Consider the following 72,089-nt stretch of genomic DNA (forward strand, 5'->3'; position numbering starts at 1 on the left):
GTGGAGAGATCTCAAAATGGCAGTTTGGAGAAGGCACCCTTCAAATATCAGGGACCAGGAGCAGTTTGCTAAAGAAGAATGGTCTACAATTCCAGCAGAGCATTGTATGAAACTCATTGATGGTTACCGGAAGCGGTTGTTCGCAGTTATTTTGGCTAAAGGTTGTGCAACCAAGTATTAGGCTGAGGGTGCCAATACTTTTGTCTGGCCCATTTTTGGAGTTTTGTGTGAAATGATCAATGATTTGATTTTTTCTTCATTCTCTTTTGTGTTTTTTCCTTGCAAGCAAATTAAATGAAGATAATAATACCAAAGAATTTGTGATTGCAATCATTTTCAGGAAGAAACTGACTATTATCCGACAGAATTGCAGGGGTGCCAATACTTTTGGCCACCACTGTACATTATATATATATATATATATATATATATATATATATATATATATATATATATATATATATATATATATATATATATGCTCGTATATATATATATTTTTTAAAACATATACAAAAATACAAGTTTGTTATCACCATAACTTGTACTGTCCTGGAGGATCATGTTGCCAGGTTATTTTTATGAACACCTTAAAAACAAAACCCAGAAGACAATAGTTTTTTTGTCGCAATTTCAGCGCACTTGGAAGTCGAATTGAAAAACCAATAGTTAAAACTACAACTCGTCTCACCAAAAATAAGCCCACATATGGCTATGTCGACAGAAAAATAAGTTATTTCTCTTAGGCTATGTTCACACGTTGCGTTTTTGCTGTAAATTAAAAGCTGCTTTTTTACAGTACCAGCAAAAGCTATGAGATTTCAGAAATCTCATGCACATGCTTTAGTTTTTTTCCGTGACTGAATTGGAAAACTGCTGCTTTTTTAAAAACTGCAGCATGCCAATTCTTTCAGTGTTTTTCAACCACAGAAAGTAATGTGTAAGTGCAAAAAAAGCAGCAAAAAACATTGCCATCAGTTTTTGCAGCATTTTTAGTGAAGAAAAGCAAGTATAGAAGAAGTGAAACCCATTTATTTCTGTGATTTTCCGAAGTTTAAAGCAAAATGTCTTGGTATCCTCACATTAACATAGCAGTTAGTATTAGTACAGTTTAAGTTAGTGATATGTGTGAAAGTAAATAATGCCTGACCAATGTGTAAAAGTAAACAGAGGCCGACCAATATGTAAAAGTAAACAATGTCCAACAAACTCAATGCTCTGCCATTGTCTTAGGTAAACTATTCCTGACCAATTAAACTCTCCCTGCTTTTCATTAACTCATATGTACATTTTTGTTCAGAATAGTAACTATTTTTTCAGACATAAAAACCTATTCCCCTAAATAATTTCATCAAAGTGCCCTTTTTTCCAAAAATGTTTTATGGTGTCACATACGTCTTGCAGTGGTTCCCTAACACCTTGCATTGTTCATGCTTGTATGGTGGAAGCAAAGCTGAATTGTGGGATCCTGAAACACGCAACCAAAAACACAGCAAAAGAAAAACAGCAAAAAAAGCCATCAAAACCTGCTTTTTGTATGCAGCTTTTTTACTGCCAAGAGATCAGGTTTTGGCTGCAGCAAAAAAGCAATGTGTGAACATAGCCTTAGTAGGGGAGCAAAATTGCCAGAGAAAGTGTTGTACCAAGTTGTCAGTTACCTATCCATAGAATCAGGGATAACTTCCCAATAGCTGAAGGTCAGGCTGCTGAGACCCCAAATGATCCTGAGAACAGGTTTCTCAGAGCCACTGTCGGGATGGAGGCGAGGTTGATCATGTGCTCCGCCACTCCACGTTCAGTATTTGGTCAGTATTTTACATCAGTATTTGAAAGGCACAGTCAAGAGTGGGTGAAAAATGTAGAAGTGGTGCAGAAGTGGTTTCTATTATACTTTTTCTCTGATTGTTCCACCCCTGGTTTTGGCTTACAAATACTGAGGTAAAAATACTGACCCAATACTGAATGTGTGAACGTTGCCTCAAAGTAAGTTCACGTGAGCGTATAAAAAATTATTTAGAACTTCATCCAGAAAAGTGGGACGATTTTTTTCTCACTTGTCATCTATGTGCAGTCTGTATACAATTTGTTTTTTACATCACCAGTCTAGAGCATTTACTGTACAGTTTCCTATGTTACTCATCGGATGCTACACTGGGGCTCCGTATGGCATCCGATTTTTTTTTGCCCACCCATAGACTTGACTAGGTGACTCATCTGATTTACAGAAGAAACAAGTGCATGCTGTGATTTTTTTCACATGCAGATTCGGCCAGTGAAAAAAAATTGCTTAACTGCAATGTCCAATTGAATAATATTGGTCAGAGTGCTGTCCGTTCTATTTCATGTACAGCACTCAGTGTGAAAGTCTTAAGTTACTTACCAGTAATGGGATTTTTCAGAACACATGACAGCACCATGAGAGAAGGGATCCGCCCACCAATGACAGAAAACCTACAGGCTTAAAAGGGCGTGACCTCTTTCCCGCCTCAGTTGGATTATAGAGCATGAGAGGACCTCCAGGTTATTACAAAAAACACAACAAACAACAACTTTACCTACACCACATGTCACCTATTAAGTGTGAGACTATAATTGATTTAAAGGGAGTGTTCCCACAAACGTGACAGGAGGGAATATAAGGGTGCTGTCATGGGTTCCGAAAAAATCTTGTTACCGGTAAGTAACTTAAGACTTTATCGATCACCCATGACAGCACCACAAGAGAATTACAGAGACTAAAGTAATCTAGAGGGAGACCACCGCCTGGAGCACTCTTCTGCCAAAGGTGAGATCAGCCGATACACCCATATCTAATCTATAGTGTCTATAGAATGTAGGAGAGGACCTGGTAGCAGCCTTACATATCTCTTCTACCGAGACACCTGCCTTATATGCCCAGGAGGTCGCCACGGCCTGATTGGAATAAGACTTTTAACCTTAATTATAATAATAATTTTTCTTTTTTTAGTGCCAACATATTCCGCAGCACTTTACAATTTTAGAGGGGACATATACAGACAATACAAATGTTAGAGAATAAGCATAACTCATATCAAAAGGAGTGAGGGCCCTGCTAGCAAGCTTACAGTCTTTGAAGAAATAGGGCTGACACAAAAAGTAACATGTGCATATGTTGTATAATACATAATATGCTAAAAAGGGTATGTACATAACACTACATGAACTGGTCGCCAGCCAGTATGTGTACAGTACAGACAGAGGCTATTAAGTGCATGGATGATATGAACATGATTTTGAGAAAATTTTTAAATGGGCCAAACTAGGACATTTAGATAAGTATGTTAAGGCGCTAGGCCAATCTAAGGAAATGGATTTTTAGGGCATGCTTAAAACTGTGTGTATTGAAAATTAATTGAACTGTCCTGGGTAGTGCATTCCAAAGAATTGGCGCAGCACGTGAGAAATCTTGGAGACGGGAGTGGGAGGTTCGGATTATGGAGGATTTTAGTTTTAAGTCATTGGCAGAACGGAGGGAACGGCTAGGGTGGTAGACAGAGACGAGGGAGGAGAAGTAGGGGGGTGTTGAAACAGTGCTTTGTGGGTAAGTTTATATTGAACTCTGTATTGGATGGGCAACCAGTCCAATGACTGGCAAAGGGAAGAGGCATCAGTGTAGGGGTTGGAGAAGAATATGATCCTGGCTGCTGCGTTCAGAACAGATTGGAGAGGGGAAAGTTTAGTAAGAGGGAAACCGATTAGTAAAGAGTTGCAATAGACCAGAGGAGAATGAATAAGAGCTACAGTAAGAGTTTTTGCCGAGTCAAAGGTAAGAAAAGGTCTGATTCTAGAGATGTTTTGAGGTGTAGATGACATGAAAGAGCGAGTGATTTGACGTGAGAATTGAAGGAAAGATCTGAATCAAATATGACCCCAAGACAGCGGGCATGTTACTGGGGAGTAATGGTAGAGCCACAAACGGAAATGGCAATATTGGACATAGGTAGGTTAGTGGAGGGAGGGAATTCGAGTAGTTCAGTTTCTGACGGATTCAATTTTAGATAGAGGGAGGACATAATGTTAGAGACGGCGAAAAGACAATCACTGGTATTTTGTAATATTGCAGGGGTAATGTCGGGAGAAGAAGTGGATACCGTATTTTTCGGAGTATAAGATGCACTTTTTTCCTCCAAAATTTTGGAGGAAAATGGGGGGTGCGTCTTATAGTCCGAATGTTGGGGGGGGGCGGTGTATATTTATGTGTGGTGTGGGGGGAGCGGTATTGGTGGAGGAGCGGGGCACAGGAGGCAGCAGCCGCCTACAGCAGCCTACACTGTCCCCGCTGCTAAAGAAAATGAATATTCATGCTCCTTAATAGCGGTATACAGTGTAGCCGCGCCGCGGCTGCTGCCGGCTATCTCCTGTGCCCGCTGTTAAAGGGCATGAATATTCAACCTCTCTCCACGTCCATGGGCGTGGGGAAGGGGTGAATATTCATGCCCTTTAATGAGCGGGCACAGGAGAGAGCCGGCAGCAGCAGCCGCAGCGCGGCTATGCTGTGTGCCGGCAATTAAGGAGCATGAAGTCACTGCTGCCCGCGCACACAGACCCGGCGTGGGGAGCAGTAACTTCCGGCACCTGATCTCTCCTTGAGAGCCACGCATGGCAGTGACGTCATGCGCGGCTCACATGGAGAGATCAGTGCAGGCAGACAGGATGCAGCGCTGGAGGAGAGAAGAAAGGTGAGTAGGAGTGTTTTTTTTTTTTATGTGAAGCATGATGGGGAATAGGGGGACCATGCATACTAGGACAGGGATTAGGGGTGCCATGCATACCAGGACAGGGATTAGGGGTGCCAAGCATACCAAGACAGGGATTAGGGGTGCCATGCATACCAGGAGAGGGATGAGGGGTGCCATGCATACCAGGATTGGGGATGAGGGGTGCCATGCATACCAGGACAGGGATTAGGGGTGCCATGCATACCAGGACAGGGATTAGGGGTGCCATGCATACCAGGACAGGGATTAGGGGTGCCATGCATATCAGGACAGGGATGAGGGGTGCCATGCATACCAGGATAGGGATTAGGGGTGCCATGCATACCAGGATAGGGATTAGGGGTGCCATGCATACCAGGGCAGGGATGAGGGGTACCATGCATACCAGGACAGGGATGAGGGGTAACATGCATACCAGAACAGGGATTAGGGGTGCCATGCATACCAGGACAGGGATGAGGGGTGCCATGCATACCAGGACAGGGATTAGGGGTGCCATGCATACCAGGACAGGGATGAGGGGTGCTATGCATACCAGGACAGGGATTAGGGGTGCCATGCATTCCAGGACAGGGATGAGGGGTGCCATGCATACCAGGACAGGGATGAGGGGTGCCATGCATACCAGGACAGGGATGATGGGTGCAATGCATACCAGGATAGGGATTAGGGGTGCCATGCATACCAGGACAGGGATGAGGGGTACCATGCATACCAGGACAGGGATGAGGGGTGCCATGCATACCAGGATAAGGATGAGGGGTGCCATGCATACCAGGATGGACAGATGCCAGGCATACCAGGATGGGGATGGGGACCACGTATAAAAGGAAGGGGGGGCATATATACCAGGATGGGGGATATTGTCAGAATTGGGGGACATTACTCCTATACCAGTGTCAGCAGAAGACCCCCTCCCCCTTAAAAGTGCATCATGACTACATTTTTTGCTTAAATTTTTATTTTTATATTTTCCTCCTCTAAAACCTAGGTGCATCTCATCGTCCGGTGCGTCTTATAGTCCGAAAAATACGGTAATTGGGTGTCATCAGCATGGAGAAAGTACTGAAAACTGAATCTGCTGATTGTTTGTCCAATAGGAGCCGTGTATAAGGAGAAAAGGGGGCCTAGGACTGATACTTGAGGAACCCAGATAGTAAGGGGAAGGGGAGAGGAAGAGGAGCCAGCAAAAGACACAGAGAAGGAGAGGTCAGAGAGGTAGGAGGAGAACCAGGAGAGAGCAGTGTCCTTGAGGCCAACAGAGCGTTGCATAGTGAGCAGGAGCTGGTCATCCACGGTGTCGAATGCTGAAGAGATCCAGGAGAATCAGCAGGTAGTAGTGACCATTAGATTTAGCTGTTAGTAGATCATTAGAGACTTTAGTGGGTGCAGTTTCAGTAGAGTGTAAAGAGCGGAAATCAGATTGTAAAGGGTCAAGAAGGGAGTTATCTGAGAGATAGCGGATTAGACGGGAGTGGACCAAGCGTTCCAGGAGTTTCGAGATAAAGGGAAGATTGGAAACAGGTCTGTAGTTAGCAGTGTAGTTCTGGTCAAGGGATGGTTTGTTAAGTAATGGATGTATGCTGGCGTGTTTAAAAGAGGAGGGGAAAAATACCAGATGAGAGGGAGAGGTTGAATATTTTAGTTAGGTCAGTGGTGGCAGTTGGAGAAAAGGACTGAAGGAGATATGAGGTAATAGGGTCACTGGTGCAGGTGGTAGGGAGAGAAGATGCAAGGAGCCTGATCACTTCTTCTTCTGTGAATGGTTTGAAGTCAGAAAGTGAGCAAGATACAATGTGGGAGGGAGGAGAATGCATAACATTTGGGGATTGGGAGAAAATTTCCTGTTGGATATGGTCAATTTTTTCTTTGAAATAATTGGCCAGATCGTCAGCTCTGAGGTCAGTGGTCGGGGCCTGGGCTGTTAGATTGAGGAGAGAGTAAAAAGTGTCAAAGACGCGTTTAGGATTATTGGACAGTGAGATGATGAGGTTGTTAAAGTAGGTTTGTTTGAAGAGGTGAAGAGCAGAGTTATATGTTTTAAGTATAAATTTATAATGGATAAAATCTTCAGCCAGATTAGATTTTCTCTTCAGCTGTTCAGCACTCCTGGAGCACCGCTGGAGAAAACGTGTTTGCGGCGTGTGCCAGTGTTGTCACCGTCTGTGCAGAGTTGTTCAATTTGTAGGAAGTGCGGCTTCATCCAGGGCGCGTTGCAATGTTTCATTATAATGCTTCAGTGCAGAGTCAGGACATGAGAGGGAGGAGATTGAGGCCAATGATGATTGCAACGTTTTCAGAAACCTTTCGGTACTTCCTTGCCTTGCTTGACATATAAGCTAGAGATATGGCCTCCCTAATCCATCTAGCAATGGTAGATCTTGCGACTTTAAACCCTTTCCTAGGCGCTTGGTAACATACAAAAAAATATCTATCCTTTCTAAAGTCCTTAGTAGCTGAAAGGTATGAAAGGTACCTGACTACACAACTCCTAACGTCTAATGTACCGTATATTCCGGCGTATAAGACGACTTTTGAAGACTGAAAAATCTTCTGTCTAGTCTGGGGTCGTCTTATACGCAGGTAATGTTTTTGAACTTTCAGAAATTGACATGCGGGGATACTCTGGGGGTGTTAATAAGCTGCCGTGGCCGTATCCCTGCCATGTGGGAGTTAATATAAGGTGGAGGGAGTTAAAATACGGCGGCGGTAGGTCCAGACAGTCAGCGCTTCTGTGCTGAAACTGACACATCGCTGCGCTGTGTCTTCTCAGGCCTGGGACACAGCGCAGCGTATTCCCAGCAGCGGAGACAGACAGAACCTAGCGAACTTTTCTGACACATCGCAGTGTCTTCCCAGCTCCGGACACAGCGCAGGGCTTCTGTGCCGACAGCTTTCAGTTGTCACAGAAGCGCTGCGCTGTGTCCGGAGCTGGGAAGTTTTAAACAATCACACAGCCCCATACTGCTTCCCCGCAGCCTCCCACCCCGATCCTACGCTCCCCTCGCCACCTCCCATCCCGATCGTAAGTTAGGACCGGGCGGGGAGCGCAGCACCAAGGAGCGGGGAGCGAAGGACCCGGGCGGGGAAGCCGGCAGTGAAAAGACTTCACCGCCGGCTTTCCCGTTCTGTGCTGCGCTTTCCCGCCGGTTATTTCAAATGAACAGCTGAGGTATCAGGTGATACTGATCAGCTGTTCATTTGAAGTCGCCGCGGTGCCCTCAGAGGGTTCATGTGAGTTCATGCTTGACTGCATTGCATGAACTCACATGAACTTTCCCACGGTCTCACAGGTCAGCCTCACCTCCCAGACCCGTCATGATTGGTGTGTGCGGGTGTCTGTGCGTGTGTCTGCGAGTGTGTGTGGGGTGTCTGTGCGATGTCTGCGGGTGTGTGCGGTGTCTGTGAGATGTCTGCGAGTGTGTGCGGTGTCTGTGCGATGTCTGGGGGTGTGTGCGATGTCTGCGAGTGTGTGCGGGGTCTGTGCGATGTCTGCGGGTGTGCGCGGTGTCTGTGCGATGTGTGCGGGTGTGTGCGTGCAGGCAGACATAGGCCGATGTGACACTACTACTCCCATCGGCCTATGTCTGTCCCCCGTCCACTCGTGCCAGCAGGATCAGCTTGATGGGAGCAGTAGTTCCCATCAGCCTGATCCTGCTATATAAATTGCCCTACTGTGTCCCCAATAAATGTTAAATACATGTCATTGGTGGCCAGTGGTTACCTACAATAAATTAGTTCATACATTACCTGTCCCCGCCGATCGCCACCTAAAATAAAGTAAAAAATAAAAAACTACACCTATACTCACCTAGACACCTAATTCCCCGAAGCCATCGATCTCCTGTAATAAAATATAAAATAATATACCACAACCTTATCCTTACCCCTCCGTAGTAGTCCACGAATGTCCCACGAAGATCTCCAGGTCAGAGCAGCCACATAGAATGTGACCACTCTGAACCGCTGCCGCCGCTAGAATGACGGGGCCGTAAAGCAGCCCCGTCATTGCATAAGCGGGTTCGCCGGAGTTCAGGCAGCGCTGCTCCGGTTAGCTGCTTTACGGCCCTGCTGTATCGTGAGAAATTCCCACGGTACAGCAGTGCCGTAAAGGAGGTCTCCGGAGCTGCGCTGACTGAATGCACTCCGGTGACCTCAGTCAGTGGCTCCCGCTGCCGGGAGCAGACGTGTTCCCGGCAGCGTGAGCTTACAGCAGCCATGCACAGCTGTCACCACCTCCAGATGTGACAGCTGTGCATGGGAGATCAGCGCAGGAACGTGGACAGGTATTTTTTTTTTAGTAAACTAAGAATTAAATAAAATGGTGTGGTTTATTTCAAATAAATTATTTTTTTCTTGGTGTAGTGTGTTTTTTCTTTTTAACACTTTGTAGGTTAGTAATGGGGGTGTTTTATAGACGCCCATCATTACTAACCTGGGCTTCATGGCAGCTGGCGCTGACATGAACCCCAGCCCTATTACCCCCTGCCACCGCACCAGGGCAGCGTGGAAGAGCGAGGCTAAGTGCCAGAATTGGCGCATCCTATGGATGTGCCATTTCTGGGGCGGCTGATGGCTGGTGTTTCTAGCCTGGGAGGGGGCCAATATTCATGGCACCCTTCCTGGGCTATTAATATCAGCCCCCAGCTGTCTGCCTAGCCTTTGCTAGCTATTAAAATAGGGGGGACCCCACGTCATTTTTTTGGGGGGGTCCCCCATTTTAATAGCTAGTAAAGGCTAGGTATTCAGCTGGGGGCTGATATTAGTAGCCTGGGAAGCTCCGTGGGTATTACCCCCTTCCCTGGCTTCAAACATCTGCCCCAGCCGTCTGCTTAACCTCCGCTAGAGACTAAAATTAAGGGGAACTCCACGCCAATTTTTTTTAAAATAAATCCTTTATTTTAACACTAAATGACAAGTACAGTAATCAACACTGTCACTGTACTTCATATATATGTGACTGACATGTTTCTATCTATCTAATCTATGTGTGAAGCTCTATTCTTTCTGTTGTAAATTGTCGGGTACCGGTGTATGCCGCTGATGAAAATGGATGATAGTAATATTGTTGTTGTATGCCTTATGTTTATGAGTGACAGTTTTCCTGCTATATACCTGCATGTCATAAGAATTTAAATTAAAAAAGGACCATGTTAAATTCAAATCTGTTTTTTTAAAATTTTTACCGATGTTTGGTATGCGTTGGAAAAGGGGTAGTCTTATACGGTGAATATATCCTAAACTCTATATTTTAACAGGAAAGTAGGGGGGTCGTCTTATACACCAGGTAGTCTTATACGCCGGAATATACGGTATGTAATTTCTCCTCCTTCTGGTTTCTTGGATTAGAACAAAAGGAGGGTAGAATGACTTCCTGAAGCTTATGAAAACAAGTCGCTACCTTAGGGAGATAGGCAGGATCTGTTCTAAATATCACTCTGTTGTCCAGGATCTGTGTAAATGGTAAGGCTATAGACAGGGCTTGGCTGTCACTAATCCTCCAGGCTGAGGTCAAAGCTATTACCAAGGCTGTTTTAAGGGAAAGGATTTTAAGAGTTGCTGACTCTATCGGCTCAAACGGCGTGTTAGTCAAGGCTGTTACAGCTAAATTTAGATCCCAAGGCACTAAGTTCACCTTAAAAATGGGTCTAGATCTAAAATCTGCCTTAATGAATCGTGAAACCCAGTAGTTCCTTGCTACATCGCAGCTATATAGGGCGCCAAGGGCTGACAGCTGAACTTTTAGAGTGCTGGTGGATAACCCTAATTCAAGGCCCTTTTGTAGAAATTTAAAAATATTTCCTATCAGTGCCCCGTCCTCCACTCTAGAACCTGAAAAGGATAAAACACTTCTTCAAGGTTCTAGCATATATCTGGCTTGTAATATGTTTTCTACTTTGCATCAGTGTGGCTATGGGAAAACTCTTTCTGTTTTAGCAGTGTCCTTGTGTCCTTTCAAGTTCCATACCGTCAAGTGGAGGCCGGTTGCTTGTGGACAGAATAATCGACCCTTGGGAGAGAAGGTCCGGTATCTCGGGCAGAACCCACGGATCGGACACGGACATGCTCCTCAGGCATGAGAACCAGGGTCTCCTGGGCCAGAAGGGTGCGCGATCAACTCAACTCTCGCCTTGTCTTCCCTGATCTTTCTTATGACCATACACCAGGCTGAAATTTCAGGAGAGCGTCCACCGCTAAGGGATTTTCCCTGGGGTTCAGAGAACAGAAGTTCCTCACTTTCCGATTCAGTTTTGTGGCAAACAGGTCTACCACCGGAGGACCTCATCTTCGTACTATCTGGGTGAATACTTCTTGATTCAGTGCCCATTCCCCTTGCATCAGAGGATTGCGGCTTAGGAAATCCGCTTTGGTGTTTTCTTTTCCCCTTATATGGAGGGTCGTCAAGGAGAGGAGCTGTCTCTCTGCAATCTGAAAGAGATGATCTGTCACCCTCTTCAATGATTTTGACCATTTATCCCCTTAGCGGTTCACGTAGGCTACCGCTACTCGATTGTTAGAGAGGATATTTACATTCTGGCCCTGAAGAGATAGCAGGAAACTGTTTGCCGCCTTATCTACCGCCAGTAGTTCCTTCGCATTGGAGGAAAGGATCTTTTCACTCTCTGTCCAGGTTCCCTGGACTACCTCTGGGCCGAATTTTCCGCCACTAAAAAATCGTCCAGATAAGGGATAATCAAAATATCACGTTCCAGAATATGAGCCATGATCTCAGCCACTACTTTTGTAAACACCCTAGGGGCTATAGCTAGTCCAAACGGCAGGGCCCTAAACTGGAAATGTCTAATTTTTCCATCCATGACTACAACCACCCTAAGGTATTTCTGATATTCTGCATGTATGGGTACATGATAATATGCATCTTTTAAATCCAATACCATCATGTAACAGCCAGAGAAAAAGTAGTTTTATTGCTGATCTGACAGACTCCATTTTAAAGGTTTGAACCTTCAAAAACCTATTCAGGGACTTTAAATTGATAATAGTCCTAAAGGAGCCGTCAGGCTTATATACCAAAAAGAGGGGGAAGTAGAACCCCATCCCTCTTTCAAACACCGGGACCTCCACCAGGACGGCCTTTTGAATAAATCCAGAACCTCCTTTTGTAGGGCGAATTGCTCTATCAGGGAGGAACGAACTGGAGTCAAGACAAATTTTTCCTGAGGGACTGCCTGGAATTCGACCCTCAGACTTGAACCAATCAGACTGAGGATCCAGTTACTGGCTGAAATATTTTTCCACACAGGAAAGAAGCCTGAAAGGCTGTGTGCCCACGATGCGTTTTTTAAGCGTTTCCGCAGTGGCAAAAACGCTGCAGAAACACTTAAAAAACGCATGGTAGAAGGCCTGCCATGGTCCCCAATGATAATTTGAATGTGCTGTGCACATGCTGCGGAAATTTCCGCTGCAGATTATCATTGCGGAAAAAACGCAGCACTACCAATTATTTTGCGGAAGTGTTGCGTTTTCGCCGCCATTGACTTGCATTGAAACGCATGGATTACGCAACACTGCATCTGTACATGCGGAATCCATGCATTTCAATGGGCGGATGGTACCCGGGTGTGGAGGACAGGAGACTCTCCTCCGGACCCAGGTACCATAGAACCTGTAAAAAAAAGAATAAAATAAAAAATAAATGTTATATTTACCTTCTGACGGTCCCTGCTGCGCTCGTCCTCCCTTGCCGGCAGATCGCGGTGGACTGAAGGACCTGCGCTGACGTCATAGTCATGTGACGGCAGGTCCTTCAGTGCAGTGTACCGCGATCTGCCGACAAGAGAGAAAGGAGCGAAGCAAGACTCCGGGGGCCATCAGAAGTTAAGTATACATTTATTTTTTTTATTTTTAACAATTCTTTACGGTCACACTATATAAATCCATGCAGTTTGCATGGACTTGCATGGGTGCCACACCATAAGTTTGTCCCCATTTATGCCCTTAGCAGCCAGAGATGCAGATGTGTTATGTGCAGCATGAGACGGGGCATTATCATGCATGAAAATGATCTTGATGGTCCAGATGGATGGAGTGGAGGATGGCTGGTTGATGGACACCCCATGCAAACACGGCTACGGCGCTAACAAGGAGGAGGTGGAGTATTGTTTTGGGCTGGAATCATGGGGAGAGAGATTGTCGGCCCCTTTAGGATCCCTGAATGGGTAAAGATGAACTCCATAATGTATGTGGATTTTCTCAAACAGCACTTCCTGCCATGGTTCAAGAAGAAGAACCGTGCATTCCACAGCAAGATCATTTTCATGCATGATAATGCCCCGACTCATGCTGCACATAACACATCTGCATCTCTGGCTGATATGGGCATAAAAGGGGACAAACTTATGGTGTGACCCCCATGCTCCCCTGACCTCTACCCCATTCAGAACCTTTGGAGCATCATTAAAAGGAGTGTCTATGATGGCGGGAGGCAGTTCACATCTAAGCAACAGCTCTGGGAGGGTATTCTGTCCTCATGCAAAACAATTGAAGCAGAAACCATCCAAAACCTGACAAATTCAATGGACGAGAGAGTTCAGAAGCTCCTTTCGAACAAGGGGTCCTATGTGCAAATGTAACATCACCTAGAATAAAGTTTTGAGTTGAAAACTGTTTGATTTCAGTTTGTAATAACCTGCTAATGCTTAGAATTTCAAAAATGAACATTTTTTTGTTCTTTATTAAAATGAAAAGGTTGAAAACTCTGCTGTGCATAATAATTTGGAACATGCATTTTGAGTGCAGTTTTGAGTTTTTTATTTTTTTAAAAATATACTGTTATCAAAGGCAGTTGGTACAAAAACCTTTCAATTGTACTCTAATAGTTATTTGACTGGAAAATTACAATGACTGCAATTCATATAGGTAATTTGGGAAAATCTGAGAAAATATTATTTGCATAATAATTTGGAACACAGTGTATATAAATCCATGCAAACGGCATGGATTTATATAGTGTGACTAAAGAATGGTTAAAAATAAAAAAATAAATCTATACTTACCTTCCGATGGCCCCTGGAGTCTTGCTTCGCTCCGTCCTGGCTGCAGGCAGATCGCGGTACACTGAAGGACCTGCTGTCACATGACTATGACGTCACCACAGGTCCATCAGTCCACCGCGATCTGTTGGCAAGGGAGGACAAGCGAAGCGGGGGCCATCAGAAGGTAAATATAACATTTATTTTATTCTTTTTTTTACAGGTTCTATGGTACCCGGGTCTGGAGGAGAGTCTCCTGTCCTCCACATCCGGGTACCATCCGCACATTGAAACGCGTGGAATGCGCATCTGCAGATGCAATGATGCGGATTCCATGCGTTCCAATGAAAGTCAATGGCGGCGAAAACGCAGCGCTTCCGCAAAACAATTGGTAGTGCTGCGTTTTTTTCCGCAATGATAATCCGCAGCGGAAATTTCCGCAGCATGTGCACAGCCCATGCGGATTATCATTGGGGAACATGGCAGGCCTTCTACCATGCGTTTTTTAAGCGCTCTGCCGCGTTATTGCCGCTGCAGAAATGCTTAAAAAACGCCTCGTGTGCACACAGCCTAAATGAGGTTCTTAGTTCTCAATTCTGACCGGACTGTATGAACCCCGCTAGCTTCCAAACTTGGTACCCTTGTCCTCAACTGTGGCAATACACAGCCATGGGGCACAGGACTCCCCATTGTGCATCAGTTCTAGCACCCAGGACAGGTCTGGGCATGTAGACCTATGAATGACTGGCGGCAGCTTGGAAGCTTTTATCTGCACACTGCAGGGAGCTCTGCCCGCCTCCATGTTCTTTATGTGAACCTCCATCTCCCATCACTAGACGACAAGCCTCTACCACGTATTGACTCTGAGCGGAAGGAAGGCGGCTTCCCACAGCCACAGCGGTCGAAGGCTCGCCCCAGGGAAGCGGCAAGAGCACTACGCCGGGCCGGGGAGGAGAAACACCCGAGGCCGGGCAGGAGGAGGAACACCCGAGGCCGGGCAGGAGGAGCGCAGGCGGCCGGGCAGGAGGAGGAACACCCGAGGCCGGGGAGGAGAAACACCCGAGGCCGGGCAGGAGGAGGAACACCCGAGGCCGGGGAGGAGAAACACCCGAGGCCGGGGAGGAGAAACACCCGAGGCCGGGCAGGAGGAGGAACACCCGAGGCCGGGGAGGAGAAACACCCGAGGCCGGGCAGGAGGAGTGCAGGCGGCCGGGCAGGAGGAGGAACACCCGAGGCCGGGGAGGAGGAACACCCGAGGCCGGGGAGGAGAAACACCCGAGGCCGGGCAGGAGGAGGAACACCCGAGGCCGGGCAGGAGGAGGGCAGGAGGAGCGCAGGCGGCCGGGCTGGGCGGAGTCACCAGGCAGTGGTGGGAGAAGACGGTAGCGGAAAGGAGGGAAGTTTGACTTTGCTCCGGCTGCACTGTATGGTATTGCCGTAGTATAGGACAGGAGCGCCGTGCCCGTTACTGTACAGCACCGCTGTGTGAGTTACTGTACAGCACCGCTGTGTGAATGTGTCCCTGCACCACCAGGAAGGCGGCCTATCACGCGCCACTGTTATGGAGCCGCGGCCGCCCCTGTGCCCGAACCTTGAGCCCGTCTAGTTCCCGCCATTCTACCTGACGAGTCCTGGCGTCTTATGGCAAGATGGAGGACATGGTCCAAAAGCTGTGCGAGGCGGTGGAGAATGAAGACGCCAAGTGAGTGCGAAACTGTGTGGAATTCTATATGTGTATATAGCACCGCAAGCAAGGTAATCACTGGTGTGACATGGGGACAAATGTAGAGTATTGTATGTATGTATGTGTGTGTATATATATATATATATATATATATATATATATATATATGTTACGCCTGTGATTTCCTTAGGGCTGGTGTGTATATAATGTATTTGTATTACTGTGTGTGTATATAATACATATGATGTGTATTTCTTATGGTGTGCCAGATATTAAAGGGAACCTGTCATGTGAAATAAAAAGGCTCCTAATCTGCAAATGGCCAGTGAGCGCTGCACTCAGAGCCCAGCTCTGGGGGGAAATGACTTTATTCCTCCAGGCTTCAGTCACTGCTCAGCATGACTTCATGACACCCTTAACCTGCAGATTAACCCCATATCTCCAGGTTAATAGCGTTTTTTTTTACATGACAGCTTACCTTTAACTCAGTTGAATGAGACTAATCTGCTTTCTTTTCTTTCGCTCTTCGTGAGGCTGTCCAGCGCTCCCAGTCCGATTATGGACCGGCTGCAAGTCTTCTGACCTGTGCTCAGCAGTCTCATAGGCATATAGGGATGTGTTGAATTTGGGTCAGGAATAGAAATGAGCGAACCTTTTGATGTTCAGGTTTGTCGACTAAACCCGAACATCAAAAAAATGTTTGGGTTTGGGCACCCGAGCCCAAACAACCCAAACAGGTCCCCGAACATCAGTGGTTTCCCGCGCTGTCATCTGCGTGACAGAGCGGGAAACAGGGACTGCGATTACCGCCGGTCACCGTGCTGCGTGATGACAATGTCAGATGTCAGTGTGATCCCGCAGCTGGGACAGTAACCCGCGGTAAAAAGCTTACCGCATGTCATAGGTGCCGGCAGAGAAGATTACTATCCCCATCAGCCGGTGTCTGCTGTCACTATTAACAGAGAGCGCAAGCACCGATGATGGGAGAAGTACCGTATATTCCGGCGTATAAGACGACCCCCCTACTTTCCTGTTAAAATATAGAGTTTAGGATATATTCACCGTATAAGACTACCCCTTTTCCAACGCATACCAAACACCGGTAAAAATTAAAAAAAAACAGATTTGAATTTAACATGGTCCTTTTTTAATTTAAATTCTTATGACATGCAGGTATATAGCAGGAAAACTGTCACTCATAAACATATTAAAATAGGGGGGGGACCCCACGTCATTTTTTGGGGGGGGTCCCCCATTCTAATAGCTAGTAAAGGCTAGGTATTCAGCTGGGGGCTGATATTAGTAGCCTGGGAAGCTCCGTGGGTATTACCCCCTTCCCAGGCTTCAAACATCTGCCCCAGCCGTCTGCTTAACCTCCGCTAGAGACTATAATGATGGGGGATCCCACGCCAATTTTCTTTTTAAAAAATCCTTTATTTTAACACTAAATGACAATTGAGGGGTTAATAAAGATGCAGTCCCTAAATTATTATTAATTTTGTAATTAATTTTTCCCAAAAATGTTGACGTGGGCTTCGCCATATTTTTGTGTCCAGCCAGGTACAGCAGGCAGGAACGGGCTGCACCCAACCACCAGCTGCCTATTTGTACCTGGCCGGACACAACAATATAGGGAAGCCCTTTTTTTTTTTAATTATTTCATGAAATAATTAAAAAAAAAAAGACGTGGGGCTTCGCCCTATTTTTGTGTCCAGCCAGGTACAACTAGGCAGCTGGGGGCTGGAATCTGCAGCGCAGGGAGGCCCAAGCTTTCTGGCCCCCCCCCCCCCCCCCCCCCCCCGCTGCAAATTGCAGTCCGCAGCCACCCCGGAAAATGGCGCGTTCATAGAAGCGCCATCTTCTGGCGCTGTACCCAACTCATCCAGGGCCCTGGTGCGGTGGCTCACTGGGTAATAAAGGGGTTAGGGCCAGCTTGGCATTATCAGCTGGCCCTAAGCCCGAAATTCATGGGGTCACGCCAATATTAGACATGACCGCCATGAATTTCTAGTAAAGTAATTAAAAAAAACACAAACACCCAGAATAAAGTCCTTTAATTGAAATAAAGACACAATTTTTTAATGTTCTAAATTAAACCATACTTACCATCACGCCCATTCCAGCTGAAGCCAACGATCTCCTGCAATAAAAGTAAAATAATAAAGCAACCTCATCCTTACCTCTCCATGGTTCCCAGGACCGGTCCAGCTCTGCTACATTCACCTGACAGGCTGCACCGCAGCAGAACGCTGCCGTTCAGCTTGCCATGCGGCAGACACTGAGAAGTGCAGGCATGCTTGTGCTCCTCAGTGTCTGACTGTGACGGCATCCAGATGAGCCGAGATCATGTCCAATGAACTCGGCTCACCTCATGCACGTCACTGACAGCGTGGGAAAATTCTCCTGCTCCCCGCATGCGCAGTAGAAGTTTCCCACGCTGTCAGTGACGGACGTCCAGGAGGTGAGCTGAGTTCATTGTCGGCTCATCTGGATGCCGTCACAGCGAGACACTGAGGAGCGCAAGCATGCGTGCGCTTCTCAGTGTCTGCGGGATGACAGGCTGGATGGCAGCGTTCTGCTGCGGTCCAGCCTGTCATCTCGATGTAGCAGAGCTGAAGCTGTCCTGGGAACCATGGAAAGGTAAGGATGAGGTTGCTTTATTATTTTACTTTTATTGCAGGAGATCGTTGGCTTCAGCTGGAATGGGCGTGATGGTAAGTATGGTTTAATTTAGAACAATAAAGAATTGTGTGTTTATTTCAATTAAAGGACTTTATTCTGGGTGTTTGTGTTTTTTTTAACTTTGACTATGGGGTTAGTAATGGAGGTGCCTTATAGACGCCTCTCCATTACTAACCTGGGCTTGATGTCAGCTGGCATTATAAGCTGACATCAACCCCAACCCTATTACCCCACTGCCACCGCTACAGGGCAGTGGGAAGAGCGAGGCTAAGTGCCAGAATTGGCGCATCCTGTGGATGCGCCATTTCTGGGGCGGCTGGTGTTTCTAGCCTGGGAGGGGGCCAACATTCATGGCACCCTTCCTGGGCTATTAATATCAGCCTCCAGCTGTCTGCCTAGCCTTTGCTAGCTATTAAAATAGGGGGGACCCCACGTCATTTTTTTGGGATCCCCCATTTTAATAGCTAGTAAAGGCTAGGTATTCAGCTGGGGGCTGATATTAGTAGTCTGGGAAGCTCCGTGGGTATTACCCCCTTCCCAGGCTTCAAACATCTGCCCCAGCCGTCTGCTTAACCTCCGCTAGAGACTAAAATTAAGGGGAACCCCACGCCAATTTTTTTTTAAATAAATCCGTTATTTTAACACTAGATGACAAGTACAGTAACCAGCACTGTCACTGTACTTCATATATATGTGACTGACATGTTTCTATCTATCTAATCTATGTGTGATGCTCTATTCTTTCTGTTATAAATTGTCGGGTACAGATGCTGAAATGCCGGCCGGCTTTTTTAAAGAGACGGTGCATGAAAACACTAATATTTGTTTTAATAAATCCTTTACACTAAATGACAAGTACAGTAAGCAATACTGTCACTGTACTTCATATATATGTGACTGACATGTTTCTATCTATCTAATCTATGTGTGATGCTCTATTCTTTCTATTCTAAATTGTCGGGTGCCGGCTTATGCCGCTGCTGAATTGCCGGCTTTTCATATATTGTCACAGAAGCGATGCGAACTTCCCAGCTCCGGACACAGCGCAGCGCTTCTGTGACAAGTGAAAGCTGTCGGCACAGAAGCCCTGCGCTGTGTCCGGAGCTGGGAATACGCAGCGATGTGTCAGTTTCAGCACAGAAGCGCTGACTGTCTGGACCTACCGCCGCCGTATTTTAACTCCCTCCACCTTATATTAACTCCGACATGGCAGGGATACGGCCACGGCAGCTTATTAACACCCCCAGAGTATCCCCGCATGTCAATTTCTGAAAGTTCAAAAGCATTACCGGCGTATAAGACGACCCCAGACTAGACAGAAGATTTTTCAGTCTTCAAAAGTCGTCTTATACGCCGGAATATACGGTAATATCTCATCCTCCGTGCTTGCTCAGTAAAAGTAAAAAAAAAAGTTACAATTAAAAAATAATTATTTAAATAAAAATAATGAACACATGATACTCACCTACACCTAATCACTGATGCCCATGTCTCCTGTAATAAATAAAAATAATAAACTACCATAATCCTCACCTATCCCCATAGTCCCTAGTGTCCCATGCAGATCTAATGAATAGGACAGCCAGATCGTGAGATGTGACCGCTCTATTTAGCAGCCGGCGAAACACTGACAGGAGCGTCATCGCTCCCGCAGTGTACAGCGCTGAGCTGCCGGGAGAGAGGTCATACGGGTTCATCTGCTGATGAGCTCATGTGACCTCACTTAACTGCACTGCCGCATGAGAATATTCCCACACAGCAATGGGGCATTTTCTCATAGACTTTGCAGGTACTGTAAAACGCAGCAGACAGTTTGCATAAAAAAACGCATAAAAAAAAACCCGCCTAGTGTGAACATAGCCTTATTTTCTTTTTTCGGTGCGATTTGCCTGCATTTTTCATCCATTGAATGACTGAAAAAATGCAGGCAAAAAAACGCGGCAAAGACCTGCCAATATCACTACAAAAACACAGAGGATTGACATGCTGAAGATTAGTAACTGCACCAAATCTGCGAGTCTTAAAATACTCAATGTATGCATGACATTTCAGGTTTCTCATTCACTTGCTACGGGAAAAAAAACAGGTTTCTGGTGCTTTTTTGCATGCGTTTTTATACAGCAATGAATGCTTTTTGGAGCCAAATAAAAATATTTGAAAAAAGAAACGTAGGACATCGCGTTAACCCTTGGATTACTGTCGGACCAGGGGTGAGTATTTTCGTTGCGTCCAAAATGCTGCGTTCTAATGCCGCACTTGTTTTGTCAGGACATGCAGATAAACCGCATGTCATGACATTTCAGTCGGTCAAAATCTGCACTGGAGACTTGCATCTCCGCTACAGAAATTGACATGCTGCGGGTGAATTTACGCAGCGTCAGAAACAAGCACAGTAGGCGTGGGATTTCTTATAAATAAAATTAAGAATTAAAGAAAAAAAAATGGCGTGGGCTCCCGCGTCATTTTCATAACCAGCAGAGGGAAAGCCGACCGCTGGGGGCTGGTATTACTAGCCAGGGAAGGGGCCATTAGCCAAAGATGTTCCCTGGCTATTAAAAACAGCTCACAGCTGTTTGCTTAACCTTTACTGGCTAGATTACAGGGGGACCCCAGAAAAAAATTGACTTAGGGTCCCCCTATAAAATCTAACTAGCAAAGACTAAACAGACAGCTGTGAGATGATATTAATAGGCAGGCAAGGGGCCATGGATCCTGGCCCCCTCCGAGGCTAATAATATCAGCCCTCAGAGGCCCCAAAAATGGCGCATCCATAATATGCGCCAAATCTGGCTCTTAGCCTCGGCTCTTCTGACTTGCCCTGTGGCGGAGGCATGTGGGGTAATAGGGTCACTAACCCCATAGTAAAGGTTTGGAAATAAAGGATTTTTTTCAGGCTGTGTGTTTATTTGAAATAAAAGTCCACATGGTTTTAATAATTTATTTAAAAATAAAAAACACTGTATACTCCGCTAACGCCAAAACCTCTGAAGCCATTGCCACCTGTAAAAAAACAAAACAAAGATACATCCCTCACCTGTCTGCTGTAATGACATAATCCCGAGTGTCCCACAGCAATCATTTGTAGGACAGTCACATCAACAATCACTGATGTGACTGCTCTACAAGATAGCAGGCTATATACTGACACTTTGCCCTCAGCAGGGCACAGAGAAGTATGCCTGCGCAGCAGCGCAATGGAGGACAGTGTGTGGATGATGTAGGATGCATCATCCACACAAAGCAAGGAGGACCGCAATCGCAAGAAGAGAGCAGACGCCGGACTGCACTGTAGGAGAGTATAATAAAAGCCTTTTCAAAGTCATTTTCTTCTGAAGCCCCAGATTCATTGTTCTTTGCACCAGTTCTGTGGAGTCTGAGTTGGAGTTGATATAAAATGGACCGACTCAGACTCCTAAAATATATAATAAATTGTTACAGTAGTTTAATGCAGCATGTGCTGTAAATGTTTTCATAAGAATTTGGGAAAGTTATGAAATGTCCTATAAATGTCTGTCCTGTTCCTGATCTAAAGATCTCGGCTTTTAGTTGAGATGAATCTGTGCTGCACTTTATGTACATGCTCAGTAGTTAGGCAGTGCTGTGGAGTTGGAGTCTGAGGCGGAAGTCAGGGAAATTGAGGAGTCTGAGTCGGTGGTTTGGCTTACCTACTCCACTGCCCTGCTTTGCCCCCATAAAGTATGATGCCAACAAAAGCGCCCCACAAACACTATATGATACTCCCACAGTGAATTCCTCCACATGCACTGTATGATGACCCTAGTATACCCCACCTTAACTCTCCCGGCAAAGTATGGTGACCCCAACACAGTATGATCCCCTACACAACCCTCCATGCAGTATAATGGCCCTACATACAGTATAATGGACCCACACTTCTCCATAATGTATAATGGCCCTCATTATCTCTCCAAACAGTATAATCGCCCTCAACACAATATGATGGACCTCACACAAACCTTCACACTGTATAACTGCTTGCATACGATATAATCGCCCCCACATAGCCATCCATAAAGTATAAAGGCTTCCACATAGCCCACCAAATATTATAATGGCCCCCACATAACCTTTCATATGGCGCAATGGGCCTCACATAGCCCTCCATACAGTACACTGAGCTACCCATAGATCTCCATACAGTATACTGCACAAAAAATACAATACTCACCTCTCCTCCTCGTTCCCTAGCTGCTCCAGTCTCTGCAACGAGCTTTCTGAAACGCTGCATGCCTCAGCGTACGTCAGACGCTGAAAAAGAATAATGGAGGAGGAAGCCTCAACCATAATTGAACTTGCGATGGGGGGCGGTGCTGGCACTGGGCTTCATGACTCATGGGCCCCACAGCGGCTGCGCGGACAGCCGCAATTGGCGGTACGCCTCTATCAAACCTCTCCCCCTTTCGTGTGATCAATTTAAGATTACCCCACTCTAAAGCTATTTCTACATTTGTGGAAAATCCGCAGGTGTTAACTTATGCATTGCCATTGTTTTGTTTCCTGCAATAGCAAATTAACAAAATATATGCTTGATAGTTTAACTTTATGTAACTGGTTTTCTTTAGTCCTCTGCTTTATATGCGGATTATAAAACGCACCAGATTATAAGACGCACCCCAAAATTTGGGGTGCAAAATAGGAAAAAAATGTTTTTTTTTTTTTTTTTTTTTTTTTTTTTTTTTAAATAAAATGGTGAGCCTTATAATCCGTTTTACCTGGGGGGCGGCGGTGGTGGAGCGGAGGTCACAGTAGCCAGGGTCACTGCTTCAAGAGGCTGGCGGTGACTGCGGCAGGAGGCGGGCGATACTGTGGGCCCCGTCCTCTCAGAAGGGTCGCTGATTCAGGAGGACTTGGGCAGTGGTGGCGGCAGGAGTGGGGTGATGCTGCGGGCTCAGTTTTCAGAAGAAGTTGGCGGTGAGCGGAGGTTCCCCCTCCCTTACATTGCACTGTGGTGGGCTTAGGGAAAATAGCCACCGGAGCATGTGCAGATCAAGATGTCGTCTCACGAGATCTCAATCGCATGCTCCGTCGGCCATTTTCCTGAAGCCCACCGCAGGGCTATGTATGGTTACCTCCTCTCACCGCTGAATTCTTTTGAGAGGACGGAGCCCACAGCATCACCCCACTCCTGCCGCCACCACCACTCAAGTCCTCCTGAATCAGCGACCCTTCTGAGAGGACAGAGCCCGCAGCATCGCTAGACTCCTGCCGTGGCCGTCGCCAACCTCCTGTATCTGTGACGCCTACGACGCCCCCCAGGTCAAATACTGTACCTTCGCATTATAAGACTCACCCCCTTTTTTTAGGGGGGGGGGGGCGTCTTATAATCTGAAAAATATGGTATTTATGAACGGATTCCAACCATCCCTTACATAACTAAGCTAAATCTACAGGATTTGTAGTAACATATTATGTTTTTTTTTTCCTCAGGGAAGTTGAAAATCTTTTAAAATGTGGAGCAGACCCAAATTTTGTTCTCCCCAATGGCATTGCTGCCATTCACCTTGCTTCAGGGAAGGAAAGTGAGTGTGCCCTGAGATGTCTAAAACTGATTTTACAACACAGTGGAAATCCTAATGTCAGGTATGCGTAGGTAAAGATACATAGTCTTTGTCATTGGTTATCCGATGAGCAGCTGTATAGAGGATAGTAGTTCTATTGGATACCACTTAAAGAAAGCAATCCTGAATTCTGAAATGTTTTTTTTATAATATGTGGTTCTTAAAGGAAAGTCCACCTTTCCTGAAATTTGTGTGTATAGAAAATGTCTTTGTTACAATTCTTGGAGAGTTATTTTAAAAATCTGAAAAAGGTATGATATGAAGCTAGGTCATGACATTACTTTAGGATACCTAATGATCTTGAGAATGAAGGGGTGCTGTGTGCCCTTCAATGTGGTCTCTGCACAGCGGTGTCCTGGCCACCTATGTGTCCAAGGAACTACACTGGAAAAATGGGTAGCCATAACACCACTGTTCAGGAAAACAACTGAATATTTTGCACAAATCATAAAGTAATCTTAGCAACATGCCATAACTTTATTAAATAGGAAAATTAATTTAGTCTGTTATTTCGGCAGATTCTCAAAACATTTAAGCTATGTGAACACGATGCAGAAATGCTCCTGATTTTTCCTGAGCGTTTCTGCATCTCCCTGGCAGAAAAAAAGCGCATGCGGATTGTACATGCGTTTTCCTGCCAGGGACAAGCGTAATTGAAGCGTTCTTCACATGCATTTCCGCATGCAGGTTGACAAGCGCTTTCCAGGCGATTTTAGCATCACTTGGAAAGTGCTTGTGACAACTAGGTCACACTATATAAATCCATGCAAACTGCATGGATTTATATAGTGTGACCCGAGAGAATGTAAAAAAATAAAAAATAAATCTATACTTACCTTCCGATGGTCCCCGGAGTCTTGCTTCGCTTGGTGCTGACTGCCGGCAGATCGCGGTACAGTGCACTGAAGGACCTGCCGACGTCAGGTTCGCGTGACCTGTCACATGACGGATTTCAGCGCAGGTCCTTCAGTCCATCGCGATTTGCCGGCAAGAGAGGACAAGCGCACCGGGGGCCGTCAGAAGGTAAGTATCATATTTATTTTATTCTTTTTTTTTTTTACAGTTTCTATGCTACCTGGGTCCTTACGAGAGTCTCCTCTCCTCCACACCCGGGTACCATCTGCACATTGGAAGGCATGGAATGCGCATTTACAGATGCAGTGATGTGGAATCCATGCGTTTGAATGCAAGTCAATGGCGGCGAAAACGCAGCGCTTCCGCAAAATAATCGGTAGTGCTGCGTTTTTTTTCCGCAATGATAATTCGCAGTGGAAATTTTTGCAGCATGTGCACAGCACGTGCGGATTATCATTGGGGAACATGGCAGGCCTTCTACCATGAGTTTTTTAAGCGTTTCTGCAGCTTTTTTGCCGCTCCGGAAACGCTTAAACGCATCGTGGGCACACAGCCTAACAGAACAACCCACTGATGGCGTTTATAGGTATTTAAAATAGATTGCATGAAAGTTTCATTAGTCCGGTCTAGCTGGAGCCGTAAATACTTATTTTATTTTCGTTGTAACCTTCATTTTCATATCCTTGACAAGCAATTTCCACCCAGCTCTGACTGTTAGTTCTCAGTTGGACCACTCCTGAGTAATATTTACAGTTCCTGTGCAATCTCTTACCCTTTAACAACATATATACTCCTTCTTTTTTACTTTTGTGTTTTTAGATCTATAGATGATCTGACGCCAGTGCATGTAGCAGCTTCTTGGGGATGTTGTAAGGCTCTTATCTTCTTGTTGCAGAAAGGTGGAGACCCTTCTATTCAGGATCAGGTTAGTTCCTTTTGGCTCCACAAATAACATTTCTTTCTTGGATACTTGAGAGACTTTTCAGTGGTGTCTTTTATCACAGGATGGCAATACAGCATTAGACTTGGCCTTAATGGAGAATAACAGGAGGTGTGTTGTAGCACTTCAGGAATACACAGAAAGAATCTCTGATGGATACACAGGTGAACTAGATGGTAATGTCATTTACTGTTAAGGATGCTGTCCTAATAATTTCTGTAAAATATATACATTTAAATAGTTATCCCTTTATGAACAGTTGACCAACTTACTGCTTGAAATTTGGACACTTTGTTTACCCTGGTGGTTAAAATAATATTTTACGTTCCCCTCCACATTGAATGCCATAACTGTGAACACTGTAAAAACAAACCCCAAAACAATGCTGTAATTGTGGTTTTAGACCCCCCCTCCATTTAAAAAAAACAAAAACAAAGCAAAAAGCATTAATATGGTAAATTTAAAATGTTGCAATTAAAAGTACAACTAGTTCAGCAAAAACAGTTCCTCATAAAGGCTATGTTGGCAAAATAAGTTATGACTAGTGTTGAGCGAGTATGTTCTGTTAACCCTTTCGCCGAGTATGCTCAGGCCGAGCTCCGAGTATTTACAGCTGCTCGGTGATATGGTTGAATCGCTCCCGTGTGCATGATTTGCGACTGACAGTTTTATTACATGTGAGGAATGTCTATTTCTTACACATTCAATAAAGCTGTCAAACAGTTGCAAATCATGCACACTGGAGCGATTCAACCATAACACTGAGCAGCTATAAATACTCGGAGCTCGGCCCGAGCGTACTCGCCGAAAGGGTTAATAGAACATATTCGCTCAACACTAGTTAGGACTCTTGGAGGCTGAGGACAAAAGATGTTTGCAGTGGACAGGAGTTACAATAGTAATTGCAGAATGGTTAAAAAATAATTTGACTGGTAGCTTTGACAGCATGAGATATATACCGTGTGATAAAGTGGCAGAGCTGGGGCAGGATGCTATAACTCGTCTAATTTGTCTAACTGTGGTGTTCCTTATGCCAGAAATTTTAAGCCATTCTGAGTACAATTTCAGCTGTGGCACACGTCACTTATCAGATGCTCCAGATTTATCAAGACGCCTGACACCACCACGCTCGCTGATCAAGAACTGTGAGAAAATCTCTGGTCTTGATACATCGAGACCCTAGTGTTCATCTTTTTCAAGTCTGTTAAACACCATGTTAGGTTTGAAAGTTACATTTTATATGCGAAGTCATTTTGCCTGCATGGCAATGAGGTGTCGTAATGATATTCTTTGATTCTTTCCACAGGATGTCACAAGAATTCTTCCTCTTTACCCGATATTACAGAAATGAGCTGCATCACGCTGCTGCTTGGGTCAACCTATGAAACCACCCCATCAAGCAGCACTAAAATCTCTCCTTTGATGTGTCTTCCTAAAACTGTCTCTCCAGGAAACAACATGGACTACGCAGTAATATCAAGCCATGTGGAAATGCCAGACTTGTGTGCAAAAAATGGATCCAAAAAAGAATTACAAATGGATAATAGTACGAAAATCATGAGGGATAAATGTGAAACAAAGCCAACTGAAGCAAAAGAAGTAGTTCCTTTTACAAAGACTTCACAGAGTAGTCAATGTAGTGAATACTTTTCTACTCACAGGGAATCTGATGTAGCTTTAGAGAACTCCTCCATATGCAAAAGTATTAATTGTGATGTGTCCATTAAGACTCAACTTTTGGTTGATCATAACTGGGAAAATAATTCAGCTTTGGGCATTTCTGTGTATTCTGCAGTAAATCAAGATTTAACAAGTAACAGAAAATTACCATTAAATCCGAGCACAGAAGATTATCAGGCTTTCAAGAAATTCGAGGGATTGGATGAAATTTCTCTGGATCATAACATTTACAACAAAGAATGCAATGATGATAATGAGGAAGAGACCTTGGTTTTGCATGATAACAGGTCTGCTTTTAGGAATAAGTACAGTGAGTGTAACACAAGCATCTGGGATAGTGGTGATAGAAGGTGGAGATCCGAAAGAATCGCAAATTCCCTTCACAATTCAGTTAATGATGCCGTGAATGCTCAGAACCTTGAACTTGTAGGTACTCTGAAAGGTATGCCAGCAGTGGAAAATGAAGCGTTAATAGGTGTTGCCACACAATTACTCTCTAATGAAAGACGCCGTGCAGTGAAATCACCTAATTACGAACATGGAAGCCATGATTTGCAAACTCAGTTAAGGAATTTAGTACTGTCTACCAAGGGTTTCAGTAGGACTGAGTCAGAGGCCGCAAGTGCTGATACTATTCCAGTAAGTGGTGAAACTGAATCCCTACAGCATGGTGCCCTTAAACGGACCAATGCGAGTTCCTCCTCCAGTAGCTATGAAGATACCTTTATTATTGAAGCACATAATTATCCTGTACATGGCAAAGAAGATTCTGAGCTTTACAAAGGCTTGAAAGAAATGATGCTTGCAACTAAAAATTCGCCATCAACGTCAAATGAAGACAAAAGTCCTTTCTTTACACCTCGTACTAAAAGTAGACTCCATTGTTACAATTTTCGACAGAACATTTCTTCGCTCTTCGATGAGTCTGTGGAAATGCCCAAACGAGGCAGGCGAGTGAGGACGCCAGAAGGTCCCCTGGTAACTTCCACACGTGATCTTACACCAGATGAATTTTTGCCTAGAAAGAGCTCCCACACTCCTGGTGAGACATACGAATCTACTAAGATGTCAAACACATCTCAAACCCTCAACAATGTTGATGCTAAAAATATTCAACAGGATGATAAGGAAAGCGTCTCTGAGCTTCAAACAACCGTCGATATCAGCAACTTTCTCACAGATGATCTTTCTTCAGAGGCAGAAGTTAAATCCTGCAGGGAATTGAAGCGAACCGCTATTAACCATTCTGTTGAAGGTGGAGTTTTGGACAGTGCTTGGCTAACTGAAGATGGTGAATCTGAGATTAGTGGAGTTGCTGATCCGAAAAATAGAGCAGTTATTACTACCACGGAAGATAAATCATTGCCTGCATCTTTATTTAATCCATCTTTTTATCATAGTACATTAATAGAAGACACCGCAGTGAATAGCTGTGAAGGTCCACGTTACAGCTTTAGCAGACTTTCTTCCATAGTAAGAGTTGAGGAAAGCATTGCTCAACCAGATTTAAGTACAGTTGATTCTAACAGCCAAGAAGTGCCGTTATCACCTGGTGGACGCCCAGTTAATGTAAGCCAGGCAGAGCCCGTTGAATATCTCTATAAGGATAATGAGAAAGGACATGTACTTATCGAGAAGCATATGCCATCTGTGGATCAGTCTGGCACCAATCTTCCAGGAAATTCTGACAATACCATTATTTATGACTGGAGAAACTATAAAATTAACACTATAACCATAAATAAGGCCCCTCCTTTAAATTCACCTAATCGAGTAGCTGTGGAACTCTACAGATTGTCTAATGATGACATTGCCAGCAGATTAAGAGGGTTTGGCGATGAAACTGTGCAAGTAACTAGTCAAAATCGGAAAACGTGCATCTTATTATTAGATAAATGTTTAAAGGAGCATACATCAAATAGACCGTCAGGTAAGACCTTAATAGCTCTGAATTTGCTGTATTTATAACTGCCTTTTTTATTAAAAAAAGCAAAAAAAATCCTGTGGTCTAGCCAAAAGAATTCTGATGTTTTTGATTTATTTTTCTTCTTTTTTTATGTTGGTGAGGGGAGATTTTTAGTTCAATGGATATTACTCGCCTCTCCTTACTGGCTAGTTTCAGAATATTATGTGCCCTGCCTCACACAATTTCTGCATTATGGGTTATGCTACTTGAGGTCTGAACAGGATTAATAGGGTAATCTTCAGATGGCACCTGAGACTACTGTTACAGGAAATCTCTTCATTTTTATTGTGCTACCTGTAAGGCCTTTTGGCTTAGAATGTATACAGGGAATGTTGTTGATGTGTGTCCTGATAAACCCCACTTTCATGTCAAGTCTTGCCAGTAGAATATAAGGTCTTTGAAATTTAAATCCATCTACCTCTTTATATCTTCTATCTGTTGCTGCATTCCCAAGAAATCAGCTTTTTAATCCATATACAAATGTGGCAATAGGTGCTCTGGGCTTGACAGCGCACTTATCAAGCCTCTGCCTCCCGAGATTGTTTCCCTGCCCACCAACTGCCACTTTAGCATGATTGATAGATCACTGTCTGAATTCCTTGCCTAGCAGATCAATGCCTGTGTAACAATTATCAATAAAGCTAAAGAGGTTGGTGCTGGGCAGGGACGCAACCATAGACTCCTTAAGTGCTCTGTCGCACCCAGAGCACTTAGCGCCTCATTTGCATATGAGTAAAATTTGAATGACTTAGAAATGCAATTGAAAAGTCTGTCAGATCTTTGTCAGAAGAAGCAGCACATCCAGCCATTTGAATATTTTGCAGAGACTATAGCAACAAAATTATAGACCCTGATTCATCATTGCCTTTGTGCCTGGTTTTATGTCCAATTTTGTGGGTTTTCCACAATTTTTTTTTGCTTGCACCCAATTCATTATACTATTGTGGCTTTTTTTTGTCTATTGTATATGTGCTTTTATATGTGGGCAGTGTTTTAGCTATTCCAGATGTTGTTTTTGCCTGATTTATCAATTGCGACCTTTTAAGAAGTTGCAAAAATTTGGGTCAACTCTACTCCAGTCCCCCCCCACCCCACCCCCCCGCCCTTGTGTATTTTTGAGTGTGCCTATGGTTTGGCACAATTTTTGTGCAATTTGATGAACCATGCGGCTTTTGGCACCAAAAGGTTGCAAAAGCAATTGAAGACAGGGAAAAAAAATACCATTTTTGACTTTGTCAAATTCATGAAGAATTTGGTGGCAAAACTGCAAATTATACCACAAGACAAAAAAAGGAAAGTGACTTAAATAAAAAATGCAAATGATGAATCGGGGCTGTAGATTTCTAAGGCTATTTGGAAAACTGTGATGTCCTTAATCTTAGGACAGTGGTCCCCAGCCTTTCTCAACTTCAGAGCCACATTCAGCTCTAATAGAGGGTCGCAAGCCACATCCAGACCACCCCCAACTGAATAGTGACATCCAGCTCCTGCTCTACCTATCCCCCACAGTAGTGACACCTAGAAACCCCCATTACCAAAAGCTTTTCCACAAAAATCACACCGAGAAAGAGGGGAGGACACAACGCGCAATAGGGTCTTATCTGGTGGAGAAATAGGTCCAGGTGAGAGGTATAGGAAATGCTCAACTTTTGGGGTTGTTTAACCCACAACTGAGGAATCAAGGTATGACCGCTGCTGCAGTACCCGCAGGTCGGAAAATCCTTCTGTGTAGAAGTAGTAGCCTGTTCTGCTGTGCTAGATACATTAAATCCAGATGACGTAGTAAAGTGATTAGAGCATGCAATTTATTCTCAACGCTTTTCAAAGTTGAACCAACTTCTTCATCAGGAGAACCACGGTATTCAGGTTGAAAATCACACGTTCTATTCACCTTACTACGTCCTCTGGATCTCCTGTTTGTAGCACAGCAGCGCAGACTACCACTCCTATCCTCCTACTTCTAGTATACCTACATCCAGGAATTCCCATCTTACCAACCTTCGGTATTCTCAAATCAAGCACACTCGCCACACTATCACATCCAACTTTAAGGGCATGTGCACACGGTGCGGATTTGCAGCGGTTTTGACGCTGCGTTTTTATGCTACGTCAAAACCGCAGCGGCCAGATGTTACAGCATAGTGGATTGGATTTCTAGAAATCCCATGCCCACTATGAGTCTTTGTGCACCTGCGGAAACTGACATGAGGTACATTTTTCAGATCCGCAGCATGTCTATTTCTCTTGCGGAAACGCATGCGGATTTTCCCCATAGACTTGCATTAGATGAGGAAAATCTGCATGCGTAAAAACCGCACGTGTGTTTTGTGTGCGTTTCAGCAGCGGAAATGCACACAAAAAAACGCTACATGATGATCAATAAAGTTTGTTTAAAAAAAACCCTATTATCTAATTTCAACATGAAGGCATGAAAAACGCATGCATAAAAATCGCACCAAAAACCGCAAGTGACCTAATTTGCATATTAGGTGCGGAAATGGTGCAGAAATTCTGCAGCGTCAAAACGGCAGCAAATCCGCACCGTGTGCACATACCCGAAGCATCATTTCTACAATGTCATCCTATACCAAGGCCAGTACATGCTCATCCAGATATTCTTCTCTGTGCAGAGCTGCTCACAAAAGTTATCATTTAGACCTCTTTATTGCTGTTTGCTAGACCTGGTGCTAATGTACCAAGCTGATAGCCAAGACCCACATGTGGCTCCCGAGCCTCAGGTTGGGGACCCCTGCCTTAGGAGATCAATATTCATTTCTCTCTGTATTGTGTAGGCATTTTGATGTGCAAATTTCCATAAGCGAAAAGGAAAACGTATTTTCATAGCATCCATATAGTATTGGTCTGATTTTTTATTTTCTATGTAAATTGGACTATACTTTTCCATTCTAGGTTTGTCCATTGAATATAGCACAGAACTGTCTTTAGCCCTTCACACCTTTAACATCCCAGACTGCAGCAAAGATGAGGCAGCGCTTTCACAAGAATTCGACCAACCAGATAAAACCCGAAAGTGGAGAGAGGGGGTCTTAAAATCTAGTTTTAATTACTTATTGTTGGATCCCAGGTAAGTGCGAGACATTTAAATATGTATTTATATCTTAAAATGAGCCAAATGAATGTAGAGAATATAAATATATTGCCCAAAAATGATAAAACTATTATTGAAAGATGGCGAGTTGACTTGAACACTAATTTTTTATACAGGAAAAACTACTATAACTCCAAAAATAAATCATACAAGATAATGGAGTAAATAATCCCCAAACTATAAATCATAATGAAATGAGTCATGTTCAATTCTCAGATAAAAGCATCACGTTTATTATATATAAACAAATCATTTAAAAAAAAATAGTGTCAAAGAACACTTATAGACAATTGGACATGTAAAAATAGTAGGTCATGGGTGAGGACACAAAAACATAGAATGACAAAAGTTAATCCATAATAAATGGGCATGAAATATTAATATGTCACCATCCCTCCCATTTTAATTTCAAAGGAATTCAAGCATAGTTAAGTAATAACATCATTGTGCCACTAGATGGCGTTAAAGTGCAGAAGAGTTTTAATGGTATGCTACATGGCCCACATCAGGACAGCACTTGCCCTACATGAGTAAGCCATGAAATAATTTTCACTTTCTGTGACCATTCCTTCATTAGCATCTTTATAATCACCCCTCTAAACATGCATATACTTGTCTCCTTTCAGTGATTTGAGCATACCATTTAAACGCCATCCGGTGGCATAATGATGTTATTACTTAACTATGCTTGAATTCCTTTGAAATTAAAATTTGAGTAATGGTGAAATATATTAATATTTCATGGCCATTTACTATGGATTAATTTTTGTCATTCTGTGTTCATATCCTCACCCATGACCTACTATTTTACATGTCCAATTGTCTATTCATAAGTGTTCTTTGACACTATTTTTTAAATTATTTTTGATAGAATATTATATATCTAAAATTTGAACATGACTTGTATTTCATTATGATTTATAATTTGGGGATTATTCACTCAATTATCTTGTGGGATTTATTCATTTGGGAGTTCCCTAAGTGTTTTGGGACTATGGTCCTTATATATTGCCATGCTTTTCGGTTAATACGATTCTATATAACCCAAAAATAAATACATTTTGCTATCTACTACATGTTAAATATTACAATCTAACAATTCTTACACTTTAAAGAAGCACTCCTCCCATCAAAATGTTTATCCTCTCAACATATTGCAGTCACCATATTATATGGCACTGTGTACTTCCCAGTTAATTCTTCTCTCTTCTATTAGGTCTATGACATCACATGATTAAAAACTGACTGGCTGAATCCTTCTAAGCTTTTTGTAGAAACAGGAGGTCAATTTTCCCTGTGTGACTCACTAGTCACTGCAAAAGTCAATGGCAGGGGGGGAGGGTCGGAGCAGCTGGGTCAGGAGTTGAAGAGGGGAATGATTTCTGCAAGTACTAGATACTTCCTGTTTCTATTTAGAGCTGAGAAGAGAAGAATTAGCTGGGTAGAAAGGCAAAATGAGCAATTGTAAGTACACCGTGTCATTTAATATGATGACTGCAATATGTTAAGAGGATAAAAATTTGATGGGAGGAGGAGTGCTTCTTTAACCCCTTAAAGACATGTGCTGTACATGCCGTAATAGAAAAGTTATGGCTCTGAATAAGCGAATCAAAAAATGAAAGTGCAAGAATGGAAAATGGCCCAAGGGTGAAGGGGATAAACCCCTTTACGACCTTGGACGTATCCATACTTCCAGGTTGGTAGGTACTTGCCGACCTTGGACATATGGATACATCATATCTTTAATGCGGCACCGCAACCGCAGTCATCGCATTAAGTTGACGGCGCCATCTTACAGAAGGGAACATGGGGTCGCAAATGCAACTCTCCCCCACTACTACGATCACTGCGATTGGCTGTTAAATTCTGAATCAAATTGCCTGAAACACTGATGTCCAGCTTACGATCGGTGCTGTAAGAGGCAATCAGAGTGCACTGACATCATCTGACCTCGCAGTCACTGTGTCGCTCGGTGCGCCCTGCTGAGCTTTCTGGTGCACAGACTTTTTGAGGTTTGTGCTCCTCCTGCTGCTGCTGCTGAAGAAAAGAAGAAGAGTTCCTAATCTCTCCCTGATCCTTGCCTGATCTTTCCTAATCCATCCCAATCCCCCTTCTGCTGCCGAGCGCTGGTCAGTATTTAATCGCTCGATTTTTGGCAGTTTCTATTTCGTGCATCCAGCAGCCGCCGAGCGTTGACCAGTGACACAAATCACTGATCCGCACTCGTGTTCGCTGTTTTACTTGACTTTTTTGCCATTCCCACCCCCTTCATTGCACCACTCCATTTATGCGTCCTACAGCCGCTGATCAGCTGTACACCACTGATTATCACCCGTGCTCGTTTTTTTTATCCCCTTTTTGCACCACATGCGTGCATGCGTCCTACAGCCATCGAGCGCTGGTCTTTGATGCACATCACTGACCACCAGCCTCGGGTAGTTTTTATTTATTTATTTTTTTGTGAAAAAATAATCGAGTAAAAAATCATTTACATTAGTTGATAGGACTAGATTAGGGACAGTAAAAATATACCTTTTAGTAATCGTCTACGGCGGTATTTTTTACTGAATTGAGTTAGTGTCAGCGCCTAAGAAAAAGAATAACATCCGTGCGTACGTCCTATAGTCGTCGAGCGGTTTTTTGTTTTTTCTTCTAAATGAAAAAAGTTTACACAAAGCACTCACACACCTGAATAAAATTTGTTACTCGCACAAACCTCACATATGTAAAAAAAAAAAAAAAAAAAAATTGTCCCGCTTGTAACTGTATTCAGCGGAGGAGGCATACGCCTTCTTTGGCTCAGACACTGATAGTGAGGGAAAGGATCCCACCTTCCTTTATTTTTCCTCATCCTCTTCCTCAAGTGATACTAAACCGCCACGCAGACGCCCCAGGACAGAAACTGAACCAGCGTCCACCGTTACTGAATCCATATGGACCTCACCCCTGAAGATTATGAGCCACAGATTCTTGATCTTGTGACGCAATCAGGAATCAAATTTGACACCACCGGCCTCACAGAAATTGACTTTTTCAAAGTCTTTTTCTCTGAGGATTTTGTAAACCTCATGGTGGCCCAAACAAATTTGTACGCCCAGCAATTTTTGGCACGAAACCCCTCTTCATCATTTTCCAGCTGGACCTGTAGATGCAGTAAAAATGATGACGTTTTGGAGCCTGGTTCTTCACATAGTTAGTGAAGAAGCCAGAACTTTTTCAGTATTGGAGTGTTGATGTCTTATACAACACTCCAGTGTTCCGCATGGCCATGATCCGTAAACGTCTTGAGGCAATCCAAAGTTTTTTGTATTACAACGATAATGCACGGTGTCCTCCACAAGATGACCCCAAGTTTGACCGTCTCTTTAAAATTCGGCCGGTCACAGATCACAAGTTTGCTGAGGTGTCCGTGCCTCAAAAGAACATTTGCGTGGATGAGTCCCTAATCTATTTCAAGGGGAGGCTCAAATTCCAACAATACCTGCCCAGTTTGAGGGCCAGTTATGGAATTAAGCTGTATAAACTGTGAGAGTACCTCAGGGTACACCCACAGGTTTTAGAGTTTATGAAGGGAAGGACACCCGGATTCAACCCCCCTGAATGCGCCCCTCCCTCGTCCTGGGGGTGAGCGAGAAATTTGTGTGGGATTTGGTGCACCCACTGCTGGATCAAGGTTATCACCTTTTTGTAGATAACTTTTATACCAGCATCCTACTATTCAAGTCCCTCTCTGCGCGAGATACCGCAGCCGGCGGTACTATCTGCAAAAATCAGAGAGGCCTCCCTAATTGGGCAGCTGCTCCGAAAAGGTGAGAGTAGAACCCAATGTAGCGACAACGTGTTGGTGATCAAGGTCAAGAAAAGGACATCCCTCTTGCACACCATACATGGTGATGGCAGCACCCCCCAGCACTATACGAGGTATATCTACACGGGTTCACAAATCACACTGTGTACTGGGGTACAACAAGAACATCAGGGATGATGGTGGGGGGGGGAGTTGATCTCTCTGATCAAGTCCTCCAGCCGTACAAGACCATGAGAAAAGCCAAGGTGTACAAGAAGCCTGCCATGCACATTGTACAGATGGCAATGCACAACCACAACGCTTTTGTGCCACTTATTTATTTCAGATAGAATACACACAGGAAAACAAGACATGTGAATTCAGCACAAGGGTGAAAAAGAGGCCCACAGTCTTTAGTGGTTAATGGTAAAAATGTTGTAATATTTGTGCATGGCAACACGCTCCGTAAATCCTAAAATTGAAAAGCTTTTATATATATATATATATATATACAGTTATATGAAAAAGTTTGGGCACCCCTATTAATCTTAAGCTTATTGTTTTATAAAAATTGGTGTTTTTGCAACAGCTATTTCAGTTTGATAAATGTAATAACTGTTGGACACAGTAATGTTTCTGCCTTGAAATGAGGTTTATTGTACTAACAGAAAATGTGCAATCTGCATTCAAACAAAATTTGACAGGTGCATAAGTATGGGCACCCTTATCATTTTCTTGTTTTAAATACTCCTTCCTACTTTTTACTGACTTACTAAAGCAATTTGTTTGGTTTTGTAACCTCATTGAGCTTTGAACTTCAGAGCCAGGTGTATGCAATCATGAGAAAAGCTACTTAAAGTGGCCACTTGCAAGTTGTTCTCCTGTTTGAATCTCCTCTGAAGAATGGCATCATGGGCTCCTCAAAACAACTGTCAAATGATCTGCAAACAAAGATTATTCAACATAGTTGTTCAGGGGAAGGATACAAAAAGCTGTCTCAGAGATTTAACCTGTCAGTTTCCACTGTGAGGAACATAGTAAGGAAATGGAAAAACACAGGGACAGTTCTTGTTAAGGCCAGAAGTGGCAGGCCAAGAAAAACATCAGAAAGGCAGAGAAGAAGAATGGTGAGATCAGTCAAGGACAATCCTCAGACCACCTCCAGAGAGCTGCAGCATCAACTTGCTGCAGATGGTGTCACTGTGCATCGGTCAACTATACAACGCACTTTGCCCAAGGAGAAGCTGTATGGGAGAGTGATGCGAAAGAAGCCGTTTCTGCAAGCACGCCACAAACAGAGTCGGCTGAGGTATGCAAAAGCACATTTGGAGAAGCCAATTTCTTTTTGGAAGAAGGTCCTGTGGACTGATGAAACCAAGATTGAGTTGTTTGGTCATACAAAAAGGCGTTATGCATGGCGGCAAAAAAACACAGCATTCCAAGAAAAACACTTGCTACCCACAGTAAAAATTCGTGGAGGTTCCATCATGCTTTGGGGCTGTGTGGCCAATGCTGGAACCGGGAATCTTATTAAAGTTGAGGGACGCATGGATTCCACTCAGTATCAGCAGATTCATGACAATAATGTTCAAGAATCAGTGATAAAGTTGAAGTTACGAAGGGGATGGATCTTTCAGCAAGACAATTATCCAAAACACCGCTCCAAATCTACTCAGGCATTCATGCAGAAGAACAATTACAATGTTCTGGAATGGCCATCCCAGTCCCCAGACCTGAATATCATTGAACATCTGTGGGATCATTTGAAGAGGGCTGTCCATGCTCAGCGACCATCAAACTTAACTGAACTGGAATTGTTTTGTAAAGAGGAATGGTCAAAAATACCTTCACCCAGGATCCAGGAACTCATTAAAAGCTACAGGAAGTGACTAGAGGCTGTTATTTTTGCAAAAGGAGGATCTACTAAATATTAATGTCACTTTTCTGGTGAGGTGCCCATACTTATGCACCTGTCAAATTTTGTTTGAATGCAGATTGCACATTTTCTGTTAGTACAATAAACCTCATTTCAAGGCAGAAACATTACTGTGTCCAACAGTTATTACATATATCAAACTGAAATAGCTGTTGCAAAAACACCAATTTTTATAAAACAATAAGCTTAAAATTAATAGGGGTGCCCAAACTTTTTCATATAACTGTGTGTGTATGTATGTATATGTGTGTGTATATATATATATATATATATATATATATATATATATATATATATATATATGTATATGTGTGTGTGTGTGTATATATATATATATGTATATGTGTGTGTGTGTGTGTATATATATATATATATATATATATATATATATATATATATATATATATATATATATATATATATATATATATATATATATATATATAAATAAATAAATAAATAAATTTTATTTATTTTTTTTTTTTTAAATTATTGACCCTGAAACAGTAGCTTTTAATTAATTCAGAACTTTCTTTTTAGGGTCACTCGAAATCTTCCATCTCGTTGTCATGACTTATCTCCGATAGATTGCTTCCGTACTTTTGTCAGCGCTATTTTTTATGTGGGAAAAGGAAAGAGATCTCGACCATACTGCCATCTGTATGAAGCACTTAATCACTTTAAGGGTACTTGCAAACAGGTAATCTCATTATTGTATTATTTTATCTCTTACTGAATATGTTCTGTTTTTACTTCTATATACAGTGGGTACGGAAAGTATTCAGACCCCTTTAAATTTTTCACTCTTTGTTTCATTGCAGCCATTTGGTAAATTCTAAAAAGTTAATTTTTTTCTCATTAAAGTACACTCTGCACCCCATCTTGACTGGAAAATAAACAGAAATGTAGAAATTTTTGCAAATTAAAAAAGAAAAACTGAAATCGCATGGTCATAAGTATTCAGACCCTTTGCTCAGACACTCATAGTTAAGTCACATGCTGTCCATTTACTTGTGATCCTCCTTGAGATGGTTCTACTCCTTCATTGGATCCAGCTGTGTTTAATTAAACTGATAGGACTTGATTTGGAAAGGCACACACCTGTCTATATAAAATCTCAAAGCTCACCGTGCATGTCAGACCAAATGAGAATCATGAGCTCAAAGGAACTGCCCAAGGAGATCAGAGACAGAATTATGGCAAGGCACAGATCTGGCCAAGGTTACAAAAGCATTTCTGCATTACTCAAGGTTCCTAAGAGCACAGTGGCCTCCATAATCCTTAAATGGAAGAAGTTTTGGACCACCAGAAGTCTTCCTAGACCTGGCCATCCAGCCAAACTGAGCAATCGTGGGAGAAGAGCCTTGGTGAGAGAGGTAAAGAAGAACCCCAAGATCACTGTGGCTGAGCTCCAGAGATGCAAATATCACATTTGTTTTGTGATTACTTGATGTTGAGACCTTGAAGCTCATCAAGAGAATGCCAAGAGTGTGCAGAGCAGTCATCAAAGCAAAAGGTGGCTACTTTGAAGAACCTAGAATATAAGACACTATTTTCAGTTGTTTCACACTTTTTTGTTAAGTATATAATTCCACATGTGTTAATTCATAGTTTTGATGCCTTCAGTGTGAATGTACAATTTTCATAGTCATGAAAATGCAGAAAAATCTTTAAATAAGAAGGTGTGTCCAAACTTTTAGTCTGTACTGTATATGTGTGTGTGTGTGTGTGTGTGTGTGTGTGTGTGTACATTTCTACCAGAGGTGCACAGCACTTGTAATATTCCTAATTTATTAAGTGGTGTCCAGAGTAAGACTGGCGTCCACAAATCCAGACTTAATGAATCAGGGCCATTGTTCTAGTTAGCACATCACCCAGTGTAAACAGGAGATGTGCTGCCGATGAACATAATATATATGGGGACAGAATGATCTATTAGTGATCGTTCTAACCCCATCGTTCTTCATTAGCATGTGTAAAGAGTAGATTGTTGTACATGGAAAAAGGAAATGGGATCTCAAGAAATTCATGATGGAATTCAAGGTTTGGAGAGAGTTATGTTGATGTTCCAGAATGTGATGACATGATTATATTTGAATAAACAAATGTTGATTTATTTTTATTTTTTTTTGCTCAAGAATAAATTTGGGTTATTGTTCATGGAAACTAAATACTGCTATTTAGGCTATTAACAGCTTTCAACAGCATACATTTTTGTTTGTTGCAGCACCTACGTAAACATATTCGCCTGCATATTCATAAAACTATGGTTACACATGCCAGTTAGTGATTTTTAATATTGGAAAGTACCATGAGATAAAAAGTAGTTGATATGTATTTTTTTTTTCTGTTTTTTAGCCTTGTTCTAAAGTACAACACATTATGGATATCTGGAAAAGCGGTCGAGGTGTGCTGTCTCTGCACTGTTTCCAAAACACCATCCCAGTAGAGGCGTACACAAGAGAAGCTTGCATGGTGGATGCCATTGGTAACTCTTATTGATTTATCTGTACAAGTAGTTGCCCAATCTATAGACCTTTTTATATACAGTACTGTGCAAAAGTTTTTAGACCATGTGGGGAAAAAATGCTGCAACATATATTTTTATCAAGTAACTACATGCAAAGTAAAGAAACAAAAGAAAAATAAATCAAAGCAATATTTGGTGTGATTGCACTTTGCCTTCAAATCCGCATCAAAGCATGAATTCTGTTAGGTACACTTAGAGTTTTTGAAAAATCTTGGCAGGGAGGTTTTTCCAAACATTTTTGAAAACTAGCCACAGATCTTAAGGCTTTTTGGACACAATTCTTCCATGAAGACCAGTATGGGTATAGCTCATGGTTGCTGCCTTGTTTTGAGCTGATGAAACTGCTGGTGTTGTCTTGTTGAAAAAAAAGGCTCCTGGGACAGTTTAGAGAAATGGCCGTACCACTGGTTCAACATCCAAATCAATGTAACACCGAGTTGTTACTGTACCTTCAATGAAGACTAGAGGAGTCTAGCTAACATACATTATGCCAAATCATTATTCCAGGAGTAGGACTAGTGTGATGTTCCCTCATAACGGTCGCTTCATGGCATGTCTCCGGAAGTGTCTACCATCGAGCATATCTGGGACTTCATTGGTCAGCAAGTGCTAGGGAACTGCCAGCAGAAGATCTTGATGAGTTGCGTGCCCAAGTACTCTATGTGACACAACATTCCTCAGACAACCATTAATAACGTCATTGATAGCAGCCAAGCAACAGTAAATACTTGTGGTGCTCATACTTAGTACTGAATAAATTTGAGATGTTTTGAAAATGTTTCCATTTTTCATCTTTTGCATATCATTAGAGGGAACCTGTCACTATGAAAATTAATGTGGTATTCCCATCTCCAAGATCCTATCCCAATATGTAGTAGATGTAATAATAATATTAGCAAATACCTACAATTAGAAATTTAGTATAGTTTTTCTGATTCGCTATGTCTCTTTCCTTATGTGCAGGCATTGCAGGACCTTAGGTATTCATGGTTACGACCACTCATAGTTGCTAGTGGTCGTAACCATGGATACCCAAGGCCCTGCAATGCCTGCACATGAGGAAAGCGAAATAGAGAATCAGGAAAACTATAAAACATTTCTAGTTGGAGGTATTTGCTAATAATATTATTACACCTAGTACATTTTGGGATAGGATCTTGGAGATGGGAATACCCTTTTAAGTTCAATCTGCAGGCACCAAGGTATAGAGCAGAAGGAGCTGAGCAGATTGTTATATAGTTTGTTTTAAAAGATTCAGTATAACCTGCATTTTAATATTTTATACCTCTGCTGTTTCTGGGATTTTCGATCCGTTGGCCGGTCCTATCGGTGCCTGACAGTTTTCTTTGTATAATTGTGCATACAGAAATAGTGGCCAGTCAGTGATGGGACCGCCCACTGGACTAAAACTCCCAGAAAAAGCAGAGGTTTAAATGATTAAATCACAGATTATACAGTATCTTTTCCCAGAAACTTTGTATCATTCTACTCTGCCCCTCCTGCACTATAACAGACTACAGGTTTATGGTGACTGGTTCCCTTTAACATGTCTGGTCATCCAGTGATGTTCCTTCCTAACTCCATGACTTTTTCTTGTTGCAGTTTCAATGTTGAATGCTATATATAAATATATATGTATTAGTGATCCCTCATCATTGAAAGTCACAATATCCTTCATAGATTGATGGTCTGTAAATCAAGCCAGAGAGATGATTTGTGATGGGCCCTAGAATACATTTGAACATCAAGCAAGTGCTGTACATATTTATGAAGCTCAGAAGGAGGCTTCAGGTCACAGGGCAGATTTACCAATACTGTCCAATTCTTACACCATGCATACTTTGACAAGTCAATCTAGTTAGACTAGTTAAACTGCTCCAGATTTATCATAGTAGTCCATGCTGTTTGATGAATCTGTCACCTCTATAGATGTCTAGTCTACGTTTATTAGTTGACTTACATTTGGGGGTATTTTTAAGTGCATGGTCAGATCATACATCTTTCCTTGTTGGACAAGGTACAGAAAATTTGCAAAACACCTAATACAACATGGAATCGTCAATGCAAGTCATAAAAGGCATTTTTTTCCATGCAGAAAAATTGTGGCCAGATCAATTTTCAACCTGAGATAATCAACTTTGAATCATTATGTTGAGGCTGCAAGTGCGAAATTGCAGCAAGTGCATTGTTTGTAGCCTAGCGCCACACTGATGTACATGCGTCACAGAAGCCCATGGGGTGTGGAGCTAGACAGGAAATAGTGTATAGAATTGGTGCTCCTGCTGGACATTTGCCCACTCCTGGTGCACTTGCAGAGACTCCTTTACATATTATATTCCCTTGCTGATAACATCCACTAGAATCTTTATTTTGGGTCAGAAAGGTATTTTTAAACTGGTCTTTGACTGCTCAACTCAACAATGAAAATACACTGCTCAAAAAAATAAAGAGAACACTTAAACAACACAATGTAACTCCCAAGCCAATCACACTTCTGTGAAATCTACCTGTCCAGTTATGAAGCAACACTGATTGTGAATCAATTTCTCCTGCTGTTGTGGAAATGGAACAGACAACTGGTAGAAATGATAGGCAATTACCAAGATACCCCCTATAAAGGAGCGGTTCTGTAGGTGGTGACCACAGACCATTTCTCTGTTCTCATCCTTTTTGGCTGTTGTTTTGGTCACTTTTTCATTTTGCCATTGCTCTCACCCCTAGAGGTACAGTAGCATGAGGCGGTGTCTACAGTACAACCCACAGAAGTTGCTCATGTAGTGCAGTTCATCCAGGATGGAACATCAGTGCGAGCTGTGGCAAGAAGGGTAGCTGTGTCTGTCAGCACAGTGTCCAGAGCATGGAGCAGATACCAGGAGATGTGGAGGGAGCCATAGGAGGGCAACAACCCAGCAGCAGGACCGTTACTTCCTCCTTTTGTGCAAGGAGGAACAGGAGGAGTACTGCCAGAGCCCTGCAAAATGACCTCCAGCAGGCCACAAATGTGCCTGTGTCTGCACAAACGGTTAGAAACCGACTCCATGAGGGTGGTATGAGGCCCGACGTCCACCGAAGGGGGTTGTGCTCACAGCCCAACACCGTGCAGGACGCTTGGCATTTGCCACAGAACACCAGGATTGGCAAAGTCGCCACTGGCGCCCTGTGCTCTTCACAGATGAAAGCAGGTTCACACTGAGCACATGTGACAGAGGTTGGAGACGCCGTGGAGAGCGATCTGCTGCCTGCAACATCCTTCGGCATGACCGGTTTGGCAGTGGGTCAGTAATGGTGTTGGGTGGCATTTCTTTGGAAAGCCGCACAGCCCTCCATGTGCTTGCCAGAGGTAGCCTGACTGCCATTAGGTACCGGGATGACATCCTCAGACCCCTTGTGAGACCATATGCTGGTGCTGTTGGCCCTGGGTTCCTCCTAATGCAGGACAATGCCAGACCTCATGTGGCTGGAGTGTGTCAGCAGTTCCTGCAAGATGAAGGCATTGAAGCTATGGACTGGCCCACCCGTTCCCCAGACCTGAATCCGATTGAGCACATCTGGGACATCATGTCTCGCTCCATACACCAACGTCAAGTTGCACCACAGACTGTCCAGGAGTTGGCGGATGCTTTAATCCAGGTCTGGGAGGAGATCACACAGGAGACCATCCGCAACCTCATCAGGAGCATGCCCAGGCGTTGTAGGGAGGTCATACAGGCACGTGGAGGCCACATACAATACTGAGCTTCATTTTGACTTGTTTTAAGGACATTACATCAAAGTTGGATCAGCCTGTATTGTGTTTTTCCAATTTTATTTTGGGGGTGACTCCAAATCCAGGCCTCCATTGGTTAATAAATTTGATTTCCATTGATGATTTTTGTGTGATTTTGTTGTCAGCACATTCAACTTTGTACAGAACAAAGTATTCAATGAGAATATTTCATTCATTCAGATCTAGGATGTGTTATTTCAGTGTTCCCTTTATCTTTTTGAGCAGTGTAGTTTGACCCTAAAGCTCTTGACAAGGTTCCTTTTTATAAGGCTCTACATGAAGATTATATATTTTTTTAACCACCTATATGTTAAATAAAAAAATCTGTCTGTTTATATTTCTTTATGCAGCCAATTATGTTTGACTAAAAATTTGTAGTTCTGATTCATATCTTGTTTCTTTACTTAAAGGACTAAAATTGTTAACAAATCAAAAGAAGGGAGTATACTATGGACAGTCCCAAGGCTGGGCACCAACTCGACGCCGGAGACTTGGAGTACATATGCTTTATAAAACGATGCAGATCTTTCTGGCTGAAGGAGAGCGCCAGCTCCGACCACCAGACATTCGCTCAGGATATTGATGGAAGGGATGCTAGATGCTAGCCAAGCTATATCCAAAGTTTTATACCATGGACACTAGTACCAAACAGCATCATCATTCTGTCTTTTCATTGCTTCATGTTTTCAAACTAAAATTTATCAGAGGACAGTTCTGTGTGATGTTTTTGTTTTGTATTTATTTTAATTACCATAAATTATGTAATTGAATGTGTAACGGTGTACTTTTACCTAGCTCAGAAACTTTGCAGATTTATTTTTACTGATTGTGTAAAGGGCTTATATTGCAAAAGTTTTGTTTGTTTTTTTTTATCCTAGAGCTCCATTACTTCAATCAATGACCGACTTGCATTATGTAGATTAAGCATACTTAATCATTGCAAGCCTTTACACTGAACCACCTCAGTATGGAGTGCCAGGATTGTTCTAATTTACTGGGTAACATTGCCATATCAGACTAGACATTATAATCTGCTACCTAGCCTTCTGTCCTGTATTTCTTTCAGAAGATCATTCCATGTACTGAATACAGTACAGTCCAAAAGTTTGGACACACCTTCTCATTTAAAGATTTTTCTGTATTTTCATGACTTTGAAAATTGTACATTCACACTGAAGGCTTCAAAACTATGAATTAACACATGTGGAATTATATACTTAACAAAAAAGTGTGAAACAACTGAAAATCTTTTATATTCTAGGTTCTTCAAAGTAGCCACCTTTTGCTTTGATGACTGCTTTGCACACTCTTGGCATTCTCTTGATGAGCTTCAAGAGGTAGTCACCGGAAATGGTCTTCCAACAATCTTGAAGGAGTTCCCAGAGATGCTTAGCACTTGTTGGCCCTTTTGCCTTCACTCTGCAGTCCAGCTCACCCCAAACCATTTCGATTGGGTTCAGGTCTGGTAACTGTGGAGGCCAGGTCATCTGGCGTAGCACCCCATCACTCTCCTTCTTGGTCAAATAGCCCTTACACAGCCTGGAGGTGTGTTTGGGGTCATTGTCCTGTTGAAAAATAAATGATGGTCCAACTAAACGCAAACCGGATGGAATAGCATGCCACTGCAAGAAGCTGTGGTAGCCAAGCTGGTTCAGTATGCCTTCAATTTTGAATAAATCCCCAACAGTGTCGCCAGCAAAGCACCCCCACACCTCCTCCTCCATGCTTCACGGTGGCAACCAGGCATGTAGAGTCCATCCATTCACCTTTTCTGAGTCGCACAAAGACACGGTAGTTGGAACCAAAGATCTCAAATTTGGACTCATCTGACCAAAGCACAGATTTTCACTGGTCTAATATCCATTCCTTGTGTTCTTTAGCCCAAACAAGTCTCTTCTGCTTGTTGCCTGTCCTTAGCAGTGGTTTCCTAGCAGCTATTTTACCATGAAGGCCTGCTGCACAAAGTCTCCTCTTAACAGTTGTTGAAGAGATGTGTCTGCTGCTAGAACTCTGTGTGGCATTGACCTGGTCTCTAATCTGAGCTGCTGTTAACATGCGATTTCTGAGGCTGGTGACACGGATAAACATCCTCAGGAGCAGAGGTGACTCTTGGTCTTCCTTTCCTGGGGCGGTCCTCATATGAGCCAGTTTCTTTGTAGCGCTTGATGGTTTTTGCAACTGCACTTGGGGACGCTTTCAAAGTTTGCCCAATTTTTCGCACTGACTGACCTTCATTTCTAAAAGTAATGATGGCCACTTGTTTTTCTTTACTTAGCTGCTTTTTTCTTGCCATAATACAAATTCTAATAGTCTATTCAGTAGGACTATCAGCTGTGTATCCACCAGACTTCTGCACAACACAACTGATGGTCCCAACCCCATTTATAAGGCAAGAAATTCCACTTATTAAACCTGACAGGGCACACCTGTCAAGTGAAAACCATTTCCGGTGACTACCTCTGAGACCTCTAGACCACGGGGGGTCCAGGTCTCAGGAATAAAAATAAGAAAATCTTCTGAGGAGCTGCGAAGGCAGCGACTATCCTCTGCGACCTCAAATTTCAGACTGAGGAACATGGGAGTAGGAGGAGCCTAAGCTGGAGGGGCCGGTCGTCACTTTTTATAAATCTGAGGTGAACTATCCTGTGGGGCTCCGCCTACCCACTAGTAATGAATCTGTGTCTCCCTTCCTTCCCTTCTGCTGCTGAAACCATTTCCGGTGACTACCTCTTGAAGCTCATCAAGAGAATGCCAAGAGTGTGCAGAGCAGTCATCAAAGCAAAAGGTGGCTACTTTGAAGAACCTAGAATATAAGACATATTTTCAGTTGTTTCACACTTTTTTGTTAAGTATATAATTCCACATGTGTTAATTCATAGTTTTGATGCCTTCAGTGTGAATGTACAATTTTCATAGTCATGAAAATACAGAAAAATCTTTAAATGAGGTGTGTCCAAACTTTTGGTCTGTACTGTATATATGTGTGTGTGTGTGTATATATATATATATATATATATATATATATATATATAATATATATATATATATTTTTTTTTTTTTTATTATATAATATAATTTTTTTTTATGTTTCAGAAGTCCATTGATTATGGTGTACATAGAGAACTTTTTTTATTGGATGATATTGGCAAGCTGGACTTGCACTGATTTGTTTTGTATAATTATGGTATATAATACTAAAATTACATGAATGCTAATTGTGAATAGCTAATAGAAATTATGTCCTGCTTTAAAGAAATAAATGGATAAATTAAGAATAATTAACAGCAATTTTCTGGTGTCTCAATTTTTTTCTTTTTTTTTTGTGCAATTTGCTTTTACAAAGCAAAAAAAAGAGTTGAGACAAACCATCGTTACGTTATATACTATTACTGATAATGGCCAAATTTGTTTTTAGAATTGTGCCCGATGTTATTTAAAGCCTACAGTAACTGGGGACATATGACATATGCCTGTCATTAGTTCCTACTGTGATACTACCATCAGGAGCGGGATAAGAACACAGTAATTTTAACTGTTTAACCTTCTGTATGCCACAGTAAACCCCTTAAAGACTAGGTCTTAAAGTTCACACATTTTATTCATTTTCACATTGCAAGAGCCATAAATTTACTTCTTTGTACACATAGCTGTATGAAGATTGCTTTTTACATAAAGAATTGAATTTCAGTTGCACTACATTAGTAGTATTATTATTATTATTTATTTTTTTTGTAACTAGCTGTAGTTTTTATTGGTACCCTTTTGGGTTGTAGGCGACTATCTGATAATTTATTTTTGGGCTCAATAGGCGGGTTTGAATCACCAAAAGAAAACCAAATTCTGAATGATACTATCAGTCTTTTCTAGTGTAATCACATTTAAATGAGTATTCTCAAGTTGCCTCTTAACCCCTTACTGACCTTGTCAGTAATAGTACTTCCCTTGCGCCCTGGGCCTTATGAACAAGATACGTACTATTACACACAATGTGATCGCGCCTGCACAGAAGCTGTGTGGGGCGATCGCCGCCGGTTGTCTGCTGAGTCTCACAGCTGACACCTGGTACTACATTAACCCCAGAAATACTGCGATCGAAGTCTATCACAGCATTTTCGGGGCATGCAGCGGTAAGAGCTCCCCTCTTACCTTGAATCGGGACGCCGCGCTGTATGCACGGTGTCCCAATTGTTGCCATGGTGACACGATGTCGGGCGACAACCGAGTCACCAGGCATCAGTAAGTTAGATAGATCGTGCTCAGTACGATCTATCTAAATAGTGTCTGCAGGGCTGACAGTCTGCATAGCATAGGGGATGCTGCTTCATCTCTATGCTATGCAAGTCATCAGCCTGCAAAAAATGAAAGTCTCATAGTGGGACAAAGTGTAAAAGTAAAAAACAGTGTAAGAAAGTGAAAAAAAAAATGGTAAAACTATTAAAAAAAAAAAAAATGGAAAAATAATACAAAAAAGTTAAAAAATATACTGTACCCATAAATAAACATTATTATAAAAAAAAAAAAAAACAATAAAAGTACACATATTTGGTATTTCCGCGTCCGGAGCGATCTGACCTATAAAACTGTCCCACTAGTTAACCCCTTTAGTGAACATGGTAAAAAATAAAGCAAAAAACAATGCTTTATCATCATGCCGCCAAACAAAAAATGAAATAAAACTCAATCAAAAATTCGCATGTAAATAAAAATGGTACCGCTGAAAACGTCAAAACAAGCCGCCATACAGCTCCATCAGCCTAAAAATAAAGTTATAGCTTTCAGAATAAAGCGATACAAAAAAATTATTTTTTCTATAAAATTGTTTTTGCGTAAAAGCGCCAAAACATATATATTTTTTTAAGTGTAGTATAGCTGTAAACTAACTGACCCGAAGAATAACTCTGCCTTATCAATTATACCACACTCGGAACGGCATAAAAAAAAAAACAAAAACGATTCCTGAATTGTTGGTTTTTGTTTATTCTGCCTCCCAAAAATCGTAATAGAAAGCGATCAAATAATGTAATTTGCTTGAAAATGGTACCAATAAAAACATCAACTTGTCCCGCAAAAAAACATGCCCTTACATGAATAGGGTTGGGATTTTTTCAAAAGTAAAGGAAAAAAAAAATGATGACGATATGGCGACTAGTGTTGAGCGCACTTGCTCACTACTTGAGTTTGCATCGGGGGCTCGGGTATGTACCGAGTATCGCGAGTGCTCGAGTATTCGCCCCATATATTTTGCGGTTGTTATAACGTCAAAAAATCCTCGCAGGGATTGCCTGCCATGCACGAACGATCATAAACACAGCAATAGCTAACAGTATGGTCACTGTCCCTATGACAAGTGTGTCGAAAAAGATCAGAGTATTCAGCAGGAGAGACAAGTATGTATAGATATAATTAAAATATAACTTTTAATACTAGATATTAAAAAAATAGTACCTCATAATCATTAACACACAAAAAAATGGAAAGTGCAAGTGCTTGAAATAATAACCAGGTCTCGGATAAGAAAATGGCTTGGTCTCACCACTCAGACGATTCAGGAAACAGGAGACTGGTACCACAGGAGACAGCCATATTTTCAATAGACAACAGACCAAAAACGTACATGGTATGGACTACCCTGTCGTGCCCTTGTATTGCTCCTGTCCGGACAAGGACAGACCCGAAGTAGACACTAGTAAGTAATGTAGAAAAAATATCTCCGCTCACCTGGGTCAGCCTGCTCGATCCACTTTCTCATGAGGCACGGTGCTCGGATTGTAGAGATACCCGTCTGGGAGACATTAGGCAGTGATGAAAGGGTAGTTATCCGGCAACTCGTGAAATTGACTTAAAAAATAGCCTTTATTATGAAAAACATAAGACCATAGCTATGAGTAAGGATCTACGTATCCGAAACGCGTAAGCCTCTGTACGCTTTTATTTGCACTATGGTCTTATGTTTTTAATTTTTTCAAAATAAAGGCTATTTTTTAAGTCAATTTCACGAGTTGCTGGATAACTACCCTTTCATCACTCCCAAGTAGACACAAATATGACCCACCACAGCAAGAGAATATATCCTACATGTGAGTTTTAAATCCCTACGTGTTTCCTTCCCCGTGTGGGAGGAATCATCAGGGGATATAGATAAACATGGGCTCTGGTTTCTGCAGCGGCAGACAACCAAAGATAAGGTCTAACTAGTGTGGTCCCTGCTAGTTTAAGAATGGTCATACCCAGCATACCCATGCACAAACGATCCCCACATGTTTATTTTGGGTGTCTAACAACCGTGAAACATGCAGGGCGGGGACTCGAGCATGTCACTCGAGCATCCACGATACATGGTGCATACTCGAGTACCCGATGCAAACTCAAGTAGCGAGCACTTGCTCTCAAGACTAATGACAATTTATTCAATATGATGACCTATGTTATCAAATTCTGTGTCATACCTCTGGGTTCAAAATGTTCACTATACCCCTTGATAAAATCCTTGAGGGGTGTAGTTTCCAAAATGGGGTCACTTATGGGGGCTTTCCACTGTTTAGGTGTATCAGGGGCTCTCCAAATGCGACATGGCAGCCACTCTCGATTCCTGACAATTTTGCGTTCAAAAAGTCACAGTGCTCCTTCCTTTCTGAACCCTGTCGTGTGCCCAAACAGTGTATTTTCCCCACAAATTGGGTATGGGCGTACTCAGGAGAAATTGCACAACAGTTTTTGGGGTCCATTTTCTCCTTTTACCCTTGTGAAAATAAAATATTTGGGGCTATAATATCATTTTTCTGGAAAAAGTTTGATTATTTTTTATTTTCACGGCTCTATGTTATAAACTTCGGTGAAGCAGCTGGGGGTTCCGGGTGCTCACCACACATCTAGAAAAGTTCCTTGAGGGGTCTAGTTTCCAAAATGGGTCAGTTGTGGACGGTATCCACTGTTAGGCACATCAAGGGCTCCCAAAACGCGACATGGTGTCCTCTAATTATTCAAGCAAATTTTACATTCAAAAGTCAAATGGCACTCCTTCCCTACCTTGCACCCAAACAGTGGTTTTCCCCCACATATGGGGTATCGGTATGCTCAAGAGAAATTGCACAACAAATTTTATAGTCCATTCTTTCCTGATACCATTGCGAAAATAAAAAAAAATTGGGGTCTTAACATTTTTGTGAAAAAAAGTTAAATATTCATTGTTTTCTTCCACATTCCAAAATCTCCCGTGAATCACCTGAAGGGTTAATTTCTTGAATGTGGTTTTGAGCACCTTGATGGGGGCAGTTTTTAGAATGGTGTCACTTTTGGGTATTTTCTGTCATAAAGGCCCCTCAAAGTCACTTCAAAAGTGATGTGGTCCCTTAAAAAAAAAAAAAAGAAAGGTTTTGTAAATTTTGTTGGAAAAATGAGAAATCGCTGCTCAACTTTTAACCCTTATAACTAACCAAACAAAAATGTTGGTTCCAAATTTGTGCTGATGTAAAGTAGACATAGGGAAAATGTTATCTAATAACTATTTTGTGTGACCTATCTCTCTGATTTAAGGGCATGAAAATTCAAAGTTTGAAATTTGCAAAATTTCCAAAATTTTGCCAAATTTCAGATTTTTTTTCACAAAGTAACGCAAGTCATATCGAAGAAATGTTATCACTATCATGAATTACAATATGTTACGAAAAAACAATCTTAGAATGAGGAGGATCCATTGAAGCATTCCAGAGTAATTACCTCATAAAGTGACAGTGGTCAGATTTGTAAAAATTTCCCTGGTCATTAAAGTGCAAACCACCTTCAGAGGTAAAGGGGTTAAGCAACTCAGTGCTAAGCAGTCTGTCCTTATTTCCTGGTTGCTTGCTGCTACTGCACTTAACACATTAATGGTCCCTCAGTGTTTGTTTTGAGTCTATGCTGTTATCACTATATTTACATATAAATGAAAAGTCATTTAGTAGAACCACTGTGGAAATTGTCCATGCTGTGGAAAGCCTCGCACCTGTGCAAGGACATCACCAGCTCGCGCAGAGCCTAAAACCTATTTCTGTATGCATCGGCACACTACTTTCTGGCTACTGCTTACCGAAACTATTTTGCCCACATTGTTTTGTTCTTTGCCGCTGGAGTTTAACTCCTGTTCTGTGATTTCTGGCCTCAGGGAACAAAACAAAATAAATCAAGATACTCAAGTCTGACACTGACGGATCTGGCTTTTAAAGGGTTGATTTTTAAGGGGCTTAAAATGAAATATGGCAGAAATGGGCCAGAAGTGACCAGAAGGTACTGATAACTATCTACTATTTGTACTTAGATTCTCATTCACACTTAGCATTCATTATGCTTACATATGCCCTTACTGTTTTTGCCCCACTAATCCTCAATCTCCTTAGAAATCCTCAAACCCCAGCACCCTCTAATCAAATCACCATCTCTCCTTCCCTCTGACCTCATCTACAGACCTGCTCCTCAACCTCAGATCGATCCTACCAAAACATAAAACATGCCGCACACTCTCCTTCTCCCACCTGCTCCCCCTCTCTTTGCTTCTCCTCACTGCTGGTGACATGTCTCCCAATCCTGCACCCCCACAGCGTGCACCTTCCACCAATTTCCCCACCTATTGCATCAAACCAACTGCAAACTACCCCAACCTCTCACGCAAAACCGGTCCCACTGACGCCCACCCCCATGCTCCCTCTCTCTGTAGCATTCTGAAATGCCCTCTCTGTGTGCAACAAGTTCCATTTTGTCCATGACCTCTTAACCTCTCATCATCTCTCCTTACTGGGCATCACAGAGACATGACTGACACCCTCCGACACTGCCTCCCCTGCTGCGCTGTGTTTTGGTGGCTTGCACTTCACCCACACTCCTCGCCCTGGTAACAGACATGGTGGAGGAGTGGGTCTTCTCTCTAACAACTGCACCTTTAGCCATACTTCTCCTCTTCCCTCCCTTATTCTCCCTTCTTTTGAAGTCCACTCGGTCCGCATTTACTCTCCCTCCAACCTCCCAGTGGCTGTCATATACCGACCTCCAGGCTCGGTCACTGCCTTTATTGACCAATTCTCCACCTGGCTTCTTTACTTTCTCTCTGCTGACATTCCCACAATCATCATGGGCAATTTCAACATCCCCACTGACACCAGTCAACAGCATCCAAACTCCTGTCACTTACTTCATCCTTTGGACTTACTCAGTGGTCCTCCTCAGCCACCCACACACCCACACAGACGGACACACACTAGGCCTCATCTTCACCCGACTATGCTCCCTATCTAACCTCACAACTTCCCCCCTACCCCTATCTGACCACCATCTACTCACTTTCTCATCCCTGTCCTCCTCACCTGTCACCCATGTACAGTAACTGGCACACCCCCACAGAAACCTTGCACATCTAGACACCCACACACTCTCTGACTTTGTTCTACCAATGACATTCATATCTTCACTTCATGATACATACTGCGCCACTGCTTTCTACAATGCCACTCTCGCATCAGCTATTGACTCGGTCGCCCCTCTTATGTATGGCAGAGCGCGACGAGTCAATAGGCAACCCTGGCACAACAACCTCACTAAACAGCTTCGACAAGCGTCCAGGGTTGCGGAGCGGCGTTGGAAGAAAACACATACTCAAGATGACTTCACTGCATTCAAACAAGCAACACTCACATTCAAATCAGCACTCACCTCTGCTAAACAGGCCTACTTCACAACACTCATATCTTCCCTATCCTACAACCCCAAACAGCTATTCAACACTTTTAACTCTCTCCTCCGCCATCCACTGCCCCCTCAGACCTCCGTCATCTCTGCTGAGGAGTTTGCCACACACTTAAAAAACAAGATTGACCAAACACGGCAAGTCTTTACTGTCTGACCACCACAACCCCTTTGTTTTCCACACCATTGCCCTACCCCCATAAACTTCTTTCCCAACATCACGGAAAGAGACCTTACTCGTCTCCTCTCCAAATCACACCTCACCACATGTACACTCGACCCCATCCCACCTTCTCCCCAACCTCACCCCCACACTCATCCCATCCCTAACCCATCTTTTCAACTTATCGCTATCTTCTGGTACCTTCCCTGCTGCCTTCAAACATGCCACAATCACACCCATCCTCAAAAAGCCATTCCTCGACCTTACCGCCTTGTCCAGCTATCGCCCCATATCGCTGCTCCCATTTGCCTCCAAATTCCTTGAGCAACACGTTCACGCTGAACTTTCCTCCCACTTCTCATCTAACTCCCTCTTCGACAACTGACAATCTGGCTTCCGCCCCCACCATTCCACCGAAACTGCCCTTACCAAAATCACCAATGACTTACTTACAGCCAAAGCTAACAGACAATTCTCTGTACTCCTTCTTCTTGACCTGTCCTCTGCTTTCGATACAGATGACCACTGCCTCCTATTACAGATCCTCTCTTCCTTTGGCATCAAAGACCTTGCCCTATCTTGGATCTCCTCATACCTTTCTAACCGCACATTTAGCGTCTCCCACTCTCACACTACCTCCTCACCCCGCCCCCTCTCTGTTGGAGTCCCTCAAGGCTCTGTCCTAGGACCCCTACTCTTCTCAATCTATACCCTTGGCCTGTGACAGCTCATAAAATATCATGGCTTCCAGTACAATCTCTACTCTGATGACACCCAGATCTACCTCTCTGGCCCAGATGTCACCTCTCTGCTGTCCAGAATCCCAGCATGTCTAGCAGCCATATCCTCCTTCTTCTCCTCCCGCTACCTCAAGCTCAATGTGGACAAAACGGAACTCATTATCTTTCCCCCATCTCGCATATCTTTCCCACCTGATCTTTCTATCACAATAAATGACATCACTCTTTCCCCTATACCGACACTCCGCTGCCTCGGAGTAACCCTTGACTCTGCCCTGTCCTTCAAACCCACCACCCAAGCTCTTGCCACCTCCTGTCACCTCCAGCTCAAAAATATTTCCAGAATCCGTCCTTTCCTCAACCCTCAATCTACTAAACTGCTTGTGCATGCCCTCATCATCTCCCGCCTCGACTACTGCAACATCCTCCTTTGTGGCCTACCTGCTAGCACTCTCGCAGCCCTCCAGTCCATCCTTAACTCTGCTGCGCGACTGGTCCATCTCTCGCCTCGCTACTCCTCTGCTACTCCTCTGCTACCCCCCTTTGCAAATCCCTTCACTGGCAATTGCCCAGCGTATCCAGTTCAAACTACTAACACTGACTTACAAAGCCATCCATAACCTCTCTCCTCCGTACATCTCTGAACTAATCTCCTGATATATTCCCTCACATAATCTCCAGTCCTCCCAAGACCTCCTTCTCTCCTCCACACCTATTCGTTCATCACGCAATTGCCTCCAAGATTTCTCCTGAATATCCCCCATCCTATGGAAGTCTGTGCCCCAACATGTCCGATTTTCCACCACACTTGTATCTTTCAGACGGAACCTGAAAACCCATCTCTTCAAACAAGCTTTCAGCCTGCCATGACCTTGCTTGCTGCGACCTCAACAACAACGGAGCTACTGCAACCCCTCAACCTACTGTCTCCTTCCCCAGTCCTGTAGAATGTAAGCTCGCAAGGGAAGGGTCCTCATCCCTCCATAGAAGTCTATCATTGTTAGTTTGTTTACTGTGATATCTGTATTTGGTATGTAACAAAGTAACATAGTCTTCCTTCAACCTTAAATACTAAGTCCATCTACTTCAACCCATAGCCTAACATGTTGATCCAGAGGAAGGCAAAAAAAAAACATGTGGCAAACACCAAGCTCCACATTGGGGAAAAAAATTCCTTCCTGACTCCACATACAGCAATCAGACTAGTTCCCTGGATCAACGCCCTATCAAGGAATCTAGTATATATAACCTGTAATATTATACTTTTCAAGAAAGGCATCCATGCCCTTATTAAATTTTAGTAGTGAATCACTCATTACAACATCATGCGGCAGAGAGTTCCATAGTCTCACTGCTCTTACAGTAAAGAATCCGCGTCTGTGATTATGATTAAACCTTCTTTCCTCCAGACGTAGAAGATGCCCCCTTGTCCCCGTCTCAGGCCTCAGAGTAAAAAGATCAGTAGAAAGGTCTTTGTACTGTCCCCTCATATACTTGTACATAGTAATAAGATCACCCTAAGCCTTCTTTTTTCCAAACTAAATAACCCCAAGTGTAATAACCTGTTTGTTTTTTTTAAATAGAAACAGTCAGTTAATTTAGGGTTAAAACTGAGTTTTCTGAGACTCTGGACTCATGTGTAATTGAGCTTCTGAACAGGTGATGTCGGTGGGCGGCTATTTTTTCCATATGCCTTAAAAGTTTTTCCATTTCAAGATTGTATTATGCTATGAGTAAGGATCTACGTATCCGAAACGCGTAAGCCTCTGTACGCTTTTATTTGCACTATGGTCTCATGTTTTTAATTTTTTCAACATAAAGGCTATTTTTTAAGTCAATTTCACGAGTTGCCGGATAACTACCCTTTCATCACTGCCTAATGTCTCCCAGACGGGGATCTTTACAATCCGAGCACCGTGCCTCATGAGAAAGTGGACCGAGCAGGCTGACCCAGGTGAGCTGAAATATTTTTTCTACATTACAGAACTGTACACAGTATTCTAAGTGTGGTCGCACTAGTGACTTGTATAGAGGTAAAATTATGTTCTCCTCGTGAGCATCTATGCCTCCTTTAATGCATCCCATTATTTTATTTGCCTTTGCTGCAGCTGCCTGACACTGGCCACCAAACATGAGCCTGTCGTCCGCCAATACACCCAGGTCTTTTTCAGTTACAGTTTTGCCCAGTGTTTTACAATTAAGCATATAATTATACATTTTATTTCCTCTGCCCAAGTGCATTACCTTACATTTATCCCCATTAAAGCTCATTTGCCATTTATCAGCCCAAGCTTCTAGTTTACATAGTTCCTCCTGTAATATAAAATTGTCCTCCTCTGTATTGTTTACCCTGCAGAGTTTAGTGTCATCTGCAAATATTGGAATACTACTCTGTATGCCCCCTACAAGGTCTTTAATAAATATGTTAAAAAGAAGCAGGCCCAATACTGACCCCTGTGGTACCCCACTGTTAACTGAGACCCAGTCTGAGTGCTTTCCATTAATAACCACCCTTTGTTTCCTATCACTGAGCCAGTTCTTAACCCACATACATATATTTTCCCCTATCCCAATTGTTCTCATTTTATGTATCAACCTTTTGTGTGGAACCGTATCAAAAGCTTTTGAAAAGTCCATATACACAACATCCACTGCATTTCGTTGGTCCAGTCCGGAACTTACCTCTTCATAAAAGCTGATCAGATTAGTTTGACAGCAACAGTCCCTCATAAACCCATGTTGATATTGGGTCATGAGGTTATTCTTCTTCAGATACTCTAGTATAGCATCTCTTAGGAAACCCTCCAGGATTTTACCCACAGTAGAGGTTAAGCTTACTGGCCTATAATTTCCAAGTTCGGTTTTTGTCCCCTTATTGAATATTGGCACCACATTTGCTATACGCCAGTCCTGTGGTACAGACCCTGTTATTATGGAATCTTTAAAGATTAAAAATAATGGTCTATCTATGACATTACTTAATTCCTTCAGTACTCGCGGGTGTATCCCATCCGGGCCCGGGGATTTGTCAACTTTAGTGATTTTTAAACGGCCCCATACTTCCTGCTGGGTTAAGCAAGTGACATTTAATGGAGAATTTTTGTTATCACTGATCATGTTTTCTGTCATGCGATTTTCTTGTGCATTTAGCATATTGGCTTTTTCATCGTCCTCATCCACCATTTCACCCAGACTATTTTTAAGGGGGTCAATAAACCCAAAAACATGATTGCTGGAGACACGTCAATACCTAAGGGTGATAAAAGTATGCACGTGCCATGCCAGCAACACAACTCCAAAATACATCTAGAAACAAGAGACAAAGGGAGCTTTTTGATGAAAGTAGAAAAGTATTTTATTAAATATTATGATACACCATAAAAATTCATAGAGAGTCCATAAAAGGAATAACAAACGATGTGTTAGGAAAAGAGCAGACACCCCGAAAGAGAGTAGTCAGCCCTGGGTAAATGATGTAAAGTAAAACAATAATAAGGCACGACCAAACAGTATGCACCTTTAACACCTGGCCACATAGGGGCTTATAGAACAAAAGGGGAAAGCAGACAATGCTGCTATGGTACATCCACACTAAGTCAAAGCCAAAGAGATGGAAGGACACAGGTGAAAAAACATGAGAGTGCAATGTGCTGAGAAGTGCAATGTAAAGAACCATAAATAATACAGCACTTACCCAAGGGCTGAGAACCCCCCCAATGGGGATGAAAGGGTGCAAGGACCTTGTGTTTATTTTATTTTATAAAATACTTTTCTACTTTCATCAAAAAGATCCCATTGTCTCTTGTTTTTAAGGGGGCCAACACTATAATTTTTTAGTTTTTTACTATTTATGTAGTTAAATAATATTTTGGGATTATTTTACCTTTCTCTGGCAATGAGTCTCTCTGTCTCAATCTTTACTGTCTTGATTTGGTTTTTACAGAATGTATTTAATTTTCTGTATTTATTTAATGCCTCATCACTACCTACTTGCTTTAGTTCTCTAAATGCTTTCTTTTTGTCACTTATTGCGCCCCTTACAACTCTATTAACCATAGTGGTTTCCTCCTATTTCTAGCATGTTTATTCCCATAGGGTATATATTGTGCACAGGTCCTATTCAGGATGCTAATAAATGTCTCCCATTTGCTTTGTGTAGTTTTATGTCTCAGGATATCGTCCCAGTTTATTGCACTAAGATCATCTCTCAACCGTTGGAAATTTGCCTTCCTGAAGTTTAGTGTCCTTGTAACCCCTCTACTACACATCTTATTAAAGGATACATGAAAGCTTATTATTTTGTGATCACTATTACCCAAGTGACTCCCAACTCGTATATTTGATATGCGGTCTGACCTGTTCGTTAATATTAGGTCTAGCAGTGCCCCACTTCTTGTTGGGTCCTGAACCAGTTGTGAAAGGCAATTGTCTCTCATAGTTGTCAAAAACCTATTACCTTTGCTTGAACTGCAGCTTTCTGTTCCCCAATGTATTTCAGGGTAGTTGAAGTCCCCTATAATAATGACTTCTCCTTGAGTCGCTGCTTCATCTATTTGCTTTATGAGGATATTCTCCACTGCTTCCATTATTTTTGGAGACTTATAACAAACCCTTATCAGTAATTTATTATTTTTTCCCCCTCCCCTTATCTCCATCCACAGGGACTCTACATTAAATTCACATATATTCTCAAGTAAGACGGGTTTTAAGGATTATTTTACATATAAACACCCCCCCCCTCGCTTGTTTGTACGGTCATTTCTGAACAGACTATAGCCCTGTAAATTAACTGCCCAGTCATGGCTCTCGTCCAGCCATGTCTCAGATATCCCCACCATGTCATAATTATTTTCCAACAAAATTAATTCTAATTCCTCCATTTTGTTGGTGAGGCTTCTGGCATTAATGTGCATGCATTTTATGTATCTCTCTGTACCTCTATTCCTTCTTACTATATTGACTATTCTAACCCCACCCCTAACCCCTTCTTATGTACAGCGCCGTGGAATCAATGGCGCTATATAAATTAATAATAATAATAATAACAACATGGGCAAAATGGTTCTGGTTAACACCAGTCAGAAAGAGGTGTGCCGGCGCACTTACGTTTTAGGCTCTGCTCACAGTAGTGCAAAGCAAAGTCCTACTGCACAAGACGTGTCATCCACATCACCGGGTGGACAGCATCTAGCAGAGGGACTGGTGCCATTGCAATGACACCCACTGTCAGAATTTGCATACCTTGCTAGAACACTTCAAAAGATTTTGGGGGGGATATACAGTATATAGTGATGAGCGAGCACTAAAATGCTCAGGTACTCGTTGCTCGGGTTGAGCAAATTGGAATACTCGGGTGCTCGACCCGAGTAATGAGCCCAATGTAAGTCTATGGGAAACTCGAGCATTTTTCAGGCGGCTCCCCCCCGGCGGTCTGCAGAGGGCCTAAAAATTGCCCAAATCGATGGGAACAGTGCTCAAATGACATGGGAACAGCATGGGGAAGACCCCTGGAAGCAACTCTGACTCCCAGATCACTGCTGTCAGCAACGTGGTCAGAGTATTACTCCAATTTTACGGACTCACAATAAAACATACAAAAACGAAACCAAAATGGATTTTCCTGGGAAATATGTTAAGGAACATCCTTTCCAGGGTAATGACTTGTATAGAAGGCAAAATAAATAACCAATAACAAAAATACTCCTCCACAACTTGGGCTATGTTCACACGTAGCGTTTTTGATTCGTTTTTGCACTTTTGAATTGCTTTCAACAAAGACAAATGCATTCACCAGGAAATGTCATTTTAACATTTTACAACCTTATCTGGCCATGTGGTGTGTGACACATCATCAGACACATGCATACAGTGCTGAAAAGACATGGGAACAGCATGGGGAAGACCTCTGGAAGCATCTCTGACTTCCAGGTCACTGCCTAAAAGTGTGCCCATCATAAGTGATCCTTGGCGCATGCGAAGATGCCTCCCGCCATGCACCTGTCATTGCAGACTTGCAACAATCACCGTCCACGTCCTTGTCCCACTGCAGCGTTCAGTTGTCCCTACCCCATTCCTTGGAATACAAGTGCAAGTATGCAGCCAGCCAGCCACCCACCCACAGGCTGCAACACTAAACTGCCAGATTTCTGGGCCGCTCTCTGCACTTGAAATATGGCCTTTTAAGCTCGTGGAGGCAGAAGCTTTTTACAACCTCGTGCTGGCGGCGGCCGTGTGTCCATACTCGGTCCCCAGCCGCCACTATATTTCCCAGTATCGCCTCCGCCTTCCACAAGCACTGGTCCCACAACATTACCCGTGCCCTCCCCATTGCACTTACTGGGAAGGACCGCCTAACCACATACACATGGACAGGTGAATGTGGCCAGGGACAGTACGGAGCCAGTCGACAACTTTTTTTGCTAAGAGTTGTATTTAGCTCAGTGAAAGGACTGGCAGAGAGGGAAACCATATCTATCCTAGGTGTCATTTCTCCTAGGAAGTCCTGTAATTGAGCTTGTTGCAGAACCAATGGCAGCCCGTCCAACATCAACTAGCACTTGTCGGTGGTGCTTTGACACACACACATCTTTCTTTGCGCATTTAATTTCTTGAATACAGAGTTGGACAATGGCCTGATCTGTAATGCGTTTTGAGAAATAACATGCATAAGCATGGCCGATCCACATTAAAAAAGCAGCCATAGAGTGTCCGGGAACCTTCCCCCACACTTTTCTTAGCCAGGGCTGCTTTTCGGCAGGGTTGGACGGGCCCACCAAAGAACCGGAGACTCCTCCGGCGGGCCCTGTCTTCTCCTTCAGGAGAGTTCATAGTGCCGAGGTGAGGCCATGATGATGATAGAGGCCACCATCTGCTTAGTTTTCTGTTACTTGGAATGCAATTGCAAGTATGCAGCCAGTAAAACAGGCCGCAATACTAAACTGCCAGATTTCTGGGCAGCTCTTTGCACTTGAAATATGGCCTTTTAAGCTCGTGGAGGCGGAAGCATTTCACAACCTCATGTCGGCGGAGGCCGGGTGTCCATACTCGGTCCCCAGCCGCCACTATATTTCCCGGTATCGCCTCCGCCTTCCACAAGCACGGGTCCCACAGCATTACCCGTGCCCTCCCCATTGCACTTACTGGGAAGGACCGCCTAACCACAAACACGTGGACAGGTGAATGTGGCCAGGGACGGTACGGAGCCAGTCCACAGCATTTTTTGCTGAGAGTTGTATTTAGCTCGGTGAAAGGACTGGCATAGAGGGAAACAGTATCTACCCTGCATGTCATTTCTCCCAGGAAGTCCTCTAAAGCTGCTTGCACTTGAAATGTGGCCTGAACATTTCTGCTGGTACTTTTCTGTGGGAATTTTCTTGCCTTCTACCAGCCTGGAATATTTCCAGCAAACTATGGTACGACGCCATGGTATTAGCACTGCCCCCCAGTACCAGTAGCAAAGCCATCCCCAATTTCCTTCTCACGAATTTTATTTGGTAGACTGAGTGGCTGCCCAAATACATTTTCTCACAAAGGAGCTGAAGATAGAGTGGCAGTAGGTGCAAGTTAATCCAGCCTGTTAGATATTATAGGGTGAACGGCAGCTCATTGGATCAGTGGTTAGCACTGAAGCCTTGCAGCACTGGGATCCTGGGTTCAAATCCCAGCAAGAACAACATCTGCAAGGACTTTGTATGTTCTCCCCGTGTTTGCATGTGTTTCCTCCTCAGTAAAAAAAAGCAGCCATAGAGTGTCCAGGAACCTTCCCACACATTTTTCTTAGCCAGGACTGCTTCTCGGCAGGGTTGGACAATACCACCAGAGAATCCTCTGGTGTGCCTTGGCTTCTACCTCAGGAGAGTTCATGATAGCGCTAACTTTGCAGCTGCTATGGAGCTCTTGAGCGGTGAGAAAGGTTAGCCTTCAGAATCAAATCCTCTGGTGGGCACAATGTTTTTCAATCTGAAACAGCTTCTCAGTGGGAGTTGTATTTCACTACAGCCATATTCTTTAACTCGGTGAAATGGCTGGCATAGAGGCAAACCATATCTACTCCGGCTGTCATTTCTCCCTCACCAGGTTCCGCCCATTGTCACACATGAGCATGCTTGGCTGTATGTTCAGTGGTGAGAGCCACAGATCAGGCTGCTGTGTTACAGCTTTCAACAACTCTGCATCGCTGGGTGGTTTGTCAATTAAGCATTAAGCATTTTATCTTCAGCACAGCCTGTTGCTGCTTGGCCAAGGCAGTGCTGCAGTGCTGTCAGCTTGTGACTGATGTTGTCATTTCGGAGATGGAGGAGGAGGTGCATGAGCTGCACAATGTGATTACATTGAGGTTAAATTGGTGACACTTTTTTTTATACTAAAGAAAGATCCTATTGTTTTGTTTTTTTTACGTTATTTTTTAAGACAAATTCATTCACCGGGAAATGTCATTTTAACATTTTACAACCTTACCTGGCAATGTGGTGTGTGACACATCATCAGACACATCCTGTTTTATTTATGATGGAGGGACTCTGAAAGTCATAAAGCCTATTTTATAGGGACATCAGATGGCCCTTACTATTCTTAAAAGGCCAGCAGTCGGCCCTAGCTATTATTAGAGAGCCATCAGCCGGCTTATGCTTTGTTGTTCCCATTATTAACAAGTGGGTCTCCTATACTGTTATTGCGTATCTAGTGACTACAAGGGCTGCCAAAAATTTGGACGCAACCCAATACCCCTTTGAAGAGACAGAGAGGAGGGTCTCAGTAAAAAAAATGTTCCCATTATAAAGGAACGGGTCTCCTATAGTGGTAATGCCCATGCTGTGACTGCAAGGGCTGCCAAAATGTGGGAAAAACCCCACTAAGAATTTAAAGACACATAGAGCAGGGCCACAGTAACAAGTTACAACATATTTCCATTAGAAAGGAGAGGGTCTGCTATACAGTTATAGGGTATAAAGTGAGTTCAACGGCTGACCAATTTTAGGAAAAACCCCACTAAGAATTTAAATACACACGGAGCAGGGCCACAGTACCAAGGTACGACATGTTCCCATTAGAAAGGAGAGGGTCTGCTATACAGTTAAAGGGTATGCAGTGAGTCCAACGGCTGACCAATTTTAGGAAAAACCCCACTAAGAATTTAAAGACACACGGAGCAGGGCCACAGTAACAAGGTACGACATGTTCCCATTACAAAGGAGAGGGTCTGCTATACAGTTATAGGGTATGCAGTGAGTCCAACGGCTGACCAATTTTAGGAAAAACCCCACTAAGAATTTAAAGACACACGGAGCAGGGCCACAGTAATGACAAATTCCCATTATAAAGGAGAGAGTCTCCCATAGTGTTGGCCTATGCAGTGAATGCAAGGGCTGACAAAAATTTGGAGGCACTTCAATGCCCCTTGGAAGAGACATGGAGGAAGGCCTCATAAAATTTTTTTCCCATTAGAAAGGAACGGGCCTCCTATACTTGTAATGCCCATGCACTAAGTGTATGGGCTGACAAACATTTACCCCTGGGGGGTATACATGAACATACTGTATAAAAATTTTTTTTTACGGACATCAAAAACAGCCTTTAAAAAAATTATGTGGGTGTTGCATCACGGACCACAGTCACCCTGGTGATATGGTGGTGGAGGATGAAGAGAAGGAGGAGGACAAAAGCAAATAGACAAAATCAGGAAGTGTATACCCATGTGTGGGTGTGAAAAGGTGCATGGGAATACACCTCCCAAGAAAAGACACTGGATTTGAGTTTATGTTATGCTGCTATCATTCAGTGGTGTTGAGAAGTCTGGCCCAATCCAGCCCTTGTACATTTTTATAAGAGTCAGCCTGTCAGCATTTTCAGTTAACAGGCGGATGCGCTTATCAGTTATAATTCCACCAGCAGCACTAAAAACCCGCTCTGATAAAACGCTGGCGGCAGGGCAGGCCAGAACCTCCAAGGCATAAAGAGCCAGTTCATTCCACGTATCCAGCTTGGATACCCAATAATTATAAGGCACAGAGGAATCACGGAGGACGTTGGTACGGTCGGCAAGATACTCCCTCAGCATCTTTCCAAACTTTGCACTCCTTGTGAGAGTACCCCGCGCCTCAGGGCCTGTGCGATGGGAGGGTCTGAGAAAACTCTCCCAGAACTTTGACAGTGTTCCCCTGCCTCTGCTGGATTGAAGTTGTGTCTCTCTCGCCTGTACTCCTTGGTTGTCCAACGAAGTGTGCCCTCAGCCGCCAGCGTTTTCAGATGGGAATTTTTTTAATAGTTCCGCAACAAGGGCCTTCTGGTACTGCCCCATTTTTTGTAGACCTGTCCGCCTCAGGAATAAGAGATATAAAGTTCTCCTTGTAGCGTGGGTCTAGAAGTGTCACCAACCAGTAATGACTGTCACCCAAAATTTTGAGAACGCGAGGGTCATGGGAAAGGCAGCATAACATAAACTCAGCCATGCATGCCAGACTACTAACAGGCAAGACTTCTGTGTCCTCACCAAGAGGATGACTGACCATGCTCTCCTCCTCCTCCTCTCTGTCCTCAGGCTATCCACGCTGAACAGACAGTGTGACAGTTGTGCAGGTAGTACCGTCTATAGTGCATAAAACTAGCTCCTGTCTTTCCTTCTCCTCTTCCTCATTGTCATCCAATCCACGTTGGGATGAGATGAGGCTTGGCTGTGTGTAATCACCCTGTATGGTTCCTTGCTCCATCTCATCGTGCTCCGCCTGCAATGCATCCTCTTTGATTGTCAGCAGAGAGCATTTCAGAAGACAGAGAAGCGGGATGGTGACGCTAATTATGGCGTCATCGCCGCTCACCATCTTGGTGGATTCCTCAAAGTTTTGGAGGATGGTACATATGTCTGACATCCATGTCCACTCCTGAGGTCTTATGTGTGGAGTCTGACCTGAATACCGACGGCCTTGTTGATGCTGGTACTCAACAACTGCCCTCTTCTGCTCACAAATCCTTCCCAACATCTGCAGTGTAGAGTTCCAACGCGTGGGGACATCACACACCAGTCTATGAGCTGGAATCTGCAAATGCTGCTGAAACACTGCAAGGGCGGCGGAAGCTGTAGCTGACTTTCTAAAATGGGCACACAGGCGGCGTACTTTAACAAGCAGATCCGGCAGCTCCAGGTAGGATTTGAGAAACCGCTGAACCATGAGGTTAAATACATGGGCCAGGCATGGTACGTGTGTGAGCTCGCCTCGCCTCGCCTCAGAGCCGCCACCAGGTTTCGGCCATTGTCACACATGACCATGCCTGGCTGTAGGTTCAGCGGTGTGAGCCACAGATCTGCCTGCTCTTTCAGAGCTTTCCACAACTCTTCAGCATTGTGCAGTTTTTCACCTAAGCATATTAGCTTCAGCACACCCTGTTTCTCTTGGCCGAGGCAGTGCTGCAGTGCTTCCAGCTTGTGACTGATGTGGTCATTTCGGAGATGGAGACTGAAGAGGAGGAGGGGCTGAGGAGGATGGGGTGAAGGAGCTGTAGACCGTGGGGCAACCCTGATTGACCTAGGGCCCGCAAACCTTGGTGTCGGGAGGACGTGTTCCGTCCCAAAGTCCGACTGGGTCCCGGCTTCCACTATGTTAACACAGTGTGCCATCAGCGAGATGTACCGTCCCAGCCCACAAGCACTTGTCCACGTGTTTGTGGTTAGGTGGACTTTACCGGTAACTGCGTTGTTGAGAGCACGGCTAATGTTTTGGATACATGCTTGTGTAATGCGGGGACGGCACACCGGGAGAAATAGTGGCAGCTGGGGACCGAGTACAGAGGGACGGCCTCCGCCATCAGATTGCGGAATGCTTCCGCCTCCACGAGCCTAAAAGGCAACATTTTGAGCGCAAGCAGTTGTGAAATGTGAGAATTTAGTAGTGTGGACTGTGGGGCATTGGCTGCATATTTGCGCTTGCTTTCCAAGGACTGGGGTATGGACAACTGAACGCTGCGCTGGGACAAGGACATGGACTTGCTTCCTGATGCTGCTACTTTAGAGTGTGCAACAACAGGTGCAGGGCAGGAGGAATCTTCGCATGCACCATGGACATGAGATTGGCTTGCATGCACAACAGCGGAAGAAGCAGTGGTGCCACCCGCAGACACTGTTCCTGGACCCTGGGGTTTGGCCCACAAAGTCGAGCGCTTTGCTGCCATGTGCCTGATCACGCTGGTGGTGGTCAGTCTGGTTGTTTTGCCACCCCTGCTGATGCTGGCCTGGTGCAAATGGCCTTTTTGGGGTTATCGGCAGAGTCTTTAAGAAACAGCCAGACTGGGGAAGACCTAACAGTTGTACTGGCAACTTCCTTCATGTTGGTGTTACGAGGAATGGTTGCCTGCCTTCTGTCTGCGGCGACCACACTGCTTCTTCCTGCCTGTTGGGGTGCTCTGCCTCCCTCCCCCTGTGTGTTGCTGTCCTCGCTCTGCATGTCCTCCTGCCAGGTTGGGTCATTAACTATATCATCCACCACCTCGTCTTCCACTTCCGCACCCTGGTCCTCCTCCTGACTTTCTGGCAATTGTGTCTCATCATCGTCCACCTCTTGTGAAACTTTCCCACCTTCGTCTTCGTGTGACCGTGGCTGCTCAAATATTTGGGCATCGCTACACGCGATCTCCTCTTGCCCCGCTTCAAGTGGACCGGGCTAGAGGCCCGAATCTATAAATGGAAAAGTGAACAGCTCTTCAGAGTGTCCAAGTGTGGGATCAGTTGTCTCTGGGTACTCGGCGTGGTGGGAGGAAGGAGTATCAGGGTGAGGAATATGCGGTCCATTCTCACAGCTACTGAGACTTGACCGTGTGGAAGACAGGGTGGTGGTGGTGGTGGCTAAGTGAATGGAAGCATTATCTGCTATCCAACCAACAACCTTTTGACACTGCTCTGGGTTCAATAGTGGTGTGCTGCGGTCCCCTAGAAATTGGGACAGGAAGGTCAGGCAAGAAGATGTGGATGTTTGTTGTGGCACAATTTCGGCTTGCCCACGGCCTTGTCCTCGTCCTCTGCATGCACCATTACCATCACATGCAGTTCCCCGTCCCTTGCCACATGCCTTGCCCATTTTAAATGAAGGACAGTATCTTCCACGCTCACTACAAACTTATATGTGATCCGTGTGATAGAGAAAACAGAGTTTTAAATACCTGGCCTGTAGGTAAGTAGTTTGAACAGCAAACTGCGGTGAATTGCTTCAATGACACACTAATGGAAATTTTTAATGGAGGCCAGAAATGGCAGTATTTTCTGACAACGTATATGTGATCCGTTTGACGGAGAAAACAGAGTTTTAAATACCTGGCCTGTAGGTAAGTAGTTTGATCAGCAAACTGCGGTGAATTGCTTCAATGACACACTAAAGGAAATTTTTAATGGAGGCCAGAAATGGCAGTATTTTCTGACAACGTATATGTGATCCGTTTGACGGAGAAGACACAGTTTTAAATGGCTGGATTTCTAGCGCTCTAATATGGAAAGGACCTGGCTGTATTCTGCAGTGCCAACAAGCAAATGGCTCAGAAAATATGGTGTTCTCTGAACTGCTTTTTAAGCAAATAATGAGGAATAAGATCCAAAGAAAAGTATTCCTGGCCCCTGAGACCTGGGCCTTCGTATAGAAATATCTAACAGCAGCAGAAGGCAGAATTGGATTGGAACCTCTTGTGCTATATGCACTGCAGTCTGCTATATACACCGCCTGATACCTGCCTGATATCTCTGCAGATGGATTAGTCCTCAGAAGGACTGTTTGTTAAGATGCATATGTGTAATGTATGGTTTTTCTCCCTACACTACCTAATACACGATCAAATCTCTCCCTGACGGAGCAGCACCTCTCCCTACACTGTCTGATCCAGAGTGACTGTGACGAGCATGGCGGCGCCACGTCTGATATAGACCTGATGACTCTTTGCGGCCGGCCAGCCAATCACTGTAATGCCCACAACCAACATGGCTACGGCATTACAGTGCATGGCAGGCAATCCCTGCATGTTCATTGGCTCTCTAAAGAACGCCAAACATGCAGGGAGGGGAGCCGAGTTCCCGCCTGAGCAACCTGGAAATACTCGACGAGCGCCGAGCATCTCAAGCATGCCGATAACACGCTAGCGGCAGGACGCTAGCGGCAGGACCTCCAAGGCGTACAGAGCGAGTTCATTCCAAGTGTCCAGCTTGGATACCCAATAATTAAAAGGCACAGAGGAATCACGGAGGATGCTGGTACGGTCGGCAAGGTACTCCCTCACGATCTTTTGAAACTTTCCACTCCTTGTGAGAGTACCCCGCGCCTCAGGGTCTGTCCGAAGGGAGGGTCTGAGAAAACTGTCCCAGAACGTTGACAGTGTTCCCCTGCCTCTGCTGGATTGGAGTTGCGTCTCTCTCGCATGTACGCCTTGGTTGGGCAACGAACTGTGACCTCTGCCGCTAGCGTGTTCAGATGGGAATTTTTTTAACAGTTCTGCAGCAAGGGCCTTCTGGTACTGCCCCATTTTTGTAGACCTCTCCACCTCAGGAATAAGAGAGTGAAAGTTCTCCTTGTAGTGGGGGTCTAAAAGTGTCATCAACCAGTAATGACTGTCACCCAACATTTTGACAACGCGAGGGTCACGGTTAAGGCAGGGTAACATAAAGTCAGCCATGCGTGCCAGACTGGTAACGGGCAAGACTTCCGTGTCCTCACCAAGATGACGACTGACCATGCTGTCCTGCTCCTCCTCCTCCTCCCCCCTGTCCTCAGGCCAGCCATGCTGAACCGACGGTATGACAGTTGTACAGTTACTACCGTCTACAGCGCATGATACAAGCTCCTTTTCTTCCTCCTCCTCCTCCTCCTCTTCTTCCTCATTGTCCCCCAATGCACGTTGGGATGAGATGAGGCTGGGCTGTGTGTAATCGACCGCTACGGCTTCTTGATCCATCTCATCATACTCTGGCTGCAATGCCTCCTCTTTAATTCTCTGCAGAGAGCATTGCAAAAGACAGACAAGTGGAATGCTGATGCTAATGATGGCGTCATCGCCGCTCACCATCTTGGTGGACTCCTCAAAGTTTGTCAAGATGGTACATATGTCAGACATCCAGGTCCACTCCTGAGGTCTTATGTGTGGAGTCTGACCTGAATATCGACAGCCTTGTTGCAGCTGGTACTCCACCACAACTGCTCTCTTCTGCTCATAAATCCTTTGCAACATGTGGAGGGTAGAGTTCCAACGTGTGGGGACATCACACACCTGTCAGTGGGACGAAAGCTGCAAATACTGCTGCAACACAGTAAGGGCGGAGGAAGCTGTAGCCGACATGTGAAAATGAGCTGACAGGCGGCGTACTTTGACGAGCAGATCTGGCAACTCGGGGTACGATTTAAGAAACTGCTGAACCACGAGGTTAAGCACATGAGCCAGGCATGGTACGTGTGTGATCTCGCCTCGCCTCAGAGCCGCCACCAGGTTACGGCCATTGTCACACACGACCATGCCTGAATGTAGGTTCAGCGGTCTCAGCCACAGATCTGCCTGCTCTTTCACAGCTGTCCACAACTCACAAGCAGTGTGAGGTTTCTCACCTAAGCTTATGAGTTTCAGCACAGCCTGTTGCCGCTTGTCGGAGGCAGTACTGCAGTGTTTCCAGCTTGTAACTGATGTGGTGATATCTGAGATGGAGGCTGAACATGAGGAGGTGGAGGAGGATAATGCGCAGGAGCTGTACACTGTGGGGGCAACTCTGACTGACATAGGGCCCACAATCCTCGGTGTGGGGAGGATGTGTTCCGTCCCAAGGTCCGACTGGGTCCCGGCTTCCACTATGTTTACCCAGTGTGCGGTCAGGGAGATGTACCGTCCCTGGCCACAAGCACTTGTCCACGTGTCCGTTGTCAGGTGGACTCTCCCAGTAACTGCGTTGTTGAGGGCACGGCAGATGTTTTGGGACACGTGCTTGTGTAGTGCGGGGATGGCAAAATAGTGTCGGCTGGGGACCGAGTACCGAGGGTCGGCCACCGCCATAAGGTTGTGGAAGGATTCCGACTCCACCAGCCTAAAAGGCAGCATTTCCAATGCAAGCAGTCGTGAAATGTGCGAATTTAGGACTGTGGCCTGTGAGGCGTTGGCTGCGAATTTCCGCTTTCGTTCAAATGTCTGGGATATGGACAATTGATCGCTGCGGTGGGACGTGGACGTGGACGTTGATGCTGTTTCTTGAGAAACTGCCATAACAAGTGAAGACTGAAAGGAGGGGGCATATTTGCATGCAGTATGGACAGGGAATTGCCTTGCACACACAACAGGGGGTTCTATTGCACGAACAACAGCGGAAGAAGCAGTGGTGACACCCGCTAACACTGGTCGTGGACCCTGGGGTTCACCCCACAAAGTCGGGTGCTTTGCTGCCATGTGCCTGATCATGCTGGTGGTGGTAAGGCTGGTAGTTTTGTCACCCCTGCTGATGCTGGCATGGCAGGTGGTACAAATGGCCTTTTTGGGGTTATCAGCAGAGTCTTTAAAAAAATTCCAGACTCTGGAAGACCTACAGGTTGTACTGGCAACGTCCCTCATGTTGGTGTTACGGGGAACTGTTGCCTGCCTTCTGTGTGCGGCCACCACACTGCTACTTCCTGCCTGTTGGGGCACTCTGCCTCCCTCGCCCTGTGTGCTGCTGGCCTCGCTCTGCATGTCCTCCTGCCACGTTGGGTCAGTTACTAGATCATCCACCACCTCCGCCTCTTCCACTTGCGCACCACGATCCTCCTCCTCACTTCCTGGCAATTGTGTCTCGTCATCGTCCACCTCTTGTCACAAATTGCCAGCGTCAACTTCCTGTGGCCGTGGCTGTTCAAATATTTGGGCATCGCTACATGGGATCTCCTCTTTCACCACTTCAAGCAGAGCAGGCGAGGGGCACAAATCTGGAAATGGACAAGTGAACAGCTCTTCAGAGTGTCCAAGTGTGGGATCAGTTGCTGTCTGACGACACTCGGCATGATGGGAGGAAGGAGCATCAGCGTGAGGAGTAGTATGCGGTGGAGACTCACGGCTACTAAGATTTGACCGTGTGGAAGACAGACCGGAGGTGGTGGTGCCCAGGTAACTGGAAGTATTATCTGCTATCCAATTAATAACCTGTTCACACTGATCAGTTCGCAATACTGGTGTTGTTCTGTGCTTCCCTAGTAATTTGGTCAAGAAGTGGGAGCGAGAAGATGTGGCTGTTGGTTGTGGCACATTTTCACCTTG

General features: G+C 43.9%; 1 protein-coding gene across 3 annotated transcripts; it reads left to right on the forward strand.

Annotated features, from left to right (window-relative positions):
• Positions 1–14,487: 14,487 nt before the first annotated feature.
• Positions 14,488–45,023, forward strand: ANKLE1 (ankyrin repeat and LEM domain containing 1). 3 transcript variants are annotated; one of them, XM_073636862.1, is made up of 9 exons: positions 14,488–15,434; positions 23,547–23,699; positions 25,352–25,457; positions 25,537–25,648; positions 26,779–29,082; positions 32,029–32,203; positions 38,491–38,650; positions 40,309–40,438; positions 44,657–45,023. In XM_073636862.1, the coding sequence occupies exons 1-9, from the start codon at positions 15,382–15,384 to the stop codon at positions 44,827–44,829; spliced, it is 3,366 nt and encodes a 1,121-aa protein (XP_073492963.1). In that variant the 5' UTR covers positions 14,488–15,381; the 3' UTR covers positions 44,830–45,023. The 3 variants fall into 3 exon arrangements, with proteins under 3 accessions (XP_073492963.1, XP_073492964.1, XP_073492965.1); XM_073636863.1 differs by having other exon boundaries at positions 25,537–25,636; XM_073636864.1 differs by lacking the exons at positions 14,488–15,434; positions 23,547–23,699; positions 25,537–25,648 and having other exon boundaries at positions 25,378–25,457.
• Positions 45,024–72,089: the final 27,066 nt, after the last annotated feature.

This window comes from Phyllobates terribilis, unplaced genomic scaffold (assembly GCF_046119375.1).
Source record: "Phyllobates terribilis strain yellow unplaced genomic scaffold, ASM4611937v1 Scaffold_1__5_contigs__length_1240528914, whole genome shotgun sequence".
NCBI lineage: Eukaryota > Metazoa > Chordata > Amphibia > Anura > Dendrobatidae > Phyllobates > Phyllobates terribilis.

Bases quoted from the DNA above. Each gene is read 5' to 3' on its own strand.
- ANKLE1 (XM_073636862.1), top strand. From the start codon at position 15,382: ATGGAGGACATGGTCCAAAAGCTGTGCGAGGCGGTGGAGAATGAAGAC. The intron at 32,204-38,490 runs GTAAGTGCGAGA...CTTTCTTTTTAG, and splicing joins TACTTATTGTTGGATCCCAG to GGTCACTCGAAATCTTCCAT. The intron at 40,439-44,656 runs GTAACTCTTATT...CTTTACTTAAAG, and splicing joins TTGCATGGTGGATGCCATTG to GACTAAAATTGTTAACAAAT.